We start from the raw sequence: 72089 nt of genomic DNA on the forward strand, positions 1-72089 counted from the left end.
CGTTGAATATTCCATCAGATTTATACATCTCTAATCATTGTTCAATATTGATTGGGTGGCCATTTTAAATACGTGGGCAGGTTGGGCCAGAGATTTGCTTACTGAAGACCCATGTGGATATCTTGTCTGACTTCACTCCAGAATTCGGCTTGCAGCTACGAGCGGTATGTTTGTTTTGTATTCATTTAGGGATACCCACGTGAAATTGTTTGTGAAAGCATTGCATGGACATGTTTTTCTCTGATTAATATTCAGTACGGGGGAATGTTTTCCATAACCTTTGTATCAGAACCTCCCCCTTATGACTAGCACTTTCTTCTTCTTCTTGTTTTCATGTCTTGTTTAGGGCTGGTAAACATACTTACTAGAGTGCGGGAGACATGGTCGATTATTTCTTTTTAAGTAAGCTGTACCTCACATGTCACATTCATTTCCCGACCTGTGGTATCTCGGTTATGAGTGCGATAGGAGCATCGGACGACAAAAAGATCACCCTAAGATGATCATCTCATGACTATTGAGAATGAATGAAATCAGATAAGTGGCTGGTTCAAGCTTGTAAAACAGGCTGGTACTCTGGACAGAAAGGTGGAATCAGCAGCTCACTACCTGTTTCACATCTACATACTCTAACCAACCTAACTACAAATTGACGGTCGATATTTGACTCACCAAAACCTATTATTTCTACCATTTCTGGCGTGTGTGCATTGTGCATGTGCGTTGTGTGCATGTGATTGTGCAGTGAAAAACTGTTTCTTAGTAAACAAAGCTTGTATATTACATCTGTAGGGCTTGGGGTGGGATTTTCTGCCCATGTATACAGCATCAATGACTTCAATCTACCTACCTATGAGCTAAGTAGCTCATGTTTGGACATAGATCATTAGGCATGATCAACTCAGTCTTTGATGGAGCTCCTAGCGAGCTTGAGCCCAAGTCTGACACTGAACTGTCACTGAGCTGAGACAAACTGAGCCTGAAGAAGGCGAAGTCTGGCTAGTTATGCTTGTTTACCATCTCAATTATTAGAGTTATCTTTCTATGCGTGTTATTTTATTATGTTCTTATGCACAAGTAGCAGAGCCGGACCTGTAAAGAGGCCAATGAGGCTTGGGCCTCAGGGCCCCTAGGCCCCAAAAAAAATTAGGGGCTCATTTTTAAGGCCAATGAGTATTGTTTAGGTAGTTTATATAAATATTTTATATATTTTTATTTAATATAATATAAATATTTGAAATATTATATTTATTTAATGTCAATGCAAATTTTATTGTTATTTTGATTCTTTAAAAAAAAATCGGAGGCGCTGCCCCCGAACTCCTACCATTAATAGGGGGGCCATTTTTTCCCTCCGCCTCAGGCCCCATAAAGGCTCTGACAAGTAGTATAATACTCTAGCCACTTCCATTGCCTAGTTCCTATTGTTGTGACTTCTATATTGTGCCCTGTGTGAAGATGTTTAATGATTTTGTAGGTTAAACATCCAAGTTGTCGCATCATTAATCTTTTATCCCGAACTTGATTTTTGGTTTCTGTATAAGAGGCGTGGATATCCTTATCTGCTGGCAGCAAAATGTTCTAAACACTTTCTTGCAGGGGCGTAGCTAGGATTCATGTGAGGGGGGGGGGGGGGGGCAAACAGGGGTGTAGAAAAAAAAATTGTATTTGTGTAATAGTCGGGGGTTCGGGGGCAGCGACCCCGAAATTTTTTTTTTTGAGATAAAATAAAAATGGCTACAATTATTAATAAAAATCTATTTCATATGGACAAATCAAACTATTTGCTGCAGTCAGGGCTGGGCTAAAAAATGGATAAAAATCTATTTCATATGGAATCAGGGCAGGGCTAGGACTGGGCTTTTAAAAAAAAAAAAAAATTAACTGTTTGGGGAGGCAGGACTGGGCTACAGCCCAGTCCTGCCCCCCCCTAGCTACGCCCCTGCTTTCTTGCGTGTTTAGCCACAAAATGTTGTTGTTTTTGCTTGATGGTACTTTCTTTTTAAAGACCTTGCAGAATGTGTGTACACATTTCAAAGTTATCTTTTTGTGATATGATCTGGGGCGCTTTCCCGAAATTCTTCTTCATGGTTAGCTGATTTGGTAAATTGTGTCAAAGATTGCAGAGAAGCACAACTTTCTTATCTTTGAAGATCGTAAGTTTGCAGACATAGGAAATACAGTAACAATGCAATATGAAGGGTGAGATTGGTTTGCTTTCTTCTGAAACCTTTTCTAGACCCTTTGAATCTTTGATTGACTTTTTCTTCACAGAGTTTATTTTAATTGGTCTAAGTTGTATTAGTTGATCTTTGCAGTGGTGTTTACCGTATATTGGATTGGGCAGATATTGTTAATGCACACATAGTCTCTGGTCCTGCTATTGTGGATGGTTTAAAATTGGAGGTATGTGATAAGGCCTTCAACCTTTGTGTTGTGCCAAAAGCAAATCACCATTTGATTATGTTAAACAACTCACAACTTTCAGGGCCTGCCTCGCGGAAGAGGATTGCTACTACTTGCTGAAATGAGCTCTTCTGGTAACCTTGCCAAAGGGGAGTACACTTCTGCTGCTGTGAAAATTGCTGCAGAGCATCATGACTTCGTCATCGGGTTCATATCAGTCAATCCAGCAGCATGGCAATCAGGGCCAGTTGATCCTGGACTAATTCATGCAACACCTGGAGTTCAACTGGTTACTGGAGGTGATGATCTAGGGCAGCAATACAACACCCCTTATTCGGTAATCCCCTAGATTTAACATTGTTCATAATTTTTATTCAACCATTGAATTGATTAGTAAATGTAGCATCCATGGCCAAGTTTTTGGTTTTATGATGCTGAATATTTTTTGAGCTTTGACGTAAAATACCAATATGCCGTTTGTTTTTTGGTGAGGTTTTGTCTCTGTATTGCCCCTTGAAGAAATATCATTGACAGGCAGGTTGCTGTCATACTTATGTAATGAGAATTTTAATTGCTGGTGTTACATATATATGTTTCACAGGCAATTCATGATAGAGGCAATGACATAATCATTGTTGGCCGTGGTATCATAAAATCCGAGGATCCCATTGAAGCTGCCAAACAATACCGTCTTGGAGGTTGGGAAGCATATAAGGCAGGCTGCGAATAATTTATCTCTTGCCAATCATTTAATCCCTTTCACTTCTTTGTTTAATAATCCTATTGCATACTGTTTGGATTACTTCTGTTCACTGTAGCATTGTAGTCCTTTGCTCTGGAAGATTCCAGAAAGTTTGTGGTTTCATCTATTTTGCTTGAAGCTGTTTTTCAGTTGGGTGAGAATATATGAACTTATGGTGTGCCATGTAGAATTTTATTTGCTTATATACTGCGGGGAAAGAAAATGTAATAATGCCAAATTCAGAAGCATGTACGGACAGGCATGGGAAACCGTTAGAACAAATGAGGTCAACTATAAGGAACACAAAAACGGTGGCAAACTTGAAAGTTCATGACCCTGCAGATGTGATAGTAAGGAATGGTTTTTTTTTTTTTAATCATGTGATTATGGCACGTAAACAAGTTTTCAGAGACTTCAAAATTCAACTATCTATATAATGTATGTTGAAAAGCTGCCATCCAACATTCGATCCTTAGCAAACAAACCATGCTGAGCACATCTATGTGGTTGGATTAAGTTGATAAGCATCTAAGATTTTCAGCTCAATAGTTTCGTACCTTCATTGGCACCAAATAGTTTCTGGTTTTAATATGAATTTTTAGGGTGGCTTTAGACGTCCAAGTTATAAATTAATGAAGTTATTTTTTAAATTTTAAATGATCAAAAAATGATTTGAGAAAAATGTTCGAGCTTTATTGCTTGGGTGTGTGATGCATAAAGGAGAGAGAGAGAGAACATTAACATTACCAAAATACATCCACCAGAAGAAGAAAGTAAGACAGCCGCAATTTAGATGGTAACTGTGCACAGTTCAGAGTACAAGCTGGCAAACCCTTCTAAAATTGAATTTGATGCCCTTTAAGAAGATGTCGTTTCTTTCGGTCCAAATCACCAAACATGCTAAAAACAACCAAACCGGCCACAAGAATCTCCCTTTTTTTTTTTTGTTTTGTAAAAATCATGGGACCGAGCAAGATGACCCGAACCCGGACTAATTTGAGAGAGAGAGAGAGAGTGAGTGTGGTTGAAAATCACAAACGTTGAATTTTCGACTTCTTGAAATGTTTTTTTTTTTACTCCGATACAAATTTCAAAGATGAAAAGGTTACTTCCAACCGTTGCTTGCTATATATATATGTTTGTTTTCACAGAAGAATCATGATTTTTGTGCATGCCGTACAAAAGTTAATCATGTCCTTGGGTCTAAGCCTATTCTAAAAGCGTGATATCCTTACCTAATATCTAGTCATATATTCAGTTATTTTTTGGCAAATTTTCTCTATGGATTATCACTTTCACATTTTGGTTATGTGAATTTCATCAAGAGCAGAAGCCTTGAGAATGTTGTTCCATAATTTGGACACCCTGGGTTCTGAAAAAAATAAAACAGAAATATCTTGATCCATAATATCCCGTAGGAGTTGATGAATATCCATAATGGACTTGAATTTAGAGCCATTTGGATCTGTCATGAGGTTGAGTGGGGTATTTATCCCATGTGCCATAGCTTCAACACAAAACCACTTGAAAATTTGTGACCTATTTAGCTAGCCTGGACTATTGGGAAAATATCCCTTCTTACTAAAACCATTTGAAAGATATGGCCAAAACAGGCTCCAGGCCTTTCACAATTTAGACAAGGTTCAAACTTTATGCAATAACGCTGGCACAACAAATACCTATTTCTAAATGACTTCATATTACATGCAGCGTCTCTGCATGGTGGTCATGCAGCGACCTTTCTAAATCATCCATTTTCCTCAGATGGGTGCATTGTCCATCTCGAGAAATGTTGAGATGGATGGTCAGCAGAGCTGCATAAAAAAAGATCTTTTCCTAAAACAGGAACAAGTTTTACTAGAGTGCGGATCGGGTCAACCCCCCCCCCCCCCCCCCACCCCCAATTTGGTCCCTCCAATGCCGTTCATCAATCGCAAAAACTTTCAGCACCATTGATGATTGCGATCAATGACATCTATGGTCCAATCAATGGGCTGTTGAGAGAAGTGCATTAAACCGGGATTATTTGATGCCATTCAACACAATAGACAAAAAAGATCCTATGTCAGATCCTAGCCATCCAACTGAAGCATTTAGACAGTTATGATTAGGTCACATCCAGCCAATTGTAGCCGTTGATTGGACAGTTAGGACTTAGGATTGAATGTAGGATGGAACCCATCCTATGTCAAAGAACTGGACCCATTCTCCACCATAGATCAACTGCTTTGTAGGGGCTCCTGACGGTTTACTCTGACCTGATCTTCCCTTGTTTTACTGAAGCTGCAACTCGCATAAGATGTCTCGACTGCTTAGGGTTGTAGAATCCTAATTGATGGGTTTGAAGTCACATGCAGAGTTTTTTTGCTCCTTCGAACTGGTCAATGGGCTGGTCGCACTCATTTTTGACACTTTGGGCTGGCCCAGCTTCATTTTGAACTGGCTGACTTGCCTGACCATGCCAATTTAGGGTCCAAAGTACTGCTTTCTGCTTTTTCCTCAAAATGACTTAAAAAAACAAAAAAAAAAAAAGATTAAAAAATTAAGCTTCACCACCTTGCCTAAGCATTATAGCGCTGACATGGCTATCAACTCCGATGTTAAACATGCTTGGGCCAGAGTAGCACTTGGATGGGTGGTGACCTCATGGGAAGTCCTTGTGTTGCACCCCTTTATGGCTGTGGTGGCTTCTACCTCGCCTTCCTCCCTTGCTTCAACCTTCTGGTCCGCATGGGTGTCTATCTTGCCCCAATTCTTCGACCCACTCCTGCCTGACCCATCATCCTCTCTTGGCTTTTGATGGGCCTGTTCAAGAGATGGGTCATTCTCTGCAGTTTCTTGCTATGCTTCCTTGATCGAGCCCGGGGTGGCCCCCTTTGCTAAGGACTGCATTTGGGGGCTTGGTCCCTCGCCACTCTAAAAATGTTCGTCAATCTACACAGATGGGGTCTACAATTACCGAGTTGTTGCACCCTATGCTTCGCGGCAGAGGAGACCATCATACCATTTGTTTTGGTCATGCCTGTTTTTACAGGACATTTTCCCGGCTTCATTTTTTTTATGGGCAAGATGGGGTTAGGCAGACCCCCACCAGTTATACAATGTACCATTGGGTTTTGAACTTAATGTACCAACACAAGGTGACATGCACTAACATCTACTACCAAGTAAGCAGAACCCCCCTTGGTCATTTTCACCGCTTCATGGAGCTTGCCACAGCTTTCTGTTAGGGGGGGTGGGGATTACTGGGCTCTTGTGCTGGTCATTTTCACCGCTTCATGGAGCTTGCCACAGCTTTCTGTTAGGGAGGATAGCTGGGCTCGAGAGCTCAACCTCATCCAACGGGTGTGTTTCCCTTCCAGTGGAGATTCGCTTGGAAGTTTCGGCTTTTCTCGACATGGTGGCTGGAACAGCAAGATCTTTAAAGGGGAGTTCTTTTTATCAAGGGTGCTGAGTGAAAAACTTGGCGGTCCTGAACATGGGCTAAGCTTTTTAATAAAGGAGTTTTTTTTTATGACAGTTCTCCGTCGAAGCAGGTAATTTACAATTATTATCAACTATGTCATAACTAAGTTTAAATGATATGCCAACTTTAGCAATACATCCAATGATAATTACTGGCAACCTTTATGTTGCCTACTCTCGGTCGATTGTATTTCGAATATCAAATATAAACCCGACATATATTATTATGTCTTTATTATTTCAATGGATTAAAATTATTACTACCAAGGCGTTTCTTAACTAAAAAATCATATCTACGAGTAGATGATCATTCCACAACTAATGTGTCTTAGAATAATTATAAGCAACGTCCAACTTAAGTGCTCCAAAGTGGGGTTGGCCTAGCGTGGTGATGAGTGCCTTGGCCACTTGACGGGTGGTCAAGGTTCCATTCTCATGGGTGAGGTTTTTGTAACACTTCAAAATTTTAACTAAAAAAAAATCATGATTTTTTTTTTAAATAAGTGAAAACAATCTTTTTCTTTGGGTTGAACTTTCTGGGCATGTTACAGAATCAGCAATCATTATAACTAAATTAAAATGTGAATAACATTCACTATTAAAATTTAATTCAGTCTCAATAATTTAAAATTTATATTAAACTATTTTCAATTCAAAATAATAATAAATATTTTTTTAAAACCGTTCACGAGAAAAAAAAAGACTAGCTCTCGACGTAGTCTTAGCATCTTGTATCCGCTCCGCAGCTATAGGTCAGACTGAAAAACCATAAAAATAGGTCAGACTCGTAAAAGCTTGGTCAAAAATACCAATATATGTAAACCAAATAAATATACATTAACATGCTTCATTCGCTTTACAACAAATCATTTAGGCAGACAATAATTTTACTTATGCTTTCAATACACATTGCATATTATAATTTGATTAAAAAATGAATACTAAATTAATGCATGATCACAATTGCATAACACAGATCAATTCATAGGCAAATGCCAACTTTATGCATGAGCAGATAGATAATGTTTGCACTTACCATTGCAGAACAAGAGATTTTTCATGCATGAGTAATTTGAATTGTCTTTATTTAAGTTTTCTTTTTATGTGATGTATGCCATGCTTATATAAACACACATACACTTAGGGTTTCACTTCTTAGCCCTGTGGGTATTACATAGGCTTATCCTGAATCAGGACCATGACTCAGGAGGATTATATTCAAATAAATTGTGGCTTAACCCTTACCGAACACCTTTTACCAATCACAGGTGATAGACGACCTAGTTGAGAGAGAGCTCCTAACACCTCCAACCTAATGCATCAGACTTCACTCGTGAGTTCCTTAACCTGCCACCTCGTAGCTAATGTGGAAACTTTCCCTATCTCCATGGTTGGGGATGAGCAACCTTTCATACTAAAAAACTTGGTTCTACAGATCTCAGAGTACCGCTTACCTTATCATTATAAGCCTTCATAGAATTAATGTTCACATCACATCATTTTAATTGCATTAACTTTATTGTTTTCCAATGCACATACATAATAAATCTATCACTAAGATTTGTGCCTCCAGTTTGGGTACCTTGATGCATAATTCAATATCAATAATGATTTCATGCCATGCATGCAAATTTTAGCATATTCACTTTCACTTATGCATTCATTCATAAGCATTGAACATGATTAGTAATATGCATATATACATAATCATATTTTACACTACAATGCACATGCATATGCAATTCAATAGTAGTGTTCATTCATTCCTTGACATGCAATAACAATTCATCTGATGTCATGCCTATTAGGAATTTAAAACATTCATTACACAACATTTTAGGTCATAATTTCATGTTAATTTAGCATCAAATCCATGTATTAACATCAAAAGTTCATATTTCGCATAACTTAACCAGCCAATATTCAGTTCGGGACTCAGTTAGGCAATATTTACCCTGTTGTTCAATAGTCATCGTTCTTTACACAAACTGAGTCCTGAGTTCACTTTGTTTTGCAGAACATGCATATTTTTGTCAGCTTTCACACGCTACAAACCGTTCTTAAAAACTCTTCTGAACGAGAAAGATACGAATATTTTATCAGGTAATGGTCGGTAGCTTCACTCAGATGAGTAAAAGAGTCAAATTGTGTCATATGTGTTTTTCTCTTTTTTTTTTCTTTCAGTCACAACCGACATATCAAGGATTTTTTCACTGATATATCATCACATATGAAAACATTTATCATGCACAACAACTACGAAAAACAAGACATGACTAGAATTAATAATGCATGCAAAAATAAATATTTTTGATCTAGTTGATTTAAAGGTTTTCACATAACCGATATTAAAAATTCAATTTAAAGCATGACTAATGCATTTGAATTCATAAAGAATTTTGTCATGACTGAACCATAAGTGGTTCAACCCTCTATAATAGAACAAATCCATATTCATCATAAACACTCAAAGATCGGTAAGAAAACATCTATGATTACCCTTTTCAATCTCATACTTTATATGATTTTAATAATATATATATTTTTAAATAAATGAATCATGGATAGAGGTTGGTATGGTCTGATTCGAATCAAAGAAGTGCTTAGAACTGATCCACAAATGGACCAGCTCCTTGCATAATAAACAAAAGCACAAACAAAACCAAATTTTCATACCTGATAGCATACTGGTAGCATTCCAATTTTTTTTATACAGATCAGCCTGTGCTCAGTCTGGGACTGATCCAGACTAATTTGGATTACAGACCCTTGACTGATCCAGGTGTGGATCAGTCTTTCCATCAGTTTCGCTATCAACCTCCGGGTTCTTCTTTTTAAAACCATTTTTTCTTATTATAATTATTTTTGTTTGGTTGAATTAGGAATGCAACTGAGTTGCGACAGGCCTACAGATCACTATAGTCCAGCCATAGTGCACCAGTAGGGTGGCACACCCTGCTGGTCACCCAGGTGCTAGTAGGCAAACTAGGGTCATGTCGACCCCAGCCTACTGCACCCAAGAGGGTGCAGCAGCTGCTGCCCACTGACCAACACAGTAGCATTGTTCTGCTGTCTTCATCAGGGTAACAGTGGCCTGTAATCTTAAGGACAACCGTCGGGGGGTCGACAGACCGCAACTTAAGGACAATCGGATGGGGTCGGTGCAATTCTCTCTTTTTTCATTATATTTTTTTTTTATAATGGTTGTGGCCAGTTGCAATGACCCATATCATGCGTAGGGCAAGTGATGTTTAACTTCATTTAACGAATTTGGATGCGATAAGCCATTGTTATTGATTATTTTTTTTATTTGTTCCTATTGTTTTTATCTGTTTAATGTATTTGTTGTTATTTGTTTAACGTATACTCTGTAGCAGACTAACCATGCTAAATTTTATCCTTGCAGTCAGCTTAAAAAATAAGCTGTGGTGCACACCTACACCATCTTATGATCATTGTGCACAGGCGCACACCCACACACATTAAGGATGCTCCTTATTCATAACCAAATCTCTTGTTTCAAAACTTTTCATTTAAACAAAGAGATCGCAACATGATACTTAAGAGTTTGATTAAGAAAAGAATAGCACCTTTTTTTTAAGAAACTGGCTAGTCCTTGCTCAATCAGGAACTGATCAAGACCATTCCCAGTCACTATCCATGACTGATCCATGAGTGGATCAACCTCTCAAAACAGCTTCACAGACATATTATGAGAAATAACACCCCTAAACGGGAGTCTAAGTAACAACATTTTTTTCATGAACCGATTTGTCCTGGGACTGTTTTGGTTCACTTTATGGGGGTTTAGGTTTGTTGAAGTTTAATATACTGATTTTCTCTGAATCATTTTTGGGAAAAACCTCGCTTCTATACCGAAATTGAGGTTTTTCTCAAAATGAATTTCGGTATTTGCAAAATCGAAAGCTATATCAGTCTTAATGGCGTTAGGACTGATATAAGGTTCCAATTTCATCCTTTTAACCCCAAAGCATGCTCATGCATACTGACCCTAGTATACAAGCATCGGTTTAGAACCCCTACCTTAGAAATTGTCGGGTTTGAAAACAAAACAGAAATGACGTTGGTTCGGTTGACCTCCTTCCTATAACAGCACTACCTGATTAGCCCTTTAAGCTCTCTTCAAGTTCCAAGGGAACCTCCTCCCAACACATTAGGAGAAAAAAAAAAGAAGAGATAAAGAAGAAAAGAGGAGGAGAGAATAGAGAGAACTTAAGGGAGAGAGAGAAAAACTCCAAAGGGTGTGTGTGGTCTCTCTCTTTCTTTCTTTTTTTAAATATACTCAAGAGGTTTCCAAACCCTACTAGGTAAGTTCTAAATTTTCATACCTTACTTATCTTTTCGATTGCTATTCTATTTTTTTGTTTTTTGGCTGGCCCAAAGTAGAGGTTCCAACCACATTATGAGCCCCCCCTAGGGTGGACATCCCACCCTAGGGGATGCCTCTTTCTAATTATACAATTAAAAAAATACAAATTCCTATCTATAGCCAAGTAGCCTAATTTGTCGTAAAGATTAGTTTAAGAAACTTAGTTAAACTTTTTATTTTTTCCATCTTCTCTTTTTAATGCCTATCATCAAAATTATATCTTTTTGAAACTTTATTTTGTAAACCCTATATATATATATATATATATATATATATATATATATATATATATATATATATATATATATATATATATATATATACTTATTAGCTGGCCTCTTAAGGAGGTTCCGGCCCATAGCTAAGGGGTCCATTAGGGTGGCATGTCCCATCCTATGGTGGACTCTTGCCTAAAATTTTGCTTAAAAGATATCTAAGCTTATTTGCGAATAAAGGTTTCTAAGTTCTTATTTAGAAAACCTTTAAAAAAATCTCCTTCGACTTGACTTAGGAAAGTTTTCAAATTTTATTGACTTGGGTTTCTAAATAAAAAATCTAGATTTTAATTTTTTTTCTCTATTTCTTTAAAATGAAGGGGGTCCATTAGGCTGGGCCCACACAAGGGGATGTCCAACCTATTGGACCTCTACAATTTTATAAATTATAGTTTATTTAATTTAACTTTTTCATACATTAAATTAATTTAGAATGAATTCTCATATGGGTTTCTTTCTTGGGTTTCAAATCCAATTAGGATCCAAACCCCTTTAAAAAACCTCAAATCAATCCTATAACTATCCAAACTCTAAATTAACGCAAAATTACATCTAAAAATTTTAAGTGTAATCTAATGCCTGAATAAATTTTGAATTTAAATTGAATTTTAAACCCTACTTCGCAAATGATTTAATTTAACATAAAATTTATATTTTAGATTGATATTAAACGAAATCCTAATTTTACTAAAATCAAATATTAAAATTCTATTTTTAATTATTTATTTTAGTATCAAAAAATTGTAGCTATTAAATTCAAATTCAATTCCTATTTCAAATTCAAATAAGATTCAGATTAACATGTAATCTCAAATCGATATTCCATTAAATTCTAATTTAGATGAAAATTTGAACCAAATTTGAATCCGAATTAAAATTCTCAATTTACAATCCAAATAACAGTCTAATTTTAAATCTATACTTAATTCAAATCTTGACTAAATTGAAACTCAAATTAAATTCTAATTAAGTCAAACTTAAATCCAGATTAAATTTGATTAAAAATCAAAACATAATTCAAAATAAATTTTCAGTTTGAGATTTATCTCAAATCTGATAATTACATTATCTTTACATTCTAAGCAAAATTCAAGTCTTTGTTAACCTCAAATTTAACTAATTTTCAAACACTACTCAAATATATTTCAACTTAACATGCAAATTTAAATTCTACATTAACTTTAAATGCATAATCGAGATTTCACTCAAATTAAATATTAAAAATCTATAGTTTTATTATTTAATTATTTCAAAAAATCATAGTTGTTACAATCTTAGCCTCAGAGTTTTATGTCGCTGGTATATGGCTGAGCCAACGTTATCAGATCTTCATGTCGTGTGTGGTTTCTTTAGGTTATAAATCTAAAAAAAATGTCTAACTTACATAATTATTTTTTAATATGGTCCAACATAAGTAAATTATGCAATATGCTTATTCAAGCGGTGTAATGGCGCTCTTTTATATGTATTTAGTTTGTTATTGTTAAAAGAATACTTTAGGTGAATTGTTGGTAGCATTTACTTCAAGGTTGATGTTTATAAATTATTTTGTGACATAACCTTTATTTTATTTTCTTCCTAAAAAAACTTTTTTTTATTTTAATTCAAGTTTTATAGCTTAACTATAACAACAAAGTGACACGAATTATAAACTCTTAATTTTGAAAGGTAATTGTTTTTGAAGTGGTGGTGATATATTTGAAAAGTAAATTACCAATTAAACATGAGCAAAGTCATGTTAAAAAAAAAGGAGCTTGAGAAGATACTAAATAGAAGAGTAAGACATTAACCAAAAAAAAAACATAAAGCACTTTTTCAAGTAACCAAAAGATGTGGGATTGGATAGTTAAAAAAATTATAGGTAATATAAAATTTTTGTAGTCAAATATCCTTCGAAGTAATAATCTAGTACATTAAATTGACGTGTCTTCATAAAGCAGAAAATGATCGTACTGTACCACAAAAACAACATGTTTTTCAAAAACGCTTATAATTTACCAAAATTGGTTAGATGACCAAAATCATAAATGTTGGTCATTAAAATAACTATTTTAACCTTTGCATATGCGAGTCTCTTGAGGATATACAAATATTCTTTATTATGGTCTTTACTATCATTTTTTGACCCAAAAATTAAAAGATTTTAAAGAAAGGCAAAAAATAATAAAAAATTTAGACAAAAATACATTTTCAATGTCATCTGATTCATTGAAAAATGATGAATGGGCATTGAGATACAACACCATCAACGTTTTGAAAAAAAAATGAATAAGCACGATTGCGCCCAATCCGGTTATTCTATGTTGTTTTCTAGCCAACTACTCCTGAAATCTGAAAAAATAATAAAAAGGATAGTGTAAAACCTGCAAAATTTTGATGTTTTCGAGAAATAACAGTATATCAAGGTTACAATATTATATAAAATTAAGCTATAAATTTAATTATAATTCAAGTATTAATGGGGATTCAGAATAAATTTCAAGTTGAGAATTTATTCGGAATCAAGGTTTTTATTTTTAATCAGATTTAATCTAGATTTAAGTTGAGCTTAAATGAAAACTTAGTTTGAGTTTCAATATTAGTTAGAATTTGAAGTCTTATTCAATTTTGATTTCGATTTCAATTTCAATTTCTGGAGTTTTATCAATTTGGATTTCGAATTGGGAATTTAAATTATGATCGGACTTGGATTTGGATTCAGATTTAATCACAGTCTTGAACATTATTGTTATATTTGGGTTTGGTTCAAATCAAAATTATGATTTAGTTGAATGTCAATTAAAGTTTGAATGCTAAATTAATTTGAAATTGGAACTAAATTTAGAATTTCTAATAATAAATAAATAAATAAATAAAATTTTAGATTTGGGTAAAATGTAGAATTTTATTTAAGACTAAGTCAAGATTTCATTTGCATGTTACATAGAGTAAAAAATTTAATCTCAAGTGAATTTGAGTTTAATTGAACTTAATTTTTGAAGTTTGGATTTAATTTAGATTATATTTTACATAAATTTGAATTCAGATTTTTATTAAACATAAATATGAATTTGGAGGTAATACCCAAAATCGTTCAAGGTTTTTCTTGAATCTTGGCATTTGAATTATTATATGATAAATTATAAATTCCAAATTTTAGCTAGAAATACACTAAAGGGATCTGTAGAGTTAGTTGAAAATTTTTAAAAGTGAAAAAAATGTATATAACCCTACACACCTAGAGTTTTTGGAATTTTGAATCATATTTTTAGAAAATTTGAATTTAGCCTTAAGAGAATGAATTAAAATAATTTATTTAAATATTTAAGACTTTAAAAAATTATTTATGAATTTTAATTAAGCATGAATTTAATTAAATTACATGTATTAACATTTTGTGTGAATTATGAATTAATTTATGAAATATTTTAATTTAATTTTAAATAAATTTAACTTGAATTTTATGGAATGGATTTCAAAAATTAACTAAAGTTTATAAAACGGTTTAAGTCCATAGGTAGGCCATCGCATCCTATGTGGCATCCTAATTTAAAGATTAAAATGATAGAAATAAAAACAAAATTGAAAATAAAGTTAAAATCAAACTTACTAAAAAACAAGGCAAAGGGTTGAAAAAGTCAAAAAAATTTATATTTCAAAATATAAGCACTATAAGTGGGGGGCCAACCCAGGAGGACTCTAGATGGGTCCAACATGAGCTGGATAAAGGAAAGAAAGAAAGAAAAAATAAATAAATAAATATAATAAATATTGACCATTTTCAATTTAGAAAGGGGTTTTGACCATATAGCTCGACCAACCCATGTGTATAACTCTATTTATATCATATAATATGTATACTATATCATATATATAAAATAAAAATAAATAGCCTAAGCTAGGTAAAATAAAATTTAGAAAAAAAAGAAAGTAAATAAGAAAAAGAATAAAAGGGAGGTAGAAGATATTTAAGAAAAGGAAATCAACCTTGATTTAGATCAAGGGCTAAAATTTAATCTAGCCCTTGACCTCCCCTACTCCTTATTTAAGCAAGGGAGGGGCTCATGCCCCCCCCCCCCCATTTCCACCCTTAGAAAATTTTTAAGCCTTTTTCTTTTGCCTCAAATCCCTCCATTTTCTCTCATTTCCACTACACCAAGTCTTTGGTGTTTTCACCCTTAGAGCTTCAAGAGGAATCTCCACATGGTTTAAGGTGGTGGTAGGAGGGTCTATTCGAGGTCGTGGTATGTGTGCATCGATCGATACGTGCGAAAAGATCAAGCTACACCCATAAGAATGCCTAACTAAGGCATGCATGTATGTTTATATGATAAGCCATGTTTGCCCAAAAAGAGGCTATGCACAATCATGGGACCGAGAGGTCTGAATTATGTAGTATGATTATGAATGTTAATGAAATGTTGTTCCTCCCCTCCCACGATTTTATGGAGAAACCTCTGCAATAGACTGTAGTATATACGATAAGATACTCATAAGTAAAAATTGGATGCATCGAGATTAAAGGTATTGAGAATCTCTCTTGAATTATCGTCTCTCACCCTATCCTTAGTAAAAGGTGCCTGGCCAGAGTCAAAGCCACAATTATGTATGAAAATACCTCTGCGCCATGGCACTGATTCAATTTTCAAGCATGTGTCATACCAACGAGGCTAAGAAGTGAAACCTAATATGTATGCATATTTGTTAGGCATGTCATGCCTCATTTAAGAAAGAAAATATAATTAAAGACAAGAATTGATTCATGCGTTGAAAGACTTTTGCATATGGTAATTAAGTACATACATTTTAATTGTTCATGCATATTTGTTTTATTTGATGTAAATGCTCTTATTTGTTTAATTAGAACGCATGCTTAATTCCTTAGTTTCGCTTGATTATCTTATGAAAAATTAAATAAGACTTGTATTTTGTATTCTATTTTACGAGTTTATTATATTTTACCCTATTGAGACATGTTATGTTTGACCGTCTATAATTTTATATTTTTCAGAAAGTGAGTAGACGCTTACATGCGAAGGCGAAAGGTTGCGACAGAAACTGAGACTATATTTCCTTTGCCTTCATAAATTTTAGACTTTGATTATTATTATTTAAATTTAATTCAAGGACAATTATAATTAATTATGAATATTGTGAACTTTGATTTATTTTATGCATGGTTAATCATTTACTAAATTTTCAATTCCATAATTGTATAATTGCAAATGTTCATGTGAAGTAGCACTCAAAATTTTAGACTCGATGAGTTTTTTCATTGTTATTTGTTAAAAGTTTTAAAAAGGTTTAAATTAAAATCACCATTTTTTGGGTTATAAAAATTGGGGTGTTACAACTTGGTATTAAAGAATAAGAAAAGTATGACTCAAAGCTCGTCCAACCAACTACCATCGTTGTAAGTGTGTTTCAATTTTTATTAGTTTTAAATATATGTTGTTGAAATAGTATGCCTATAATAGTTCTACATTAGGATTGTTGCAAAAATTAGAACGTAGATGCCTTGTAGGGTCATGTGAACAAAGATTTGCATTTGTGCTAAACTTAGAACTAATTCGAATTAATTTATGTTATTGTAGATTTATATTTTAAATTTATCACTCAATTAGTTGATATTGAATTTTGAAGACGAAATTCCTTTTTTGGGGGAAATAATGTAATACCCATAAATTTTTTATATTATTAAATATATTGTAAAACCTGCAAAATTTTAGTAATTTATCGAAATAAATAAATGTTAAAATTGTTCAAAATAAATATGATAGTATGATATGAATTTGATCCAAATGGATCTTAGATCCGAACAAGATCAAATGAATCCAGTATTTGGATTCGGATATGGTGAGTGGATTCGAATCTTAAATGGATCCGAAACTCAATTAGAATTTAATTGGATCTTAATGAATCCAAATATAATTGAATCTTAATTAAGATCAAAAAATTCAATTAGAGAGTTCAAAAGATCCAAAGTATATTGAAGATCCAACTTGAATGCGAGATCCGTTCGAAAACCCATTTGTATATAACTAAATTAACGAAGACAAAAATGCAACAAGTTGTAGAGTGATGTTGTGGCAAGAAGTATTGCCTAAATGAGAGGCAACCTGAGTTCAAATCTCATTAACTACACTCACACCATTTTAATAAAGGAGACATTGTTCTTCTTTTTGACAAAAAATACATAATTTCTATACGTATGTAAGTAAATTAAATATGATGAAAATTACAATGAAATAAACATTGGTGCAGTGGGGAGGTTCATTGCCTCTTTGGGGACAAAGCAGAGTTTTAATCCCCCACGCACATGGTGCTTTTTGGCAATATGTAGCTGTGATTTTTGGACAAAAGAACTAAGTTATATGACAAAGATACATATTTTAATTAAGTCAGATATGGGTTAGCCGAAAATCATAAATTAGAAAATGTAATTGGGATTTGAAAGGTGAAATCTTAGAGTTTTAAAAGCATGAAAGAATTCCTCATAAAGGCACACGTTTTGGTAGTGCTATGAAGTTAAATGAAAAAAAAGTGGGGGTTATGAAACTTGTTTTGGTAAGTAAAGAAGAGACAACTAAGTAGGGTCACCATGTTTAGATTAGGCTAAGATTTTTTTTTCAATCCTCATTCAACGTTTTGAAGAGGTTCTATATGGTGGGGGATCAAATTAAATGAGAAGGGTTTTGGAAGAAATAAAAAGAAGGTGTAACAAGGAAAGAAATCAAAGAACAAAATAACTTGATAAAAAAAAAAACTTACCCTTTTCTAACTCTCACGTTTTGAGAAAGACTCAAAGGAAATTAAGACAAATTTTCATTCTTTTTGAGAGCTACCTATTCCATGAGATTTGGTGGGTGAGAGTCTATAAAGAAAAGAAAAATAGAAACCTTCACATGGCCTCCTCTTTTTGGTTCTTTCTTTATTTTATTTCCTCCTTGATTTCTCCTCCTTTCATTTGAGGGGGTTGAAGGTAGGGTACTATAGCTGAACCTTGTGAGAGTTGTGGCTTGGAGGAGGAGGACATCCATTGATCCAGCCACATCCCAGATGTGTCGAAGACTCATTTCGTCAGAAAGGTAAGGGCATAATAGATCTATGAGTGTACATGGTGCTATGGAGTACATGTATGTTGTACACCATCTGCAAATGTATATGAAACAACAGCCAGGGTTGACAAAGGTTATACGTGGGGCTGGGTATGTGAATTTTTTTTTTATTGCATATAGATCTCAACTTATGCATATGGTTCCTTTTATCAAAGAATGGTTTTGGTATGGTAGATTAGATTTAGATTTCTCTAAAGGAAATAAAGTATAGATATAATAGATAATGATTAGATATGGGATATTTGAATCGTATCATCGAGATGATGAACTAGCATGTAGAAGCATGCTGGATGCATCTCTACATATGCAACGACCCACCTCAATAGGGTGTTGATAAATTTCATTAATTGACCATCAAAGCTCATGCCACATTGGTGGGCTTTTGATCCATATTAATGAATTTTTCATGAGAGTTAAAACTTGATATATATATATAATACAATCTTGATTGGGTTATCTGACTATTCCTATATAGTATGTTCAAATAGGTTGTTGAATGGTTCTAATTATAAAGAAACGTGTTCACGCAGATTGATTTATTCATATAGAAATTTTGAATCAGTTTTGACAGATTGATTGAAATTATGGGTCACGCATATTGATTGGTTCATCTTAGGAAAACATGTAAAATACATAATGTGATATTACTAGACAACATGTTAATTTTCTGTTCACAACAGGTACAATGTGATCCTATTAGTCAACATGATGGTTCCTATTAATTGAATCTGTATATGCTATACTTACCTGACTGGTTAGTTTATATGAACAATATGAATATTTTATCAAATGCTTGACCATCATTATTTGCATCCTATTATAATTTTTAGTGAAATCGAGATCTTGTTTAGTCCAAAGGATCAATATAGGCACTGAGGTTTCTATCAGCCTGATTCAAGATCTTAATATGTGTTTATTAATATCTGTTTTCATGGGTATATATTTCAATTTAGATGTGGTTTATAATTGTTTCATCCATATGTAACTATTCTAGTGTGCCTTCAATGTTAATCGATACCTTTCAAAAGAAAAAGAAAAATATAATAATAGCTATATTATATTGCAAACCAGCTAGTCATGTCAACACTTAGCTGGATGCCAATAATGGCTCATAGCCCGCTATCGTGCCCTGTTGGTCATAGCAGACCCATTCCACTGTGACAAACAGGGGCAGTAGCAACTGCACCTAACTAAGGCTCTACTTACTTGGCAGGAGTCACCTTGTGTGGGGACGTTGCAGGTCGGGCTCGGTCGGACCCCATACTATTCAGTTTGGGGGTACAACTGCACCCTCCTCGTAGTAAGTCAGTACATCGCCATATGTTAGATGCTTCAGCTTCAACCAGCGTATTGCCTATATGGCAAACTGCAACACGCATCACTCTGTAAGACATGTTAGGTAGGGGTCGACCTGACCCTAATGTACCACCCTCGGAGGCTGCGGAGGCTTGTCAACGCCAAGGTGCAACATGGTTCTGCTGCCCTGCTGAACACCATTGTGTTTGACTGCAGTATTTGATAGTGGCAGCAATTGTTATAATCGTGGAGGTGTAGCAAACTGAGTTTACCGACTCTAGCAAAAGGCTATAATTCTGGCAAGTCATTCTGCCCTTATACAACTCAGTTACATTTGGAATTTCATAGATTTCATTCTAAATGTCATACCACAACATATGCAAATCTGTTGGAATTATAAAATAGTCATTTTATTAATAAGCGTCTTACAACATCAAATGCAAACCGGTTATTATTTCACTTAAGTGCATATATTTAATCACAAGTTTGCACCCACGTTATGTATTCTTCCATATATAAAATTTCCAGCATGATCCATGGTTACACTTAAGTGCAGAGATTTGATCACAAGTCTGCACACACGATATGTAACTTTTACACAAAAAAAATCTAGAAACTTTTCAGGATGTGCAAGTCTACATACAGGTTATTACACATAAGAGTGTGTCTATAAAATCGTATGTCACATAGGTGAGTCTGAAAATCGGCTATGTATGCAATTCTGGTATGTGTACAACCTGTTATATATGTGAATCTGTAGTTAAACACTTGTGTGTGCTTATTGGTTAATGGATGACCCACACATAAGAACGACAATACAAATGCTTACAAGGGTATGCTTGTACAGGTGAACATGTGAATTCACAAATGCAAATTTCATCGTATGCACATGAAAATACTGTTATGCTATTATTGAGCCTTGACAAAGAATGAGATATTCATGATGTAAACTGTTTCGTGTATGAATTGAATAAATGATTCACATATGAATGTCATGACCATGTCCAGTATATGGACCACTTATTGTAAATACATATGAATATTTGCACAATTATGATCATTGCAAGTTCATGATTATACAAAAATTCAAAACTGAGCTTGCAGTTTTGCAGGACCGTTATAGTGCCATATGTGCACTTATGAAAAGTCATACTTAAGACATGCCACGTGGGTGCATGATCAGTGGGGTATGAAAATGTACACCCTAGTTTAGAAATGAACATTTTAAAATACAAGTATAAGTACTCGGCTAAGAGTTGAGCCAAAATTTCAAGAAAGATTGGTGGTGCCTATTGGGCATCAGATTGGTAATGTGCATACACTGAGATCACTCCGAGTGTGGGTTGGGATTTTAAAAATCCCTTATGGTGCAATGACTCGCACTAAGAAATAAATAAAATATAATATATGCACATATAACCAAACTGCAGGATTTTGGGTATACCTAAAAGATAGTATATGTTATCGATTTCCCAGGATTCTGGGTATACCTGAAAACTGTATATGTTACAGGTTTTTCAGGGTTCTGGGTACACCTGAAAGATGGTGTACGTTACCAGACCCATGTTCTACCTTAGAGAGGGTAGATGATACAAGCTCCGTGGGACAAATTTATTTTTGTGAGAGCGAGGCGTCTCACCCAGTCTCCAGTCCTCGGAGTTAGGGGGCTAGGACTACCAATGCGTTCTAAGTGGTAGATCCAAGTCTTCTGCAGAAGTTTTCAGGGTGTATCCTATTTTTAGTTTTAGCCATTAGATCGTGAACCGACCCCTTTGGATATCCGTACAGCTAGTCACACGGGATACTAATTAGAAAAGCATAACAGACCCCCATGTGGTCTCAGTCCGCTACGATGTTGAATGTCTGTGCGTACCCACAGGGTAATTAACAAGAGAAATATAAAGTTAAAACACATTTGAGAGTCTTCAAGTATACATACAATGCTTGATGTTGCATTTGTTATAATATGATTGTGATTCATTCATGTGATGCATAGTTTAGTAATTCTTTTCTTTATATTCAAATTTGTTATAACATAAATGTGATTCATTTATATGATGTGTCACTTATTAATATTTTTCCTTTATGTATTAAACCATGAAATGTTTGCATTGGATGAACTGTACATTCAAAACTTGTTTGAATGTTTGGCATTTCTTATATCAATGTGTTGCATATATACTAGTACACATGACACTGAGCACATTCATATTGATATTATGCTTCTTACTCGGACGGGGTGTAGTCTGACTCTATTTGAATTATTATTTTTTAGAAAATAATTAAAGATATCAGGGCAATTGCGGTCGTCGCTGCGAGCGGTGCCATGAGACCATATTTTCTGTGGATGTCCTGAGAAACTCTGACTTTAAATTCATTAATTGTATTATTTATGACGTATAATATTTCCAAGTGTAAACACCCCAACTTTTTCTCATCCATGCTCAAACAACCCTCCTCGTGCAGTGCAAACCCTGTTAGGTCAGCGTAGGAGTCAAACTCCGAGTCAATTTCAAAAAATTACCACTTTACCCATTTTTACTAGGAAAATTACCATTTTACCCTTAGGTCATCCCGGACCCCAGTCAGTCGGAGTCAACCAAGCTCGTTGGTCATAGGGATGGCAGTGGACCGGCGGAAAGCGGGGCCCCGCCTTGCCTCACTCCGTTTGGACCGGGGATGAAGGGTATGAAACGGGGATGGAGGCGGGGGTGGAGGATAAAATCCATCCCCGCCGCGGAGGCGGGGCGGGGGTGGACGTGCACTTTTCCCCGCCCCGCCCCGTCCCCGCCACGATCCCCGCCCCGACCACTTTTCCCCGCAATATCCCCGCTCGGCCCTGCCTCATCCCCGTTTGGACCGAGGATGAAGGGTATGAAACGGGGATGGAGGCGGGGTGGAGGATAAAATCCATCCCCGCCGCGAAGGCGGGGCGGGGGTGGAAACCTTGTCCCCCGCCCCGCCCCACCCCGCCCCACTGCCATCCCTAGTTGGTCAGTTCAGAATAGTTAGAATATCAGTCATTCCAAGCTCATCTGAACTCATGATGAATAGACCATTTTCATTTCTGAGAATTCCTGCCAAAATGGGCTCATTTCTCACTCAAACCCAAGTCAATTGTCTCCGAGTCAGTCATTCACAGTCAGTCATATTCCCCTGAGTCTAACTTGAGCTCACCAGGAGTTTAAGCGCTCCAGTTTCAGTTCAAAACTATTTCCAAGTGTCTAGGAGTCCATTTTAGCCCGTTTCAGCTCTTTCAGCTGAAATTGAGCTGAGTTCAGTCAGTTGAGCTAGTGTTTGAGCTTTGATCTTAGTACTACTGACCTTTGTTTCAGCTCAAACCCAGCTCAGATTTGTAATTCACTTCACTCCAGTGACCATTCCGTACCATTTCTCTAAAACTGACAGCTTTTCTTAAAAATTTAGTCGGAAAATGTCAGTTGAGTCAGTGTTTTGTCAGTCCAGTCGAGTTCTGAAACTCTAAAACCCAGCTTAATCCAGTTCAATCCAGTTCAAACCCCAATTTTCATTGTCACTCTGGCCCCGTAGAGCGCGAAAATCATTTCTTGAACTATTTTGCAAATTTTATCAATTTTAACAGTTTTTGAACTGGAACAAGTGCCAATCGGGATCTAATATCCAAATTTCTTCATTCAGAGCCTGCATTTTGCATAGCATTTTGTGTCATTTTTCATCATTTTATATCATTTCTCAGCATTTCATAACATTTGATCACATTTCATTTCATTTTCGAGGTCCGGAACTCCAGTTTTATAAATTTTAATGCAGATTGAGTTTTAAAAGTTTTCATAAATCAATTTCAAACCCTGGGTTTCCAAAAATGATATTTTTACCCTCGGGATTTTAAATTTAGAAATATTTTCTTGAGAAAAACAATCTAGATTTCTTTCAAACTCAAATTTTCAAATTGTAAACTGAATCTGCTTCGCAATGGGGTATGAAACTTTAAATTCTGAGCTCGTTTCAAAAACTACCAAAAATAGCACATTTTGTATGGGAATTTTTCTAAAAAGACTATTCTACCCCTATGATTCTCAAAACGAATTTCAAATTTGAAAAATGGGCCCACTCTGAGATGGCTTATTCATTTGCATTTTCTTTTTATTAAAAAAATGTTTCTTTTATTCCCTTTCAATTTTCTTTTTATTTGTTTTTTTTTATTTTTTAATTTGCGTTTTTAGAGAGGTGGGACCCACAAGGTGGTTGACCAAACCTCCATTCCCCTCTCCCTTCCTTTCTTCCCTTTTTCTTTTTCCCTTTCTCTTTCCTTCTTCTTCTTCCTTTCTTTCCTTTTCTTTTTCTTTTTCTTCTTTCTTTCTTTTCTTCGTCTTCCCTTTCTTTCCTTCTTCCCTTTCCTTCCTTCCTTTCCCTATTGTCCAGCCCATTCACGTAAATCCTTTTCCCCCTTTTCATTATCCCTTAAAAAACCCTAAGTCTATCCTCATTAAAGATCTAAGTTTGCTTTTTGGAATCTAACTCCATACTACACAGCTGCCTTGGGTCTCTTCTCTCTCTCTCATTGACTCTCTCACACCCAGCTCCCTCTTGGTTCCCCTTTGCCTCTAGCCATCAGATCTTCCCCTTGGTATCCATCTCTACCTTCAAGCCACTTGCATATTGGCAGCAGCATAACACCTTCAGCCCCTCCTTCACCAAGATCTTTAACCAGCCTTCTCCTTGATCGGCTCAACACCACATCAAGCTCCAAGCACCTCCTCTTTGCAGCTACAGCAGCAGCCTCCCTCCACCCTTCAACAGCAGCCTTGCTTCAACTTTCCTACAACCAGCCGGTGCCCAGCAAGGTCCAGCCATCATCTCCAGCAAGACCTCCATTGCTCCAAGCCACGGCTGCAGCCACTCCTCCTTCAACCTTGTTGCCATCCCCTCCAAAGTCTCCAACGGCTGCTACAAACCCCCAATCAGTGCAGGTAAAGATCAAGACAATGATATGCATTTTTTTTTTGGCTGAAGAATATAGCATGAAATCTAGATAGAGGCTAGACTCCCATCACTGTAAAAATCACATTGTGAGTTGAATGGTGGAAAACTTCACTTTATCACCACAAGACCATGTGAAAGGGGTGATCCATCCGTTGGATGGATTGGATCCCCCTTTTTTTAATGGTGAACATCAAAAGAAACAAAGCCTTCTTGATGCATATTTTTTTTTCTTTTCATGTCGTGTCATTTAGCTCATATTGTATTTAAACTCATTTTAATGTTTCCCTGGTTTTCCTTCATATAACTTGATATTATTAACATCAGTCTTATATTCTGTAAAGCTTTTTTTCATGTGCACAGGCCAACCGATATTTTATGTGTCTATTCCTGTTATAAAATCTTGATAAAATCATGTTAGAACCTGTGTAAATGTCTAATCTCTCATAAAAAATTCAGATCTCTTGGAGTTTTTTGGCCCTATGCAAAGAAACAAAACACCAAATCGGGTCTTGAACCCCCTGGAATTTCCAGAATTCCTTTTAGCAGACAAGAGCATCTGTGATATCCCAGATGGATTATCCAAATTTCCCATAAAAAATGCCATGAGTCCCTATTAGAGTATACTATTTCCCAGTAAATTTTTAGAATTTTCCAGTGAGATTTAGATTCTGCTAAAAATCAATTTTCCCAAACCCCTGGGAAAATCTCACTTTTCCCTTGTTAGGGTTTATACCAACCCTAACTCACTGTGTCTGTCCAACCCGTAGACCATCTGTCAAAACTTCCAACATACAAGTTGTTCCTAAGTCCTCCCTCTGTCTTTTCCCAAAACTTGGGAATTTTTAGAATAACCTAAGTATTTTTCTCGAAATTATCTTTCCTGTCTGTCAGATTCCCATGCCTGAGAATTTCAGAGATTCAGGTCTATGATAATCGTGTGCTCATTTCCAAACCATAACCCGAATCCTAAAACTGTAAAAATAGGAAATCTTACTCTGTTTGTCAGAGACATTTTCCCAGAATTTTGACCATTTTCTCATCGGTCTGCTATTTTTCTTATAGTTTTTCCCGAAACCTGTCTGTCTGCCCTAAATCCTAGAGTCGCCGGATTCCGATCCGACTTGCCGAAGCTGTCCAGCTCTGACCATAAGTCAAAACAAGAATCGGTAAAAGGAAAAAATCTTTTTCTAACTGTCCTTTGTCACCCTATAAAATTTGGGAAATTTTTATGGAAGTCCAGTACCCGAAACCCAATTTAAAATAAGCATTTTAGGCAAAATTTTGATTTTTTAGGATTTTTAGTTATTTTCCATATTAAAAAAAATAACAAAAAATAGATTTTCGAATTTCATTCTGTTTTTAGGGTTAGTCTAGGTGTCCATGCAAAATTTGGCTAAATTCTAAGTTCATTTGCTTTGTACGCTAGTTTATTTATAAATTCGGAGGTGAAAATCAGGCGAAAATCAAGTCAAATTTAATATTTTGTGATATTTTTACCATTTTAGGGTTTTTATCATATAAATAAGCATGTCATGTCATATTAGGGTTAATTTCAATGTCATTTGCATTTCAATTCTTCATTTTTGCAAAATTTATTTCAGAAAACCCTGGTTTCAAGGCCATAGTCTTGTTATCGGGGGCATTTTGATTATTTTGACCATAATTTCGAAATTCCAAACTTCAATTTTCCAATTTTTCATGCATATCATCATATTTCATCATATTGTGTTTGATTTATTTCATTTAATTTCCGAATTTTCGAATTTTATAAAAATTCTTTCAGAAAACCCTGATTTCAAGGTCATCAGGGGTATTTTGGTTATTTTGACCCCAATTTTGAATTTCCAAGTTCATTTTTGAAATTTATTCCTCATTTTTCATGTTTATATCAAGGGGGGTATGAATTTGGGTTTATATTTGAATAATATCTGATAATTTTTAATGTTTTCGGATAAATTCTGAAAAAACCTACATTTCTGTGCTAACATGTTTTCTAGTTTTGCAGAAACATTCAAGAAGAAGACTTATTTATTTTCTTTTATTCAATTCAATGTAATATCAGATGTAATAATTTGGAATAAGATTTACATTTCCTGCATAGAATAGGACTGCATTGCATATAGTTTAATTTATGTAATTTTCAATATCTGATGTATTATTCATGCACATTTTTCTAAAATCACTATGGGTGACACAAATGGCACGTGCATGAGCTCTTAGAGAGTTCATGAATTTGGTGGAATTCATATTTATGGCCATAGTCAGAATACGAAGAAAACCAAGATTTATGATCTTCGTATTAGCCACATTCAACCTACAGTCTTAGGCTAACTTAAAAAATGCACTGCATTTCTCAAGATTTCAAAAGGATTTTCCAAATTCTTCAATAAAATATCTTTCAAATTCATATTCATTCATCCAATTTGCATCATTTTCAATATCATGTTCCAATTCTATTTTAAAAAAAATCAATTTTCTCAAGAATTTCCAAGTCTTTCTCAGGATTTGATTTTCTCAACAATTCTGAATTTTCAAATGAGATTTCCAAGTATTTTCCAAGTTCAAATCAAGATTTTCCAAGATTTCCACATTCTCAATTTCATTTTCAAATCTCAAAATTGATTTTTTCCAAAGTTCCTTGAATTATTTCAGAAGTTGATTTTCTCAAGATTCTCAAATCCATTTCCTCAGAAAAGCAATCCAAATCTCAAAATCGATTTTCCCAAAGTCCAAGTTTTCTTGAGAATTTATTTTCCAATACAATTTCTGATTTCCAATGAAATTCAATGATTTTCCCAAAAATTCCATTTTCAAGCATTTTTTCAAAGTATTTTTCAAGTATATTTCAAGTATATTTCAATTTTCTAAAGCAAACATCATATTTCTCAAATGTGCATTCTTTTCAAAATTCCATAGCATATGCCTGATTCTTTGTGCATTCTAGGAAAATATAGCATAATTTAGATATTTGAGTCAAGTTAAAGCGCATAATTGATCCTTGGTTCGATTACCCCTAGTAAAGGCGCCAGAAACGGTTGAACCTCGTACCGACAGGCGGATTCCATTCTACAGAATTTTCCCATAAATTTTAAAAATGGAGACGAGTAATTTTCAAAACCATTTTCAAAACTTTGGTGGATTTTAACTTGCAGAATCGTTTCTCTCTCTCACAGAGGGCGAGGGAAAAATTTTGTGATGATAACACCAAGCAAAGCTTTAATGCGCCTAATGATAGTTAGTTTGTGTTATCACCTGTAACCCGCTCAAATAATTTGACTGAGGGATTAAAAAAATATTTTCGTTGTGATTTAAAAAAAATAATCCAAATTTTTTGAGTTAAGTATTTGGGGCATTACACATATAAATAACAAAAACAAAATATTCGATAAATAGCCTTAATTAAATTTTGAGGACAAAATTTCTTTGAGGAGGGAAGGATGTAAAAGCTGTAAATTTTTGATATTTTTTGAGAAATAATAGTAAATTAAGGTTAAAATAATTTTTTTTAAAATTAAGCTATAAATTTAATTATAATTCAAGTATTAACAGAGATTCAAAACAAATTTCAAGTTGAGAATTTATTCTAAATCAGGGTTTTTATTTTTAATTAGATTTAATCTGGATTTAAGTTGAGCTTAAATGAAAACCTAGTTTGAGTTTCAATATTAGTTAAAATTTGAAGTCTTATTCAATTTCGATTTTGATTTATGGAGTTTTATCAATTTGGATTTCGAATTGAGAATTTAAATTTTGATCAAACTTGGATTTGGATTCAGATTTAATCACAGTCTTGAACATTATAGTTAGATTTGGGTTTGGTTCAAATCTAAATTATGGTTTAGTTGAATGCCAATTCAAGTTTGAATGAAAAATTAATTTGAAAATGGAACTGAATTTAGAATTTTCAATAATAAATAAATAAATAAATGAATGCTTACATATGGGTGAAACGTAGAATTTTAATTAAGACAAAATAAGGATTTTATTTACACGTTATGAAGAGTCAAGAATTTAATCTCAAGTGAATTTGAGTTTAATTAAAGTTAATTTTTGAAGTTTAGATTTAATTTAGATTCTATTTCACACAAATTTGAATTCAGTTTTTTATTAAACATAAATATAAATTTGGAGGTAATACCCAAAATCTTTCAAGTTTTTTCTTGAATCTTGGCGTTTGAATTATTATATGATAAATTCTAAATTCTAACTAAAAATGCACTAAAGAGATTTGTAGGGTTATTTGAAAATTTTAAAAAATGAAAAAAATATATATAACCCTATACGCTTAGAGTTTTTGGAACTTTAAATCACATTTTTGGAAAATTTGAATTTAGCCTTAAGAAAATAAATTAAAATAAATAATTTAAATGTTTAAGATTTTGAAAAGTTATTTATGAAATTTAATTATGCATGAATTTAATTAAAATTCATGTATTAGCATTTCATGTAAATTATGAATTAATTTATAAAATATTTTAATTTAATTTAAAATAAATTTCAAGGAATGGATTTCAAAAATTAACTAAAGTTTATAAAAAAATAGGAGTCCATAGGTGGGCCATCCCATCCTATGTGGCATCATATTTTAAAGTTTAAATTGGTAAAAACAAAAACAAACTTAAAAATGAAGTTAAAATCAAACTTACTTAAAATAAGGTAAAGAGTTTAAAAAGTAAAAAATTTCTATATTTCAAAAATTAAGCCCTATAAGAGGGAGACCAATCCTAGAGGACTCTAGAAGGGTCCAACAAGGGTTGTACCAAAGAAAGATAGAGGAAAGAAAAGAAATAAAAATAAATAAATATGATAAACATTGACTAGTCAACTTGCTTGCCAAGCAAGCAAGTTAACATTTTCAACTTAAAAAGGGGCTTGGACCATATAGGTCGACCAACCCATGTGTATAACTCTATTTGTATCATATAATATGTATACTATATCATATATATGAAATAAAAATAAATAACCTAAGCTAGCTAAAATAAAATACAAAAAAAAGAGAGAAAGTAAATAAGAAAAAGAAGGAAAGGAAGATAGAAGACATTTGAGAAAAGAAAACCAACCTTGATCTAGATCAATGGCTAGGATTTGCTCCATCCCTTGACCTCCCCTACTCCCTATTTAAGCAAGGGAGGGGCTAATGCCCCCCCATTTGCTCCCTTATAATTTTTCTAAGCATTTTCGTCTTCTCTCAAATCCCTCCATTTTCTCTCATTTCTCCTACACCAAGTCTTTTGGTGTTTCCACCCTTAAAACTTTAAGAGGGACCTCCACGTGATTCAAGGTAGTGGTAGGAGGGTCTATTTGAGGTTGTGGTACGTGTGAACCGGTCGGTACATGCGAAAGGATCAAGCTATAAGCATAGAAACAAGTTTTTTGCCAAAAGGTAGGGGGATCTATACTTCTCTTGTGAAATAAAATTCATAACACTAATTCCACTGATTTTTTCATAAGCATAGAAACTAAACCAACCCTCACATACATGGATTTGGCTTAGGGTTATTAAAAGATGAAAAAAGAATAGTTTTTTGAAGTAAAACCACCTTAAAAATATGTTTTTTTCCAAAAACCAGTTTCTCAATAAATAAACTATAATTTTTTAAAATACGTAAATTAGACTAATATTTTTATGCAAATTATGATTTGGGTCAATAGTATATGATGTTTTAGATATTTTGTAAAAATTTGGCAGATTTTCATGGTTAGAAATTTGAGATATTTTGATTTGTCATATCGGGTTTTTTAGAAAATAAATTAGTAAATTTAAGAAAATCATAAATTTTGTAGTTAGGTCCATGCTATTTAATTATAGTTGGTAGATTATGTTCTTGTGTATATTCTGTAATTTTTGTAGATTTTTTTATGCAACTTTTATGATTTATTTATTTAATTAAGTATTTTACCAAAATAAATTATGAGGAAGTAAGTCACGATCAAGACGAGTCTATTTTTTCGATCGAACAGCTAAGAAAAAATATGATTTGTCTAACTTAGAATATGTTAGCCTTAGATGTGTAATTTTATTTAAGTTTTTAAACTAATTTATGTCAAAAAATATGGGTGTATGGATTCGGGTGACCCAGTTTGGCCTCATCTGAATGCATAGACCTGATATTGTTGTTTTTGGTTAGACATCTGGCCAGTAAAATACTTGATACTCTCTCGTCTGGGGGAATTTTGACAAGTGGTTTGTTGCGTTGCAAAGCTAACGAAATTTTACACCTACTGTAAAATTCTGGGCTCTGTTCATAGACTGAGTGCGATTTTGTGATAGTTGGAACAAAATACGATATGTGTGTAGTAAAACATTCGTAACTCTCTCATATGAAGAAATTTTTACGAACGGTTTACGGCTACAGAAAGTTGATGAAATTTTCTACGATTTGCAAAAATCTCAGCTCTATTCACTGATTAAAATTTTTTCTGTTATCTCTATAACAGTTGGACAAACTTGTGAATTTCGTGAATTGGAACTGGTCTAAGAACCAAACCCTATTACTTGCGTAGTTACTTATGCTTTGCATAAATTCTCTTAATTCAATCTATTTACAGAGTGTGTATGCCTGAGTATGTCTGATTTTATGTAGGGTATAATGTGCCTATGATAAAGCATGCATGTATGTTTATATGATAAGCCATGTTTGTCAAAAAGGAGGCTATGCATAATCAAGGGACCGAGAGGTCTGAATTGCATAGTATGATTATGAATGCTAATGAAACTCCTGCAAAAATTGTATGTAAATTCATTAGATAATGATGATGATGGTGATGATGTTGTCATGGATGCATGGATGAATGCTAAGTAATAAATACGATTAGGGATGGTAGTGGACCGGGGGACAACGGGGCTCCGCCCCGCCTCGCCCCGTTTGGACCTTGGATGAAGGGCATGAAATGGGGATGGAGGCGGGGATGAAGGTTAAAATCTATCCTCGTGCAGGGATGGAGGCGGGGATGGACTTACGCTTTCCCCCGCCCCGCCCCATCCCCATCTCAATCCCCGCCTTTCTCCGCCCCGCCCCATCCCCAATCCTTTAAGGAATGACTGTAGACCAAGGGGAAACGGGGCCCCTCCCTGACTCACCCCCGTTTGGACCGGGGATGGAGGACATGAAACAGGATTGGAGGCAGGGGTGGAGGTTAAAATCCATCCCCGTGCGGGGATGAAGGTTTAGATTTTGAAACAGGGCGGGGGTGGAGACCTTGTCCCCCGCACCCGCCCCGGTCCACTGCCATCCCTAAATACGATTTGCATTTATGCATATACACACGTTTCTGTTTAAAAGGCATGAATAAATGAATGTTTCAATGCCAATGCTTTATAAGTGCATCTATTGCTTTATAAGAGGCTAAATCCTTCAGATTGATTCAATTATGATTACATGTAAGACATTTAGTAATCAAGTAAAACAATGCAACATCACAAGTAAAAGATATTTGTTGGGAGAGTGGCAAGTGGTACAAAACTTTGTGGGATAAGTTATGTTTCGAGCATGGAAGGTTGCTCTTCTCCTCCCATGATTTTATGAGAAAATATATGCAATAGACTGCAGCGTAGAGGATAAGATACTCATGAGTAAAAATCTGATGCATCGAGATTAAAGGTGTTGAGAATCTCTCTCGAATTATCGTCCCTCACCCAATCTCTCGTGAAAGGTGCTTGGCCAGGTCAAATCCACTCTTATGTATGAAAATACCTATGTACCATGGCATTGATCCAGTTTTCAAGCCTGTGTCATACCAACGAGGCTAAGAAGTGAAACCTAATATATATGTGCATTAGTTATGCATGTCATGCCTCATTTAAGAAAGAAAATATAATTAAAAACAATAATTAATTCATGCATTGAAGGGCTTATATATATGGTAAGTACATACATTTTAATTATTCATGTATATTTATTTTATTTAATTTTAATATACTTATTTGTTTAATTAGAACGTATGCTTAATTCGTTAGTTTTGCTTGATTATCTTATGAAAAATTTGATAATACTCTTATTTCGTATTCTATTTTATAAGTTTAGTATATTTCACCCTACTGAGACATGTTATGTCTGACCCTATATAATTTTATGTTTTTCACGAAGTGAGTAAATGCTTACATGCGAAGGCGGGAGGTTAAAAAAGAGACTGAGCCTACCTTTCCTTTATGTTCATGAAATTTTGGACTTTGATTATTATTATTTAACTTTAATTCAAGGATGATTGTAATTAATTATGAATATTGTGGACTTTGATTTATTTTATGCATGGTTAATCATTCGCTAAATTTTTAATTCCATAATTGTACGATTACAAATGTTCATGTGAAGTAGCACGCCAAATTTTAGACCCTATGCGTTTTTTCATTGTTATTTGTTTAAAGATTTAAAAGGGTTTAAAAAAAAATCATCATTTTTCAAGTTATAAAAATTTGGGTGTTACATAGAGAGATCGACATGTTAGCTTTCCAAACCAATCAAGATCACTTTGATCATATGGGTGATTGAGAAGAAACGTCCTTTGGAAGATAGACTTTTCGATTGTATCTTACCTGCTTCTGACTAAAAGATTGATTAACACGATTTTTTTTGCGTACCTCATGAAGTTAGCATAAATTATAAGTGTGAATGAGAAAGTCTGCATAAAATATATGAAAAAAACAATCTATATTTGTGAAGATGAGGAAGTCTCATAAAATATAGGCAAAAAAATACCAATATTTACGAGGATAAAGAAGTTCACATAAAATATAGTAAAAAAATGTCCAATATTTGCGAGGATAAAAAAGTCCACATATATTTTGAGGAAGACCTCATAAAGTCTACATAAAATGTAGGTGAGGATGAAGAAGTCTGCATATATTTTATGAGAAATACCTCACGAAGTCTGCATAAAATATAGGGAAGATGAAAAAGTCCTCATAAAATATATGCAGACTTCCTCACCTTCATAAATATTGATTATTTTTTGCCTATATTTTATGTGAACTTTCTCAAACTTGATTATATTTTATGCAGACTTCGTGAGGTAAAAAAAAATGTGTGAATCTACCTTTTAGTCAAAAGGTATTATACAACCAAAATGTTTATCTTTCAGAGGACGTTTCTCTCCATCAACTCATCAAATCATGACGATCTTGGTGGCTTTGGAAAGTTATTTTCATATTTCTGATGCATGTTGCTGAAAAACAACATAGAATAATTGGGCTAGGCACAACCATGCATGTTCATATCTTTTTTTCGTAATGCTATTAGAGTTGTATCTCAGTGTTTGTTCATCGTTTTTCAACGATTCATATATTATCAAAAATATATTTATATTTACTTTTTTTGTTCTTTCTGTTTTTCTCTAAAATCTTTTAATTTTGGGTAAAAAATCAGTAGTAAAGTATGTCACAGAAGAAATTCGCATATCCTCAGGAGGTCCGTACATGCAATTGTTAAAATGGTCATTTTAACACCCAACATTTTTGGTTTTGGTTATTGGGTGAATTTTGGCAAATTGTAGGATTTTTTTAGAAAATACATCATTTTTGTCGTACAATACCATCATTTTCCGATGAAAAAGCCTTCATTTTATTTTTATCCCAAGAAACTCTATAAACTTATATGTGACCTTCTGAGACTTGGGACTGGATGCAAACAAGTCATATTCAGAACAAATAAATTCATGGGGAGTTGGGAACAACAAAAAGTTGTGAAACCTCGGTCATGGATCGGGCCCATTTGCATCCCTATTCTTGTATATAAATCGAACTGTGTTCAAGACACCATGTGGGTCTGAATTAAATATCCAAAGCATTTCATTTTCCAATCATTCTGGATTCGAGTCAACCTTTAACGATCCACCTTTGCAGGACTCAGGAGAAGGCTTTCTATCTTCTTTTTTCTCTTCTTTTATAATCCCATATTGTCTTTAATCCAATTTTCATATTCGATTCACAATGTGGTCTTCTATAAACAAAACCAATTCATAACAATATCACAACTGTCATTCTTCGGTAGGGGTGTCAAAGGGTCGGGTTTGACCGAGAACCAGACCCAACCCATACCAAACCTACAGGGTCAGGGTTTGGTGATAAAAAAGAGGGTCAGACCTAAAGGGTCCCATTAGTATATTGAGTTGGGTATGATTTGTGAATTTCATATTAGACCCGGATCCGACCTGAGTTACAATTCAGACCCATGATTTTTCAATATAAAAAAGATAAAAAAAGTATTATTTTACCGGGTATGGATCAGGTCCGGTTCATGTAATCTTTATAGTGTCCGTGTATGCTTTTGCTTATAGCAGACCCAATAGGAATTGGGTTTGGACCCGGTACCCGCACCTCAGCACCTATTCTTGGAAAATCTTAGCGAGGAAAATCTAGCGATAATTTATATATTTTTATTTTGAGAAATTCTATCTTAAACATCAGCATATATCAAATATACTAAAAACAACTATAATATACATAAAATCATAGCAAACATATCAAAACGTCAATATATCAAAGCCTTTCGTCTTCATTACATCAATGTCTAGATAAAAATGCAATAATCTTATGACAGGCAATACATTAAAAATGCCACGTTTCTCTCGATAATGTTTCAGCCTTTGAAATTCACGATATTTTAAAACTGTCGCCAATATTTGTGACATAGGTTCACAGCAAAACCAAACCTGTGTAGACCCATCTCAAGTGAATTGCATGCCCAACTCGATCTAAAACAGAGTTCCATCACTATATTGGTTTGAGTGCCCTTTTGTTTTTCCTTTGAAACATAAATGGGATGGGACCCAGCACTACTAACTCATACCCAACACGGGTTCAATCTCCTGGACTCGGCGATATTGTTCCTCCAAGAGTTGCACACGATCAGCACCGACCTGACCCACCTTGGTCCGAGCTAAGCCCGAGCCTTTGACCGTCTTGGTCATAACAGAGAGAGAGAGAGAGAGAGAGAGAGAGAGAGATTTGAAGTTTGAACTTCAAATATAAAAGGCGTAAGAAGCGCCAACGTTCTTTTCCATCTTCCCGTTATTTCCTCGCTTTCCTTCTTCTGCCTCTTCTTTGGTCTCTCGCGTCTCACGCCTCCGCTCTGAACCAGGTATTCTCATCATCTTTATTTCTTTCTTTTCTTTGTTTTTTCCTTGAAATGAATAAACGATGGTTTTTTTTTTCTTTCGTTTACAACGAAGCTAAGGTTACTAGGGTTTCGAATGCTCGGTTTTGGTTTCTTTTCCCTTTCCCGTATTTCTTGATCTGGATTCTTTCCTCTGGAATTTAATCGGGATGATGTCGGTGGGTTTCATGGTGATTTTCATATTGATTCTTCAAGATTTTTCGTCACGGATTTAGATTTCTAATCGTAGTGCTTATACGTAAAACACTTAGAAAAGGGTTTTTTCGATAGAAGATCAATATGGAAAGAAATTTTGGGCAAAAGGATCTTGAAGGGTCGTCTCAGAATGGGCACTAATGGAGTGGCCATGTGGCCTTTTCCCCATCTAGGAATACCGACGGTCTCGCCTAGCGATTCTGGTGGGTTCGAACTCCATGGAGTTGTGGTGAATCGACCAACCATTGAATGGTTTTGGTTCGGGGCGTTCTAGCTCACTAGGAAAATAAAAGATATAGGAATTAAATGAATTCATTCCCAGATTAATTTAACTTTGAACATGTCCTATGCTAAAAAGAAGATAGTTTTCCAGCCTGTTATTGTTTCTTAAATTCATCAAGCTATTCTACAGTTCATGGTATTACTGTTTTTATATTCTAAAGTCATATATTTGCTCGCAGGAAAAAATTGGCAGAAGTTCATTCGTTTTTTAATTTTCTTGAAGTCGAAATTGAAGAATTTCCTGGTGAGTTTCGTTGACCTTCTTTTGATGTTTAAAGACTTCATTATATTTGACTAATAGGCTGTCCCACATTTTTCAACTTGGATCTCCATGTATTTTGAATTCTGTGTCCTGATTTGTGGCATTCATGATTAGTGAGGAAATGAAATGTATCTTGGAAATTTGTGATAACGAAATGGAAAATGTTGCAATGAAATGTGTCCTGATTTGTGGCATTCCTTTATGTCGTTTTCTAGTTAATTTCTACTACAATTGTGTTTTATTCAAGTTGTATGCTCTTGGAGTGTACTACTTTGCATTTGATTTTCACCACAAGCTGATAAAATTTTCAAACTCTAATTATTTTATTGCAGGAAAGGTTGGCAGAAAGTCCTTCATATAGTCTGTTCCATTTAAGTCAAACTTTTAGACTATTCCGTTAAGTTTACAGTTATTTAAATTTGACTAGAGCATCTTGTCTTTCAACTTTTGGTTCTTCCTCTTCTTGAATTTTGAATTTATATTTGACTATTCAAACTTTTAGACTATTCTGGTAAGTTTACAGTTATTTAAATTTGACTAGAGCATCTTGTCTTTCAACTGTTGGTTCTTCCTCTTCTTGAATTTTGAATTTATATTTGACTAGTCAAACTTTTAAACTGTTCCGGTAAGTTTACAGTTATTTAAATTTGGCTAGAGCATCTTGTCTTTCAACTTTTAGTTCTTCCTTTTCTTGAATTTTTAATTTATATTTGAGTATATCGACCTTGTTATTCAACATCATCAAAGCATCGGTTGCAAGATGATTAAGTTTATTATCACTAAGAAAATAAAAGATATAGGAATTAAAAGATTTCATTCTCATATTAATTTAAATTGGAACTTGTTACTACATGCCCTATGCCTGAAACAAGATGGTTTTCCACAGCCTGTTACTGTTTCTTAACTTCATGAAGTAATTTTGTGGTGTTATTTTTTTATTATTATCTTTTTTCAGCTTCAGTGTGAAATCTGACAACAAAACAATGTAGAGTTTATTCATAATAATAAGACTGGATAAATTAACAACTTGGCAATTACTTGATTTACTTTTCTAACATTTATGGATTTGATGGGATGTTATGTTGCATGGTCTAGCATTCAGGAGCTATATATGATTATCCTTGTGATTTTTTGTCTTGGATGGTTTCAGAGAGTAATGGCAAGCCGAGTTCCAATCCATGTTCAAGATCAGAATTCAGAACTTCGTTTCAAAGGCATGGGCTTGAATTGCTATAGAAAACAATTGTATCGCACTGCATTTATTTTCTCAGAGATGATAATATCAAACTTAAAAGTAAATATTTTTTGTTTAGGTGGTATTGAAATGTCAGCTGCAACTAAAGCTCATCAGAAAGGAGGCCAAGTTGTTCGAAGGGGCCTGACAGACATTACAAATTTAGAGAAGTCATTGCCTAAACATGCATCAAAAACAAATCAGCCAAAGAAAAAATCTGCCAAGGCAAGACTTGACAAGGGAAGAAAAAATCCACAAGTAGCATCTGGAAGTAGTGTTCCATTGGAGTCGTTAGAGAGAGAATATTTCCACTTTACAGGAACAGACATGGAGAACCATGAGAAGAAAACGAGAGAGAAAGGTAGAACTTTAAGCTATACAATGTTTGTACTATTTTTCTCTTTGATGGATCTTCATTGATTAAATCTGGCTTCAATTTTAGCTATTGAAAAGGAAGTACAGGAAGTGATGTCATCCCTCAGATCTTTGGACTTTCCTTGGCCTGAATTATACCAAAAAGAGGTATGTAAATGTAGTACAATTGCCAGTTAGAGTTGGGTAAACTTTCACAAGATGAGCTATTTGTATTCCATAGTGATCTGTGCTGAAGAACTTATGACCTGTCCTAAGTTGTATTTACTTGGGTCTAGCCACAGACTTGGTAGAGCCGTTGTTCCTAGTTAAACGTGTCTTACGTTCTAAATTCTTCTTTGACATTTCTCTTCTTTATCTGAAGAACATATATGTTCACTTAGGTTCGTATAGGTTCCTATATATGTTCACAATCTTTGGTATTGATTATATTTTTTTAACTTTGAACTGTAAAATTGTACTAAGTTTCATTGAACTTTGTGATTCTTGGACTGTGTTAAGCTTTGGTTTCCACTATATTTACTTTGTTTATCATTTCAAAATTTTTTGTACTTGAACATAGTCCATATCTTGATGAGCTTTGTGTGCCTTGAATGATTTTGAATGGTGACTAACAAAATTTCTGCAGGATGATTTTGAATGGGATTATTGCTCGGAACCAAAACTTGAATGGGGAAAGGTAACTGACTTGCCATTGCAGCTCTCACCATTAAGGTCTGTTGAAGCTGACACATATTCAGATGATGAATGCTTCGAATGGACTTTGAAACAGTCTCCAGTGAAGCCTTGCTGAAAATTATCTTGACCTGCATTGGAAGAACAGTGCGAGTGTCATAACAAGGGGTGCTTTCTGGTTTGTGTTCTTGGCAGCTATCTCACATTGCGGGTATTGGGCAGAGTCCATATATTCCTTTTCTTTTTATTGTTAGGTTGTAATCTTTGTGTCTGCTCGTCCAACTCAGGGATTCTGTTTTTCTTTTCGCTCCCTCACTGGCTCTCTCCCACGGAGATTAAACATGTTTCAGTGAGATTAAAACTGTTTGCATCTTTGTCTCTGTTTAGGAGACTTGCATTGGGATGGAAACACCATTTCTATGTGTTGGCTAAAATATGGTGTTGAGTATGAAGTATGAACTTACTGAAAACATCCTCTTGTGAATGGTGTGGAAATGTGGTGTTGGAGTTGCCAACTCCATCACCAATGCAGTATTTTGTCCAAACAGTGGAGGGCATGAGAACATTGAGAAAGACCATAGCACACCTCTGATTCAAGGATCCCAAACAGAGCCTTAGTAGCTTTGAAGACATGATCAGTTCCATAGATACTAGGATATAGTTAAGGGCACTTTTAAGTCGCCCTTTATCACCCATTGAATGTGATGTCATCCAATCCTAAAAGTAGTAGTTGGTTTAATGTTTTTCTTTTTTTGGAATATTATTGGAGAACAACGACCACCTGATATTCTATGTAAATAGAGTCACTAGATGATTGTTTGTGTTGATGTTTGTAGGTGTCCAACCTTGCACCTGCTAAAGTACATGCTTGAACTTTTATATCAACGCTTGTATGCATGTGAATTTGATGTTCCTCTACTTCATGGCCAAATCGGTTCCATTCATCCCTATCTTCATGCCCCTCCTTGAGATTTCATTAATGCAAGTTGTTTTGATCAGATGGGACTCGATAGATATGATCCACATCATTCATTTGGTGAAGACTGACATTTAAATCTTTGAAAAACGATGTGTGTAGGATTTTTCTGGTGATTAAAAAATCAATAGTTGACGAAACACAAAATTTTATGATTTAAAAAATCATATTTTTAGTTTAAAATTACAATCCAAGGGCTTGTTTCTAACTAAATCAATCATGCTGAAACTATCTATCAGGTCAGATTGATCAAACCAACTTGCATCATAAGATTTCAGAGGGGTATAAAGATGGGGGATGAGTGGAACTGAACTGCTGCATGATCTGGTTGTTCCAAGTTGCGCATGTACTTTCATTATCTCCTCTTTTCAGTGGGCTTCCAATGGACTTCCTTGATTACAACACTGGCTTTAGCGTTAAGATCCTTTAGCACATAATATTTTATTTTAACCTCCCAAGGGTTTCATTCATCTTTTCAGTCATGAGTTCGAAGCTCACTGGTGTGTGTCTGTTGACGCAAGGCCAAAGCTGGGTTAACTCCCTGGTGGGCAAGAGGAACTTGGGTTTTTTACACTATGATCTTGCAAGTAGGCGAGGCGGTGTAAGAAGTTTTTAGGGCAAAACAAGAGAATGTGTAAGAAGTTCAAAAAACATGTGCAAAAGCCCTAAGGGTAGGATTAGGATTTGGTTCTAAGCGTGTAATGCCTAATTGAGTTAGGATTTTGTTGAAAAAAGCTAATGCCAAATCCTGATCCAAGTAGCTTAAGTAGCTAGTTCGATACAGCTTTTACATGAAATTTGAAATCCATGTAATTCTGATTTAGCTCAAATTTGGATGGTTCAGATGTAACACTAAGTAGCTAATCTGAATCTGATGTCATTTGTTCTACCAACTCCAATTAAACGGGTTCTGATTCAGTCAGATATTTGAGGTGACTCGGAAAACTTTGACATCCGACACTAAGGGTACGTTTGGGTGCCTCAACTCAACGGGATTTGGAATCAGAACAAATCATTCTGATTCCAAATCCCAGGGCAACCCGTGAGATTTGCCGTGATTTAGAATCAGAATGATTCACAATCACATGGTGCCTGAAATCTCATGTTCGGTTGAACATGACATTTCAGGCTTTTAGGATTGCTTGCTCAGGACAACCTGATAAAGCAATTCTGTGGGAGCGAACCGAACATCCCCTAAGAATCCAAATCTAATATGTTTGGTTGCATTCAAATGTGATTTGAAATCGCAAGCAAATGAGAGAATGAATCTCATTTGCTAAACATGTGATTTGAAATCTGGTGAATGAATCTCATTTGCACAGCTAACCAAACATGTGATTTGGAATCTCATGCAAATAAGAAACTGAAATGTGATTTGAAATCACATTTGAAGCGACTCTCATGTGATTCCAAATCACATATGGTGGAATATGTGATTTGGAATCGCATGAGATGCAACCAAACATAAGGCCTAAGAAAGTGCACTATCACTGACAAGGTTGGTCGGATGGAGGGTTAACATAGCGACAAACTTTTTTTTTGGCAAAATCTCGTTTTTCAAAAACTCATGAGAAATTAAAAAAATTTCATAAAATCTTGCATTTTTTCGGCAAAATCTTAGCAATAAAAAGATAAATTAAAATAAAATAAAATATTTTTATAAGAAAATATTAATAAAAATTATTTTAAAATAAAAATACATGGTTTTTTCATGATAAATAGCCATTTAAAACGTAAATGTCACGTTTAAATATAGGTATTGATGTTTTTCATAAATCTTGCCATATTTTGAAAATCTCATGAGAAATTGACGTTTTAAACTTTCAGGCAATTTCTTGCAAAATTATCACGAGATTTTCATAAATCTCGCGATATTTGTCACTATGACACAGTGATTCCCCTTCTTAAAATCAAAACCAATGGGTTTGTCTGCGGACACATGTTATGTCGTGGGCTTGTTGCATATATATGTTTTAAAAATAAACTAGTCTATAAGATTTCAACAAGCCCGTCTAGCTCAGTTGGTAGAGCGCAAGGCTCTTAACCTTGTGGTCGTGGGTTCGAGCCCCACGGTGGGCGTTTTTCAATTGGTTATGAATTTTTTCCCAACGAAAAAACTCAACTTTTTTGTGTAACTAAAAAATGCACCAAAGTCTAGAAAACTTCAAAAAGCAACAAAGTTATGTTTGTCACGATCAAAGACAAGTTTATTTTTCTAATTAATTACCCTTACAACTGACCTATCTTGTGGTTAGTAAAGTCATCACCATTTTATCCCTCAACAATTATAGAGTTTATTTTTTTCTACTGCCTTATAGGCTAAAAGCCAAATCAGTTCCCTTGATTTTTCAATTCTCAAAAAAAAAAAAAAGGTTCCTGCAATTTACATCGTTGGGACATACATCTTCAGTTAAAAGCTATTTAATTAACTGTTCTGTAGGCTGAAAATTAATTAAATAACTGTTAACGGTTAGAACTGAGCTTTTGCTTCAATTTATTCAGTACCTGTGCTTGTCTCAGGCTGCTACTCTATTGAGATAGAAATAATCTTATGTTTACTGGGACGAAGCAACTTTGCTAAACGTGTTTAGTAAACAGATTTTGCTATCATGTAAAGTTTGGGGTTATTCTTTTCTGCAAAAAAAAAAAAAAAACCACTTGCAGCAAGTGAAAATAATGACATTTTCTACTAGATTGTATATACAAACGACTGTGGTAACCACATACAAGTCTTCCGGTTCGTCGTGTCTAAGATGCCGAATCACGAGCTCGAGTGCGATGTAGGAACCGGGAACGGTCAGGCTGCTGTATCGGTAAGATCCACCTCCCCAACTCACTCTGCTTTAATCCGCTCTTACATCTTCTGCTATGGCTATTTCCGGTTTTAGTTATGGGATCAAATTGAAATTAAGGACCCCCTCATGTTTGGATGGATGGATTTGTGGGTTCCGGATCTGATCTCCACTGGACTATGTCTGCCTTGGATCAGTAACTCTGTAGTAATGTTCTCTTTTGAGGTGCATGGTCTAAAGAAAACGAGATCTCAACATGGCAATGTTGAACTTGGTCTGTTTTCGACAGAGGAAGCTGGGGTTAGGCAGACCCCTACCAGTTATACAAAGATGCCATTTGGGGTTTGAACTAGCAACGTCCCAACACAAGGTGACGTGCACTAACTGCTCCCGCCAGATAAGCGGAGCCCAGTTTGTTTCATGGGAAAACTCATCTTTCCTTGGGAAGCAGGCTGTTTTCCGGGAAGGACATGAAACAAACATGCTCCCAGGGGATAATGGCACTGCAGTGGGCCCCACCTTTTCCACTGGGCATGGTTTTCCGGTGAAATTTCTTTCCCGAGGGCCTGTTTGCTTCATTCATATAAAAGCGAACCGACATTCATGGGATTAGTACGGGTTTTGGAAACTCCAGCCACGTTTTCTTTGCCACATAAAACCTTGTGCGAAGAAGGTGTGAATGAGTTTACACATGAAAAATAAGAGGGAGGTGAGAAAAGCTGAGCCTCACTTGGGTTAGGACGAACTTCACCAACCTACCTTTTTGAGTGATGGGAAGGGAGTACCAGCACGGTGCTTCTCATAAAGGTGGCATAAAACCAATGAACCCTAACTGAGTGCTTGTTTCATGTTTTCCCCTATGATACCTGTCCGTTTTCATAGGAAAGAGAGCTTTTTTTGATCATTTTTTTTCATGCAATTTTCATAAGAAACTCTTTGAGGTGACAATTGTCTTCTTTTTCTTTTCCATCGTGAACGAAACAAACATCAAATCATCATAATGAGAAAGTGTCTTTTTTTAAGAGATTTTGTTTTTTAAGAGATTTTGTAGTGATGGGAGTGTAGTGAAGCTCGGTGAGCAAGAAATACCGGTGAATGATTATTTCAAATATTTGGGATCCATCATTCAAAAGTATGGAGAAATTGATGGGGATGTAAATCATAGGATAAAGGTTGGGTGGATGAAATGGAAAAGTGCAACTGGAGTGCTGTGCGATCGTAGAATGCCATTGCGGTTGAAGGGAAAGTTTTATAGGACGACTATTAGACCCGCTTTACTATATGGTTCGGAATGTTGGGCTGCCAAGAGACATCATATTCAAAAAATGAGTGTAGCTGAGATGCGGATGCTTAGATGGATGTGTGGAAATACAATAAAAGATAAGATTCGGAACGAGGAGATACGTAAGAAGGTAGGTGTTGCACCCATTGTAAATAAGATGCGAGAGAATCGTTTACGGTGGTTTGGACATATTCGGCGAAGGCCTAATGATGCTCCAGTTAGAAGGTTGGAGAAATGGGAAAATATATTAGTTAAAAGAGGTCGGGGTAACTCCGCCTGTGTAGTTATACACTGCCGGTCCCAAGCCCGGATAAAGGAGGAGGGTTGCGGTAGGCCTGTGACAGCCAGCATAAAAACTTTGTCATATCCTATGAAAATGAACCAATATGAGAATTTCGTTGGGGCGTTCCCTACTGAGCGACGCGCTGTACTCTCTAGGCCCAGAGGCAGTGATAAATGTGCAAGGGTTGCTAGGTCGTCGCCCAGAAGCGACGCGTCACACCGGCGCCCGGGTGTGGTGTCAAATAGGCAAGGGTTCCCTCACTTTGTTGGACGGGTGGGGGTAAAGAAGTTAGTCCAAGACCATAAAATTAGGTTAGCCACTTGGAACATAGGGTCTTTAACTGGTAAGTTGGTAGAGTTAGTAGATGTTATGTGTAGGAGAAAGATTGATATTTTATGTCTTCAAGAGACCAAATGGGTAGGTGAGAAAGCTAAAGTGATAGAACCTTGGGGATATAAGATTTGGTATACAGGAATAAATAGGAATAGGAATGGAGTAGGGATTGTTATGAGTCGTCAGTTTATAGATAATGTAGTTGAGGTCCGTAGGAAGGGTGATAGAATTTTACTTATTAAATTAGTATTAGGTACGGATATTATTAATATTATTAGTGTTTATGCACCTCAAGTAGGTTTAGATGATTCCATTAAGCATCAATTTTGGGAAGATTTAGATGGAGTAGTACAAGAGACATCTTATGGAGAAAAGCTTTTCATCGGCGGTGACCTTAATGGACATGTAGGCATTAGTAGGGATGGATTTGAGAATATCCATGGAGGCTATGGTATAGGAGAAAGAAATGAAAGTGGAGAAAGGATTTTAGATTTTTGTTTGTCCTATGATATGATCTTAGCAAACACTTGGTTTAGGAAGAGGGAGTCTCACCTAGTAACATTTAAAAGTGGGGTTAATACGAGTCAGATAGATTTTTTCCTACTTAGAAAGAGAGATAGAGGTTGTTGCATCGATTGTAAGGTTATACCAGGAGAAAGTGTAGCTACACAACATAGAGTCTTAATTTTAGATCTTAGAATTAGACAATGCCGCAAAAGGGATAGACATAGGATAGATCCTAGAATTAAGTGGTGGGCACTGAAAGGAGCTAAACAAGGAATGTTTGTAGAGCAGGTAGTTAAGGAAGTTGATTGGTGTCTCGAGGAGGATTCAGAATCAATGTGGAATAAGATAGCGGGTGGTATGAGAAAAGTAGCTAAGGAGGTATTGGGTGAGTCTAAAGGCGGTGCACCACTAGGTAAGGATACATCATGGTGGAACGAGGATGTCAAATTAGCTATTAAGGTTAAAAGAGAGTGTTATAGAAATCTAAGTAAGAGTCGTGATAATGAGAATTTGGAGAAGTATATGATAGCAAAGAAGGAAGCTAAAAAAGTTGTTCGAAACGCGAGGGCTAAGGTATATAAGGAGGTTTATGACAAGTTGGATACCAAAGAAGGCGAGAAGGATATTTATAGGCTTGCAAAGATGAGAGATAGGAAATCGAAGGATTTGGGTATGGTTAGATGTATCAAAGATGAAACGCAAAGGGTTTTAGTCAAAGATGAGGAGATTAAGGAGAGATGGAAAGATTATTTTGATAAGCTATTTAATGATAGTCATGCTCAAGATCTTGGAGACTTCTCCATTCCTTTTCATGAGATAAATCGTGACTTCATGCGCAAGATTCAAAAGAAAGAAATTGCAGAGGCTTTGAAGAAAATGAAATCAAGAAGGGCAGTTGGCCCAGATGGTATACCTATCGAGGCTTGGAAATGCTTGGGAGAGAAAGGTTTAGAATGGTTGACAAATCTTTTTAACTTGATTTGGCGAACAAATAAGATGCCTAATGAGTGGAGGAAGAGTACTTTGGTGCCTTTATATAAGAATAAGGGTGATATACAAGATTGCACAAACTATCGTGGTATAAAACTCATGAGTCATACTATGAAACTTTGGGAGAGGGTGATTGAGTCTAGGTTGAGGAAGGTTGTCATGATATCGGAGAATCAATTTGGTTTTATGCCTGGAAGATCAACTATGGAAGCTATACATCTTCTTAGACAACTTATTGAAAGATATAGAGAGAGGAACAAAGATTTGCATATGGTTTTTATTGATTTAGAGAAGGCATACGATAGAGTACCTAGGGACGTTCTCTGGTGGACAATGATGAAGAAAGGTGTTTCTCTCAAGTACATTAGTATAATTAAAGATATGTATGAAGGAGTAGTAACCAATGTCCGCACTTGTGGAGGGGTGACAACCAATTTCCCGATAACGGTTGGGTTACATCAAGGATCTGCTTTAAGCCCTTTCCTATTTGCAATAGTGATGGATGAGCTTACGAGATCAATTCAAGAAAATGTACCGTGGTGTATGTTGTTTGCTGATGATATTGTTTTGATTGATGAGTCTAGAGCTGGGGTTAATGCTAAGTTAGAATTATGGAGAAAGACATTGGAAGCTAGAGGTTTTAAGTTGAGTAAGAGTAAGACTGAATATATGGAATGTCGGTTTAGTAAGCAACGAAGTAGTGATGGGAGTGTAGTGAAGCTTGGTGAGCAAGATATACCGGTGAATGATTATTTCAAATATTTGGGATCCATCATTCAAAAGTATGGAGAAATTGATGGAGATGTAAATCATAGGATAAAGGTTGGGTGGATGAAATGGAAAAGTGCTACTGGAGTGCTGTGCGATCGTAGAATGCCATTGCGGTTGAAGGGAAAGTTTTATAGGACGACTATTAGACCCGCTTTACTATATGGTACGGAATGTTGGGCTGCCAAGAGACATCATATTCAAAAAATGAGTGTAGCTGAGATGCGGATGTTTAGATGGATGTGTGGAAATACAATAAAAGATAAGATTCGGAACGAAGAGATACGTAAGAAGGTAGGTGTTGCACCCATTGAAAATAAGATGCGAGAGAATCGTTTACGGTGGTTTGGACATATTCGGCGAAGGCCTAATGATGCTCCAGTTAGAAGGTTGGAGAAATGGGAAAATATATTAGTTAAAAGAGGTCGGGGTAGGCCTAGGAAGACTTGGATGGAGATGATAGGAAAGGATATGAATGCTTTGAACCTCACCGAGGACATGGCGTTGGATAGAAATGATTGGAGGAAAAGGATTCATGTGGAAGACCCAAAATGAATTTCTTTTTTGGTTCATATCGCTGACCCCAATTGTTTTGGGATGAAGGCGTAGTTGTTGTTGTTTGTTGTTGTTGTAAAAGAGGTCGGGGTAGGCCTAGGAAGATTTGGATGGAGATGATAGGAAAAGATATGAATGCTTTGAACCTCACCGAGGACATGGCATTGGATAGAAATGATTGGAGGAAAAGGATTCATGTGGAAGACCCCAAATGAATTTCTTTTTTGGTTCATATCGCTGACCCCAATGGTTTTGGGATGAAGGCGTAGTTGTTGTTGTTGTTGTTGTTTTGAGAGAACATAATGAGAAAGTGGCCTCAAGTTTTTCTCATCAACTACCACTTTTCATGTGTAAAAACTTTCACACCATGAGAAGGCTAAGCGGGCATGATTTTTTAGAAATTCATAAAGGGATACGAGCAATTAAACAAAAATCTTCATGAAAAGGTGTGGTGGAGCCCACATAATAAATGAAAAAAAAAAACAATTTTGTTTTTGTCAAAACGGGTTCAAACGTGGTCCATGGGAAAGCACTTTCCCTCCTAATTGCCTATTTGAAGGAAAAGTAGCATCCCTTTGGTGGGGGTGTCTGCAACAAACGTGCCATAAAGAGAGTTGGTGTTTGTGAGGTTGTAGAGGAAGCCCTTTCCCTTGGGAAAGGTCATGTTCGGGAAGTTTTCAAGATGCGTGCCCTTTCCTACAGTTGAAACGAACGGTCCCTTGGAGCTTGAATATGGATGGAACGCCCTATCCAGTGTTTGGATGTCACCAACAATCAAGAAACTGGAATTCTCGGAAATTCTTCATATGTGTTGTTATTTACCATACTAAAGTCACAAATTGAGCCAGAACTTTGGCTCTTCTAGTAATCTCAATCTTAGCACATTAAGATCTCTGGTCAAAGTATGATGCCAAAGTGGGTTAATATAGCTCAATTTGGGGTTAGCCCAAAAGGGTGTGGTTTTCACATTTTATTCAACTTCACAAACTGATAGTTCTCTCTCTCTCTCTTTTCCTTATTGACATAAAACTTGCTGGTCTCTATAAGAGTGTAGTGGCCACAGACACCTACCCCGCTCAATTGGCCTTGGCACACAAGCAGCCCAACATAAGGTACCAACAGACCCCACCTTCAATGTCTCTAGATGAGCTCACCCAGTTGGTAGCCCCAGAGTCAAGTGTGGACCTAATTGTGACTGTGGCCCAAGTCATACACTGGTTTGATCACCTCCCTACAGCAACAAGTCAAACACGTTCTTAGACCCGGTGGCGTGCTAGCTGCATGGTGCTACACGGTAAACCACATTATTGATGTCGTCCGAATGCAAGCTTATGAATGAGGTTTACCGGAACATAGAGTTCCCGTTCGACCCGGTCGAGGGGGAGGAGCAAACTGGTTCATTTATGTTCTAATGCATAAAGAACATGGATCTGGATATGTACCTAACATAAATGCGATCGCGTACTGGCCTGCGTACTGGCCGGCATGCCAGAAGGGGGTTGGGCTCTTGAGCAAGGAGGTGCAAGGGGAATTTGAGAAGGCATGGTAAGGAAATGAGATCATCAAACCAGTTAGATATCCAGTTCATCTGAGAATTGCATGTCCTTGTTTGGCTTGTCTAGCATGTTTTCTTTTTCTTATTTAAGTTGAGCTTGCACTTAAGTTAATGGATCTTTATTGCAGTGATGTAAATCGGTTTTTAACTATTTGAATGGTCATTCCTCTCAAAAAATTACTTGAGTGCCCATTCCTTTCAAAAAATAAAAAATCTTGAGTGCTCATTCCACCATTGTGGTGCAGTTTTGGTACTAGAAGCTTCTAAAAATATAGGAAGCTCGGTTTGGGAAAATTCTCGGTTTCAGACAATCAAGAAAAACCACCTCACTCACCCATGAGCTCATTAGTGTAAAAACCCTAGGTCCTCCTTGCCCAGCTTCAGCCTTGCGGTAATGGACCCACAATTGTGGGTTTCAAACTCGTGACATCCCTTCAGCTTGGTGATGTTCAATATAAAATACTCTGATTGGATCAGGTAAAAAATCATGACCCAAACTCTGCCCACATATTGCTCGGGTTGGGTTTGAATGACCCGAGCAATATTTTTCATGCCCATACCCAGTAATTTGGGTTCTATACTACACCATATTTAACTAAAAGTGACCGCCCACTACCAATGCTAGCACCCTTGAGGCCCAGCATCTTCAACATCTAACTAGCTCATCAATGAGGATGGGACCTAGGCTGCTAGGCAGGTGGTCTAGGTTCAAATTCTATGGACATCACTCCTTGCACAAGCCGAAGCCTGGTGACTCCTTGAGTAAGCCCACTGAGTTTTACTCAGGCCAGCATATGGCATGTGTTAAAAAAAGCTGAATTGGATAGCATCAAATGGTTTGTGAATTGGCAATTACCAGCAGATGACACGTGCTATTAACAATATTTAAAATTAAAATTTTAAAAATATGTAAAAAATCAGATTGAAATGACAGGTGAATCCGTGGTCAATTCTGAATCGACTAAGAACCTATTAGATCTGAATCAGCCTGTTCAAACCGATTATGGTAACATTGGTCGGTAGGGTTAATGCCATGCTTGAAGGGAGCATAAAAGCTGGAATTGACATCAGCCAACTGATAAAGGTAATTTATGCATTGCAGCAATTTTATTTTAGAGTGGTGACGAAGGAGAAAAACTCAAGCACTAAAGTCTTGGCTAGGATGTGGATGGTTAAATCCTTGTATTATCTGGTAAACCTAAAGTTTCGGCATTAATAAATAACATATCTAAGTTTTGAATTTTTTTTAAAAAGCACTTAAATTTTTGCAACCGTTAATAGAAAAAAAAAATCCATTAATTTAACTTAGACTCTGACCCCAATATGAGTTAAAATAGTTAATTTATTAGTTAGCCATTCAAGTCTCCTTCCCCTTTTTTCTAGGTGCATTTTTGAAAATATGATGTTGACGGTAAAATGATAAAATATTATATCACATCTAACAAACATGAAGGTAGTAAGGTCTTGGGCCTTTTTAATTAAACATGATCTTTTTTAACGCGTGTTTTTACAAAATTTCAAAAATTAGGTACCGTTTTGACTAATACTCAAATGTTAGGTGCCTTTCTGAAAAATTTCTATAGAAAAATGAATATGTGACTTAATTGTTTTAAAACTATTTTAGTGAAAAGAAGAAGGTAAATGAGATATGCAACTCAACCTATGACTTGGATGATGTTTGATCCGGTCGGGACCCATACCAAACCCTACACGCTTAAGGTTTGGTGATAAATAAGAAGTTATGATTAGAATCTGGGTCGGACCCAAAGGGTCATATTAATATATGAAGCTGGGTATGGTTTATGAAATTTCATACCAGACTCAGGATCGACTAGGATATGCAAATTTTCAATGTAAAGAAGATAAAAATATTATTTTACAGGGTATGGTCCTGGTCTAGTATATGTAATACTTATAAGATCTGGGTATAGTTTCTCTTATGGTGTGTTCGATTAGACTTTGGTTCGGACCCACTACCATCATCTCAAATCAAGTTTAGACCGGGTTTCACTTGGGTCCAACCTGACCTATTGACCTCTACTACAACTATCTTTTTCCTTCTCAAAAAGTATTTTTTTAAAAAAGAATAAATTTTTTTTATTGGGTGGGGGGGGGGGGTGCTTAATGTTGAGGATAAGCCTTCTAACGGATCCCACCAATATGGTAACCTTCTATATTGTTGGGGACCTTCACATCATCTCACGACTGAAGATAATGGTAATCCCTATTCATCAGCATGGATAACCTTCGCCTTCCCGTTACATGGTGTAGCGGCTAATGTTTTCCTATTTTGGTGATATGACTGTTGTGTATATAAACCCATCAAGGGTGTGTATCATTTCATGGAAAAATATATAACAACATACGGTAGGCGTTCCCGTGGATGTAGGCTGATATCAGTCGAACCACGTACATGGTTGAGTCCTCCTGCGTTACCCTCTACGCTCTTTCTTACGTTTTCATGGTATCAGAGCGTGATCCTTTCGACCAGACTCAATGCTGCCACAGCTAACCCAGCTTCCACAACTATCAAATGGCGAACCAAAACCGTGAAGGCTCATCATCGAATACAGAGGCTCTTGCTCATAGAATCGTCATCCATGAACAAGTAACTCCTAATCTCAGAATCACCACCAGTCTGCTGAATGGCTTCAACTACTTACCCTGGTCCAAAGCCGCAACATTATACTTGAGCAGCAGATCGAAACTTGGCTTCGTAAATGGCAGGAAGACCAAACCAGAAATTACTGATTCCAAGTATGAGGAATGGGAATCTGGTAATCACCTGGTCATGTCCTGGCTCTTAAGCTCCATGGAACCCAAAATCGCAGATGGTTTCTTATTTCTTGAATCTGCCGAAGACATCTGAAGATCTGCCAAGGAGCTCTATGGAGAACAATACAACATAGCTTGGATGTACCAGCTCACCAAAGAAATCCGCGATGCAAAAAAACCAGACAACGCCCCCTTCAGCGAGTTCTTGGGTCATATCCGGAGCCTATGGGACAAGCTGGACTCATACCAGGTCACCACCAACGACCCCAGAGACGCGGCCAAACTGAAAGAGCAAGAGTGCGTCTTTCATATCCTCGCTGCGCTTGGACCCGAATACGAAAGTCTAAGGAGTCAGATCCTTATGACCCGCGACCTCTCATCCTTGAATTCTGTCTGTGCCACCATAATGCGAGAGGAGACTCGCCGCAAAGTCATGAATCTGATAGGCAATACAGGAGAAACCAAAGACGGCCCAGAAAAATCTGCCTTTTACTCAGATCACAGGGGCCCCAAACCTCGCTCCAAATACGGGGAACCGAACGCCAACAACAACAGCACTAACCGGGACAAGGGGAAAAGGCTCAAATGTTCTCACTGCAAAAAAACAGGTCATTCGCACGAGACTTGCTGGTTTATTCATGGAAAATCAGATCATATGCGAGGAAAGGCTGAGCCTGACCCAAGCGTACCTCGTACGACTCAGGCTCACACTGCCAGAACCCCGCTGACCGTTGAAGCTATGGTTGAACTTCTCAAAGGGCTAGGACTTCACAAGCCGAGCATGCAAGAAAAGGAGAAGACCGCAGGAATGACTATTGTTTCTTCCGATCCCAACGCCTCCAGCGGGACAGGTACGCTCTCTCTTCTTACCTCCATAAACAACCAGCCATGGATTGTTGACTATGGGGGTACTCACCATATGACCAAGGACTTAAAAAACGTATAACTGAGACACCAAGGGGATAAAGAATCCATCACCACAGCTAGCGGGTCACTCATGACCCTCAAGGGAATCGGTGACACCAGATTCTTTGGCTCCGAAACCGCCAGCCAAATCCTATACGTCCCATCCCTGACAGCCAATCTCCTATCTGTGTCCACAATCACAGAAGAACTTAACTGCAAAGTCATATTCTCCAAAACTAACATTGAGTTTCAGGATCTGACTACGGGGAAGACGATTGGTAAAGGACGACAGCTCAATGGGCTCTACCAAATCCACCAAGGACTAGGGGCAATGATGAGTAGAGTCGATGAAGGGAGACACTGGCATTGTAGACTCGGACATCCCTCAAACCGGGTGTTTAGAACCCTATTCCCCGAACTTTCATTTGATGCCAACACTTGTGAAGTGTGTCGATACGCAAAACTTACACGCACACACTATCCTATTTCTGTAAGCACCTCCACAAATGCTTTCGATTTAGTTCATTCTGATGTATGGGGCCCAGCGCCAGAAAACTCTATTTGGGACTATAAATACTATGTCTCGTTCATAGACGATTTCTCAAAAGCCACTTGGATATACTTCTTGAAATCTAAAGACGAAGTCTACCAAAACTTTAAAATCTTTTCTCAAATGGTAGAGACTCAATTCGGTCAGAGAATTAAAACTCTTCGAACAGATAATGGCGGGGAATACAAAAATTGGGCCTTCGATGAATTTTGCAAACAACAAGGCATAGATCACCAGACCACCTGTGTGGATACTCCACAACAGAATGGGGTAGCTGAAAGGAAAAATCGTCATCTCCTTGAAGTAACAAGGGCAATTATGTTCCAAACTAACGTGCCAAAAAAATTCTGGAGCGATGCTATAGCCACCGCCTGCTACCTAATCAATAGGACTCTCTGCAAGAAACTTCAAGGTAACACTCCCTGGGAAAGGCTGAAAGGGAAGAAGACGCAACTAAAGCATCTTCGAACCTTCGGGTGCACGACATACGTCTGGATATCACCTCACAACCGAGATAAACTCATCAGGAGAGCAACCAAATGTTTATTCCTTGGCTACTCCTCCTCTAAGAAGGGGTACAAGTGTTATGACTGCAACTCACAAAAACTCTATATATCCCGGGATGTCAGTTTTGATAAAAAAACAACCCTACTTTCTTTCTAAAAAGCCTGATGCTAGCAATCAGGGTGAGCCAACCACTCCAGCACCAAGTGACTACGACGACCTCATTCAGTGCATCGTAATGCAAGAGAACAGACCACTTGATCCCACTGTCAGTCAACCAATCAATGACGGGAACGAACTTCCGCCTGATCCTCCGTCTCAGGCTGTTGAACCTCTTCGAAGGTCAGAAAGAGTCACTCGACCTTCTACACGTCTCAACGACTACGTGTCTCATATCGCTTATCCCATTAATAAACAAGTCTGCTATAAAGGCCTCACACCTCAGTATGTATCATACCTATGCAAGATCAGCCAACATCGCGAACCTGAGTCATACGAAGAAGCAATAAAAGATGATCTCTGGGTAAACGCCATGGAGGAAGAATTGACCGCTCTCAAGAAAAATCATACCTGGGAAATTTCTCAACTCCCCAAAGGGCACAAGGCAGTCGGATGCCGATGGACATACAAAATCAAATACAGAAGCGACGGGACAATAGAGAGATACAAAGCTCGGTTGGTGGCTAAAGGATACACTCAAACCTATGGCATAGATTACAGCGAGACATTCGCCTCAGTAGCCAAAATGAACACAGTTCGCATCCTACTATTCGTCGCATGCAACCAAGGATGGGACCTACATCAGCTGGACGTAAAAAATGCATTCCTACAATGAGAGTTAAAGGAGGAAGTGTATATGAAATTACCCCCAGGGCACCTTAAGGCAAACAGTGACCTCGTCTGCAAATTAAAAAAGGCTATATATGGCCTAAAACAATCCCCAAGAGCATGGTACGCCAAGCTCAACTTCGCTTTAGAAAGCAAAAGATTCCAACGAAGTCAGGCAGACAACTCAATATTTGTCAGAAAAGAAGGCACAGATACCATTATACTTCTAGTCTACGTCGACGACATCATAATAACAGGAAGCTACAAACTCCTCATCGAGGACCTGAAAACATACCTTCACAAGGTATTTGACATCAAGGACCTCGGAAGACTAAGGTTTTTTTTAGGAATCGAGGTCGCATACTCAAAAAAGGGAATTTTCCTATCTCAGAGAAAATATGCTCTGGAGATTCTAAAAGAGACCGGAAAAATGGGGTGCAAGCCAGCCAAAACTCCCATGGATCCCAATGTCAAAGTCACAGGTCACGAAGACAAAGCTCCTATAGATAAAGAAAGGTATCAACAAATCGTCGGGAAACTCATCTACCTTACTGTTACCCGCCCCGACCTGGCCTACGCATTCAATACCATGAGCGAGTACATGCACGACCCTAGAGTCCCTCACATGCAAGCTGTTGACAGAATTCTAAGATACATAAAAAGGCACCTGAGCAAGGCATCCTATTCAAAAGAAATAATCATGTCAAGATTGAGGGATACTCATACGCCGACTGGGCTGGAGACTCGGACGACCGAAAATCGACCACAGGGTACTGCATCTTCGTCGGGGATAACCTAGTCACCTGGAAGAGTAAAAAACAAAATGTCATAGCCAGGTCAAGCGCGGAAGCAGAGTACAGGGCCATGGCATCAACTGCCGGGGAACTCGCATGGACTAAAACCCTTATGGAGGAACTGAACTTCAAAACTGAAGCCCCTATGAACCTGCATTGCGACAACAAGGCAGCCATACACACAACCGCGAATCCAGTCTATCATGAAAGAACCAAGCACATCGAGATCGATTGTCACTTCATCCGGGAAAAAGTTACCAAAGGTGAGATTCAAACCCCCTTCACCAAAAGCTCAGAACAACTGGCCGATGCTCTTACTAAGGCTACAAGCTCAGTCCAATTTGAGAATTGCATAAGCAAGTGGGGATGTTTTGACATACACGCCCCACTTGAGGGGGAGTGTTGAGGATAAGCCTTCTAACAGATCCCACCAATATGGTAACCTTTTATATTGTTGGGGACCTTCACATCATCTCACGACTGAAGATAATGGTAATCCCTATTCATCTGCATGGATAACCTTCGCCTTCCCGTTACATGGTGTAGCCGCTACTGTTTTCCTATTTTGTTGATATGACTGCTGTGTATATAAACCCATCAAGGGTGTGTATCATTTCATGGAAAAATATATAACAACATACGGTAGGCGTTCCCGTGGATGTAGGCTGATATCAGTCGAACCACGTACATGGTTGAGTCCTCCTGCGTTACCCTCTACGCTCTTTCTTACGTTTTCACTTAACCCATATATGGATCCAGCCCTTATATAAGCATTAAAAAACTTTTTTAAAAATCCTTGAAAGGGGGGTGGTGTGCTCAGCCCTCCTTGATTCTGCCCTTGGGTTAGCCCTAGGGTTGTCAATGGGTCGCTTTTGACCCGAACCCCATCCATACCAAACCCTATAGGGTGAGGATTTTGAGATAAACAAGGACGTCCGATTAGAATCCGGGTTACAATCAGGGTCTGATTAATACATGGAGCCAGTTATGGTTTGCAAAATTTCATACCAGATCCAGGCCCAACCTGAGTTCCGACTAAGATCTGCAGTTTTCAATGTAAAAAAGATAAAAAATATTATTTTACCGAGTTTGGTCTGGGTCTAATTCATGAAATCCTTATAAGATCCGGGTATGGTTTCTGTTATGGTGGGTTATATTGGACCTGGATCTGAAATTGGTACCAGAATCTAAAATCAGATTTGGGTTTGGTCTCTCCTGGGTACAAACCAAACCCGACCGTTAACACCCTATAGTTAGGCCCTAACCATTAGGGCACTAACTCGGCTTTACTATTTAAAGTAGAGACCATAGTGACAAAAGTTAAAACCGGAAAAATATCGGCAGGAAAAAAACTTGAGATATTTTGAAATTTTTCATAAATCTCATGTTTTTTATGGAAGAATCTCGAGAATAAAAAATAAATTAAAAAATATAATCAATATTTTTATAAAAAAATATAAATAAAATATATTTAAAACTAAAAATCTTGGGGGTTTTCATGATAAATATCTTTTAAAAACATAAGTATCACCATATTTGTCATGGTTTAAAAATCTAAAACCTTCTCGACATCAAAAAAAAAAAAAATCGTCCGCTTCCTGTACTAACGTTTTTACGATCTGTTTGTAAAATACCGTTTCACCTGATCTGCTGTCACACACGCCGAGCTGACGTGACGAATCTTGAGCCCTGGGGGCCAGGCTAGATTCTCACAGTCACGCGTGCCGCGTTCCCGCCCATGATATGAAAGGGCATGCCTTCCCCGGCTTCCTTTCTCCTTCCTTTCCCTCCAGACGCCAAAGACTCCTCTCTTCTCTCTAAGCTTGTGTGTTTCGTGGTCTGCATAGATCAAGAAGTAATCATGAAATTTGTAAGTATTCACCTTACCCATCTGCAATCTTTCTATTTCGTTTGATCTTTTTGTTCCATCCTTCATAAGGAAAACCAAAAGTCTCGTCTATCGTTTTGTGTGGCAGAAGCCAAGACATAGGACTCCTTGTTCTTTGTAATTTTAGGAAGCTTTGATGATTCCGGTTGATGGGTGCCTCATATTGCCTCTTTTTTTTCTTGCTTGTAGGGAAAGAAACTACCATGCCCCACAAACAGTATAGCTCCTATTTCTTGTTAGTTTTAGGAATATTCTTTGGGTTTCAGTTTTGGGGTTTTCCTGTTTTTGTATTTTCTTGGCTTATTATTTAATGGGGTTTTGATTTCAGACGTGCTTCAGCGAGGGCAACGGTTTTCATTTCCCGCCGTGTCATATTGGAATGCCCCCTTGATCTGTCTGCTATGGGAGTCTTTTCTCCGGTTCCCACCATTCTAGTTCGCGCAAACCCATGTAGAAAATCGTCGAACTGTAAATTGGATAAATTGGGTGGTGGGGATTTAAACAGGATAAAGATGGGATTAGGAGGAATTGGTCCAAAAGACGTCGATCGCAGTAGCGGAGCGCTTGATGCTGGTGATTTTATCAAGGCTGAACCTTGGTACAAGACGGTTGCCTTGCATCTTTGGGATGTTTCTATGATCGACATTGTGTTTATATCAATTCCTTCTGGAATGCTTGGTTTATCATTTCTTACCCGTGATAAGAAGTTCAATGCTAAGGTCAATTGTTGCTTTTCGCTCTTCTTATTTTCAAGTTATTTCTGTATTTCTGTACTGTTGGTTACTTTATGATTTTAAGCTGGATGGAGTAATGTATTTCATGTTTTTTTCTGTTAGAAGATTGAGCTTTCGTATTAAAATTAGGTACTTTGTCATCTAATTTCATGTTATTGAGCGTGTTTAGATATATGCTACGGATCCCACTTTGAAACTTGGTCAGTTGATGATGGATGAGCTTGTTCAGATGCATAAAGAGTTTAGTCAGTGTTTTGGTCCATCAGATTGTTGTTTGCCTCGATGGATGAGTTTAGAGGAACTTGAAAAGATGCCAACACCATTAAGAGATATTGTGAAGGGAACAGATTTTGCAGATGTGGCAAATTGCCATCCTTTATATAGGTAGAGTATCTGATTTTTTCCATTCCATGATTTAGCCATTATTTTGATTCTGTCTTTGATTTTTTTAAGTACTTTTTAGAAGTGGCTATATGTTTTTCTTTTGAAGTAGTACCAGTGTTATTAAAAACGCGCCTCAAGGCGCAAAAAGCGTGCCTCGCCTCAAGGCGAGGGGCTTTATGCCTTGAGGCGCATATATAAAGCGCAAAACCTTCGAGGCGTGCACCTCATACGCCTTGAGGCGCACGCCTCGAGGCGAGCCTCAAACTGAGGCGTGTATGCTTGGGGCTTTTGGTCAAATGAGGGTAAAAAAAAAATAGGGTTTAAAGTTTAAACAAACCCTAATATTTTATGTTTTCACGCAGACTCTCTTTCTCTCATGCAGGCTCTCTCTCGTCTCTCATGCGCAGTCTCTCTCTCACACGCATACTCTCCCTCTCTCTCATATTTTTCTCACAGGTACTCTTACCTCTCTCACACGCAGTCTACTGCTTTTTCTCATTTTCTTTTGGGGGAGGGATCAAATTGTTTACGAGTTTTGAGTGAGGTTTCATTTAAGAAAATGAGACTTGTGAAACTTGTGGATAGAGAAGACCAGAAAATATTACTTTTGGGCAATGGTGCATCCTGTGGCATGTGGTCCAGTTAGGCATTTTTTCAGAACTTTCAGCACTGTGCAACGAGTGCAATAAGTCTGGCAAGTTTACTGAGAAGAGTGGAGTGGATAATTGTTCTTAACGCAGTTCGTAGCTCTATCCAATTTCAGGATGTTACATATTTTTGCAGTATGTGTACCACCCATCATACAAAAGGATGCACACAACTTATTTCTTCCATTAAATCCCACTTTGAGCTCCATGAGCATTTCTGATACTGACAGCATGAAAAGGAGAAGAGTGGGTACTTTTCCACCACAAGTTAGTGCCTTTTTGTGAGATAGTTTTTTCATGTCCTGGTGAAGTAAAAAGAAAACTATATTCCAATCAAAAAGCTCTATAGAACTACTTGCCAGTTAGTAGGAGTTCATTTGGTTGTCTTCTGATATCGGTGTTCAATCTCTGATCCTAACTTGATGAAGTGTGGCAATGAGATGCTACTTAAACAACAACTAGTTTTGTCTTAATAAACAACTGAAAAATAATACGTAATGCATGCTTCAATAGACAATAAATTGTGAATACATCACCATGCCTTTCATGACATCCCTAAGGTTCATTGACACTTTTAAAAAGCCTCACATTAAATCATTTCTTTCTGCCTTGCAATTCCTCATTATATGAACATCAGAAGTTTGAGGGGCAATATCGAGGAATGTGTGTTTAAGCCATATTGGTTACAAAAGATAAATCTCATATATTTTTCAGTTATGTAATCAGTTTTTAGTTACTTTTATATGTTAATCTCACATTTTTTAGTACTTATTTGAGATTTTCTATTTCTTATTGGTTGTTATTTCATCAATAAAGCATTTCTTTATTTATTTTTATTTTTAGATATTTTTTTTGAAGTTTTCAAAAAAATTATTTGAGGCTTACGCTTTACGCCTCGAGGCTTACGCCTCGCCTCAGTTTTTGGTGGAGCGCCTCGCTACGAATCAACGCTTTTCACAACACTGGTCAGAACCCGGGGTTTGAAACATTAAAAGCATCCACACCATTTGGATCATCATTTGTGCACCATAAGGATGAGAAATCAGAAAACAAGATCACGTCATTCCCTCGAAGACAACGATAATCAAAATCCTTGGCATGACCAAATCCAATAATAGATTCACATATGTATGCAGGAGATCCAATACTTCAAACGTTAATAAGATCCAATTTGAAAGTATTGGATCTTGCAGGAGATCCAATACTTCAAACGTTGGATCCACATTGATGAGTTCTATAACCCCTTGGAGAAAGTCATGGAATTTGGCTTTTTATTTTTTGAAGAAAATTTTATTGTGAAAAGTGTGAAGAACTCTCTAGTCGTCTTGTACATCTGGACAAATTTATTGAAGATTGCTTCAGCTAGACAAGTTCGTTAGTTGCTGCAACTTCGGTGTGATGAACTTTCTGTGCCCGTGAAGCTGTATCCTAGTCGTGTGAACCATTGCTGCCAAGACAACTTGTTGCTGTCATTTTTGGTATATCGTGAGCATCCCATTGTTGCTATTGGACTGAGAATAGCGAGATTGATGCTCGTTGAGTGTTGGTCGTCCCTGCTGACTGAAGTGATACCTGGTGGACTGGAGGCTGTGAGTTGCTGCTGTCGTGAACCATCATCATTTTTAGGCATCCTGTCATCCCTTAGTTGTTGTTGTACGTTCCTTTGCTGTGTCGATAAGGAAGTTGTGTTACTGCTGAACACGATTTGCATGTGTCATCGTGAACCTTCAAATATTTCTGGAATCATCTTTCTATTGTCTGCAATTTCGGTTTGACTTGAACTTGCTTAAGTAGAATCAAAATTATTGCATTTTTGTTTGATGGAAAAAAGATTTCTAAAAGTGATTTTATTAGGGATACTTGTTTAGTTATATTTGCTTTCTTTTGCTTAGATTAACTGAAGTCAGGGTAAGGCGGACGAAAAAATTTCATTGTAGAAGCTAGCATAAAAACTTAGTCACACCTTATGAATATGAACCAATATGAGAATTTCGTTGGGGCGTTCCCTACTGAGCGACGCACTGTACTCTATAGGCTCGGAGGCAGTGATAAATGGGAAAGGGTTGCTAGGTCGTCGCCCGGAAGCGATGCGTCACACCGGCGCCCGGGTGTGGTGTCAAATAGGTAAGGGTTCCCTCACTTTGTTGGACGGGTGGGGGTAAAGAAGATAGTTCTAGACCATAAAATTAGGTTAGCCACTTGGAACATAGGGTCTTTAACTGATAAGTTGGTAGAGTTAGTAGATGTTATGCGTAGGAGAAAGATTGATATTTTATGTCTACAAGAGACCAAATGGGTAGGTGAGAAAGCAAAAGTGATAGAACCTTGAAGATATAAGATTTGGTATACAGGAATAAATAGGAATAGGAATAGAATAGGGATTGTTATTAGTCGTGAGTTTATAGATAATGTAGTTGAGGTCCGTAGGAAGGGTGATAAGATTTTACTTATTAAATTAGTATTAGGTACGAATATTATTAATATTATTAGTGTTTATGCACTTCAAGTAGGTGTAGATGATTCCATTAAGCTTCAATTTTGGGAAGATTTAGATGGAGTAGTACAAGGGATATCTTATGGAGAAAAGCTTTTCATCGGCGGTGACCTTAATGGACATGTAGGCAATAGTAGGGATGGATTTGAGAGTATCCATGGAGGTTATGGTATAGGAGAAAGAAACGAAAGTTGAGAAAGGATTTTAGATTTTGGTTTGTCCTATGATATGATCTTAGCCAACACTTGGTTTAGGAAGAGGGAGTCTCACCTAGTAACATTTAAAAGTGGGGTTAATACGAGTCAGATAGATTTTTTCCTACTTAGAAAGAGAGATAGGGGTTGTTGCATCGATTGTAAGGTTATATCGGGAGAAAGTGTAGTTATACAACATAGAGTCTTGATTTTAGATCTTAGAGTTAGAAAATGTCGCAAAAGGGATAGACATAGGATAGATCCTAGAATTAAGTGGGGGGCACTGAAAGGAGCTAAACAAGGAATGCTTGTAGAACAGGTAGTTAAGGAAGCTGATTGGTGTCTCGAGGAGGATTCAGAATCAATGTGGAATAAGATAGCGGGTTGCATGAGAAAGGTGGCTAAGGAGGTATTGGGTGAGTCTAAAGGCGGTGCACCGCTAGGTAAGGATACATCATGGTGGAACGAGGATGTCAAATTAGCTATTAAGGTTAAAAGAGAGTGTTATAAAAATCTAAGAGTCGTGATAATGAGAATTTGGAGAAGTATATGATAGCAAAGAAGGAAGCTAAAAAAGTAGTTCGAAACGCGAGAGATAAGGTATATAAGGAGATTTATGACAAGTTGAATACCAAAGAGGGCAAGAATGATATTTATAGGCTTGCAAAGATGAGAGATAGGAAATCGAGGGATCTGGGTATGGTTAGATGTATCAAAGATGAAACACAAAGGGTTTTAGTAAAAGATGAGGAGATTAAGGAGAGATGGAAAGATTATTTTGATAAACTATTTAATGAAAGTCATGCTCAGGATCTTGAAGACTTCTTCGTTCCTATTCATGAGATGAATCGTGACTTCATGCGCAAGATTCAAAAGAAAGAAATTGCAGAGGCTTTGAAGAAAATGAAATCAAGAAAGGCAGTTGGCCCAGATGGTATACCTATCGAGGCTTGGAAATGCTTGGGTGAGAAAGGTTTAGAATGATTAACAAATCTTTTTAACAAGATTTGGCGGACAAATAAGATGCCTAATGAGTGGAGGAAGAGTACTTTGGTGCCTCTATATAAGAATAAGGGTGATATAAAAGATTGCACAAACTATCGTGATATAAAACTCATGAGTCATACTATGAAACTTTGGGAGAGTGTGATTGAGTATAGGTTGAGGAAGGTTGTCATGATATCGGAGAATCAATTTGGTTTTATGCCTGGAAGATCAACTATGGAAGCTATACATCTTCTTATACAACTTATTGAGAGATATAGAGAGAGGAACAAAGATTTGCATATGGTTTTTATTAATTTGGAGAAGGCATACGATAGAGTACCTAGGGATGTTCTCTGGTGGACAATGATAAAGAAAGGTGTTTCTCTCAAGTACATTAGTCTATATCACAGGGATTCGGCTAGCAGGGTGCCGCACCCGCGTCGACGCGACTCGACGCGGGTGCGGTCAACCCGATCCTGGGTGCGTTGACCGCACCCAGGATCATTTAGGTCCATTTTTTTTGGATTTTTTTAAAAAAAAAAATTTGCCCTATGAAATGGGCTGCGATTTTTTTTTTAAAAAAATTCTGCTGACAGCAGTTGTCTGTCAGGGCTGCGATTTTTTTAAAAAAAAAATTCTGCTGACAGCAGCTTGCGATTTTTTTTTTAAAAAAAATTCTGCTGACAGCAACTGTCTGTCAGCTACTGACAGTTGTCTGTCTGTCAGGGCTGCGATTTTATTTTATTTTTTTTAAATTCTGCTGACAACAGTTGTCTGTCAGGGCTGCGATTTTTTTTTTAAAATTCTGCTGACAGCAGCTGCCTGTCAGCTGCTGACAAAAGCTGTCAGCAGAAAAACCTGCTGACAACATATATATATATATATTTACATTTTTGCCCCTGCCGCACCGCCACACCCGGGTTTTTTGGAAGTGCCAAATCCCCGCACCCGCACCAGCACTCGCGCCCGCACCCGCACCCGCACCCGCACCCATGTGACATAGACATTAGTATAATTAAAGATATGTACGAAGGAGTAGTAACCAATGTTCGTACTTGTGGAGGGGTGACAACCAATTTTCCTATAACGGTTGTGTTACATCAAGGATCTGCATTAATCCCTTTCCTATTTGCTATAGTGATGGATGGGCTTACGAGATCAATTCAAGAAAATGTGCCGTGGTGTATGTTGTTTGCTGATGATATTGTTTTGATTGATGAGTCTAGAGCTGGGGTTAATGCTAAGTTAGAATTATGGAGACAAACATTGGAAGCAAGAGGTTTTAAGTTGAGTAAGAGTAAGACAGAATATATGGAATGTCGGTTTAGTAATCAACGAAGTAGTGATGGGAGTGTAGTGAAGCTTGGTGAACAAGAAATACCGGTGGATGGCTATTTCAAATATTTGGGATCTATCATTCAGAAGGATGGAGAAATTGATGGAGATGTAAATCATAGGATAAAGGTTGGGTGGATGAAATGGAAAAGTGCAACTGGAGTGTTGTGCGATCGTAGAATGCCATTGCGGTTGAAGGAAAAGTTTTATAGGACGACAATTAGGCCTACTTTACTATATGGTACGGAATGTTGGGCTGCCAAGAGACATCATATTCAAAAAATGAGTGTAGCTGAGATGCGTATGCTTCGATGGATGTGTGAAAATACAGTAAAAGATAAGATTCGAAACGAGGAGATACGTAAGAAGGTAGGCGTTGCATCCATTGAAAATAAGATGAGAGCGAATCGTTTACGGTGGTTTGGACATATTCGGCGAAGGCCTAATGATGCTCCGGTTAGAAGGATGGAGAAATGGAAAAATATATTAGTTAAAAGAGGTCGGGGTAGGCCTAAGAAGACTTGGATGTAGATGATAGGAAAGGATATGAATGCTTTGAACCTCACCGACGACATGACATTGGATAGAAATGATTGGAGGAGAAGGATTCATGTGGAAGACCCAGAATGATTTTCTTTTTTGGTTCATATTGCCGACCCCAATTATTTTGGGATGAAGGCGTAGTTGTTGTTGTAGAAGCTACCATTTGAAGTGCTTTTCTGTGCAGGTCGAAGTCTAAACATTAAAACTAAAACCAAGCTAATCTAATTTTTGATGTTTGAAAGATTATATGAATGTGTTGGTGATTTTCGAAACTCTCTTAAAGAAAATTGTTCGATAGTATTTTGAGCATAACTCCTTTATTCGGAGTCGAAACTCTGTCTGGCTTAGCTTGTTGGAAAGCTATCGAGCACGCCTACAAATATTGTGTTATGCTCGTTTTCTGATTCCGGCATTTACTCTATCGAAAATGCTCCGGAACAGAATGGATAGTCACTTGGGTGACTATCCTGAACTGTACTAGTCTGCTCCAGTGATTGAGTCATATCTGAGTCATCCTAACTTCGATCAACCTGATTTGTTTTGTTGGAACCACATTAATATTAGATAGAAATTTTGTGTTTGAATTTTCGGTAGATTTCTTAAGGATTACCTTCGTTCTGATCTGTCCCAATTGGGTTGTTCTAGGTGTAACTGTTTTCCAAACAAGTCACTTGCCCTTTTGTTTGAGCTGTATCTGGACAACTCCTTGTCAGAAAAATACAAACTTAGGTTTGTTGGAAAGACGAAAGTGTGATCTTCACTTTTCGTGTCGCCATAATTGGCAGATTAGGCATGTAGATGAGCCTAAACGCCTTCGGACTAAAGCCTGCCAAAATGTAGGCAAACAATTTAGTGCTTTCGTGTGTGTTGGATCCATTTGGATCTTGGATTGTGGACCGACTCGCAGTCAGTACCACACCATTGGTGGTATGAAAGCCTTGTAGTAGGATCCATTATGATCCTAGGGTGTTCTTAGGTAGTTCGACATGTCTGGGCGAATGAGTAGCCTTGGTCGAGGAATCCAACTCTACGTACGAGATCTGAAAATAGATACCCAAGAAGATCCAATCCAAATATGGACTATTCGGGTTCAAATGGATCTCAAGGGTAAAATTGTCACTATGCATGTTTTATTTTCTGAGAATTTTGTTTCTTATTATCTTAGAAAATATATTTTGCTTTATGGTTTCGTTTTTGTGATTTTTGGAATCACCCTTGTATTTTTTCTATTTTTATTTATTTTAGGTATCAGATTCTATGGATCTGGATAGTTCTGGTATCCGTTAGGATTTATTTTGGGCACTAAAGGGTGTATGAGGTATTTGGGTAGATTTTATAAAAATGGTGTGGTACCGATCGCGGGCCGGTCCACAATATCCAAATAGATCCAACACACTAAAAAACACTAAACTGATTGCCTAAATTTTGGCAGAGTTCAGTCTAGAGGCGTTTAGGCTCGACTACATGCCTAATTTGCCAATTGTGGCAACACAAAAAGTGAAGATCACACTTTCGCATTTCCAAAAAACCTAAGTTTGTATTTTTTCGACCAGGGGTTGTTCAACTCGGACAAAGGGGCAGGTGACTGGTTTGAAAAACAGTTACACCTAGAACAACCCAGTTGGGACAGATTAGAACAAAAGTTATCCTTAAGGAATCTTGTCGAAGATCCGAACACAAAATTTCTAAGTAATATTAATGTGGTTCTGATGCAATAAGGAGGGTTGGCTGTTACGCTGTTGTTGTCGACTGATGAAGGCACGACCCTCATGGTTGTGCGTTGTGCAGAAAAGGAGAGAATGCCCAACGTGAATGATGGGCCTTAAACTTTATTTGATAATAAAATCCAATGAACAATGTAAATAAATGTAGAATGACAAGGGAACAAACAATGAAATAAAAATAAAATAGGGAAAAAAGGGTACGACTGGAAGGAAAAGACAATTCTGAAAATAAACAAAGAGAGACTGCTGCTAATCTTCAAAGTTCTCTTCGCACAAAACCCTAGGAGAGGGTTTTATAGATTCGGCTGGCGGATCCAGATCTCGGGTCCAGTCGTGGGCCCGAGACGGGATCCGGGCTTTCTTCCTGCTGGATTTGGGTCGTCCGGTTTGGCGTGCCTTGTGCTCGTCTGGAGTAGGTACGCAGGGGTGCCACTTCCCCACATCTCGGTACCGTGTTCTGGATCGGATCCACTATATGGGTCCGATCCTCAATCCCTTCATGCAAATCGGGTCCGTTGCCTGGGTCAGGCTGTATGGACCTGAGTCCATCTTGCTCTACATCATTCTCCCCTGGTTGGGAAGAAGTCGACTCTGACGACTTGTTGTCTCCACAGTAATCATAAAGATCAGACACATTGAAAATAGGCGAAATATGCCAATCATCGGGCAGCTCAAGGAGGTAGGCATTCGGGCCCAATCGTCGAAGAATCTTGAATGGGCCGTACTTCTTAGGACTCAACTTGCTATAGGTACCTACTAGAAAACGCTCAGGATGCAAGTAAACCCATACTAACTAACCAACTTGAAATTGAACATCACGACGACCTTGGTCTACGAAAGTCTTGTAGGCTTCGTAGCTCTCAACAAGTTTGGTTCGAACTGTGGATATCACGTATGTACTCGATGGCATCAAATGCGTCTGGGACTGGGTCTGGAATGCTAGATACAGGTGCTAGGTCTACTACATGGGTGGGCGTCTGACCATACATCACTTGGAACGGAGATTTGCCTATAGACCGGTTGATGGAGCTGTTATATGCGAACTTGGCTTGAGGCAAAACTAGGTCCCAAGTTTTGACGTTCTCCCCTACTAGACTCTGCAACAGGTTTCCCAAGGTGCGGTTGACAACTTCGGTTTGGCCATTTGTTTGAGGGTGGTAAGCACTACTGAACTGAAGCTTTGTCCTCAACAGGGCCCATAACGATTTCCAAAAATGGCTCATGAAACGCATGTCACGATCTGAGGTGATCGTGTGGGGTAACCCATGAAAGCGGGCCACGTCTTTGAAGTAGTATGAGGCGACTAATGAGGCATCAGTGGTTCGCTTGCACGGGACAAAAATAGCCATTTTGGAGAACCGGTCAACGACGACTAAAATGGAATCAAAACGACACCGGGTTTTGGGCAGACCTACAATAAAATCCATGGACACATGCTCCCAGGGACGTTCCGGGATGGGTAACGAAGTATAAAGACTACTATTCTGACGATGACCCTTGGACACTTGACACACATGACAACCTTGAATAAACTTGACAACATCTTTGCGCATTTTGGGCCAAAAGTAGTGTTCATCTAACAGAGTGAATGTCTTATCATGGCCAAAATGCCCAGCTAGTCCCCCTTCATGTAACTCGAAAATCAGCTGAAGTCTCAGAGAGAAGTCAGATACATAACTTGTTACCGCGAAAGAGGTAACCGTTATGTATACTAAATCGTGGGTCGACCGTGTGGTCAGAGGAGTGGCACCCTTCCCAGACTTGCTGAAAATCTCGATCCGTCGGGTACAACTCCTTACAGTGCTCGAACCCAATGACCTGCACTGACATAGTCATTAGAAGGCTGTTTTTTCTGCTAAGGGCATCAGCTAGCTTGTTCAGAGTACCAGACTGATGGCGAATCGTGAAGGTGTACTCTTGCAAAAAACTGACCCACTTGGCATGACGAACACTATCTTACTTTGTTCAGTGACATAAATGTGTGACCTGCAAAAAACAATTGATGCTGATATCACTCTTCTACCTTACAAGCCAATTTCAATGAAGGTTCTTCAGTGTTCTTTCTCTCTGGAATAAAGTAAGTTTCAAATTTTAAGTAGTCTATCACAGGATAATTCTTGCGGCTTTTATATTTAGTCAAGACATGTCCATTTTTTAAATCTCTATATGCATTTTTACTTGTCATAGCTTTGGAACTGTGGAAGTCACATGCCTTATGTTAGGCTTCACATGTGGCTGCTGTGCATCTAGAAATCCCACATGCTTATTTGACATTTAAGCATTTAGATTCGGCCTATTTTTTGCATCAGCTAAAAAACATGAGTCTGCATTTAGATCCAGGTGTTTCACAATAGGAAAATGGTCTTCTAGGAGAAGGCATTCAAACAAGGGTAAACAGGCAGTCCCCGCTCTGTTTGAGAGACCTGGGGGAGAATTTAAATACTTCTGGCAAACATACTGGGGAGTTTCATTTTATCAATGAGAAGTTGGTGAAGTGCACACAATGGCCAGTGGGAGTGCCTGTCTGCCTTCTCAGGAGGGATCTGGAATGTGGAGAAAACCAAGGAAAGCAGACATAGGTGATTGGATTTCCCTATCAACTCCCCCTATTCCCCCATGCTCTGGGTTTTGAACTGGAGACTGCATAGGAAGGTTCAGTTCCTCCTCAGTTTCTAATGCTCTCCAAAATACCCGTATCAAAATGGACCTTAAATAACAAGCTTCTTCACAAGTTTACTGTCAAGGAACTAAATCTTCCCTGTGGTACCTTACGGATGCTCTTTTTTTTCTCAAGCAAAATGTTAGACCTCACCTAACAAAATCTTAAATATGTTGCTGCATTTTGCGAGGCTTCAGTTTTTTGGTATTGTTCACCCTATATATGTTCTTATTTCTCCTTGTCAGGTCAAAGAAGATTCAACCATTACTCTCAGAGTTGCTTCCCAAACTTGTACTGGTAAAATATTTTATGTTTCTTTTCTTAGGTTATAGGCTGTCTAAACCAGATAAACGGAATGAGAAAAAGTCTAAAAGTCCATTTCTTTGTTTATGAGCATCAATTTGGAAATAAGAGCATGCTTGTGAATTGCAGTACCCTGAATGCCTGCAATTGCAAAGTTCAGCTGAAGGTGCGGACACTCCTTTTTTTATGTATTGCTCGGAGCAGAATATTCTGAAGGTTCCAAGTTCGAGAGAGAATCTTGAGGCTGACTTGGCAACCGATCTTGCCTACCGGCTGCAGCCCAGAAGATTAAAGAATGAAAACATAGCTGTAGCTAGGCTGAAGGGCGGCTTCATGATAGAGGAAGGACGGTATTCTATCGTATCTTTAGGCAAATCCATCGAGCCAACTGAAAACCGGCTTCTGCTTTGGTCTACTGTTGATCCCAATCTCTTGGTGGCGGCTTTACAAGAAAAGGGCATATGCTGTAGAGTTGAGAAAGATGCCAGTGGTCTTGATGGATCATGTGTCATGCATGTATATGAACCCCAAAATGCTTTAATTCAAATAGCAGAAGCCAGACTGTTGTCTGCACTGTTGATGAGACTCTTAGAATTACAATATATGAATCCATCAGCAGTGTCTTGGATTCCATATGATGGAAATGGACAAACCTCACCTCCATTCTGGCCGAACGATCCCTTCACAAATGCTAAAACCACTGAAAAGGATATGCGATCAATGCAAACGAAGACTTTGAGACTTGGAGAGTGCTCAAATCCTGCAACACAGCGAAACCGCTGTTGCTGTTTGCCCGAGAGCTCATGATGGAAAGCATGAGACACTCATAATTGGGTGGAGCCCAGCATCTAGTGTTTCTTTTTATGGATCCTGAGAGGCCAGAAACTGTGAACGTTAACTGAGATAACAGCGCATACTAACCGGTGGCTTTAGGACAGTTATGATTAAATAGTAGAGTTCCTAACTATCCTGTATCATATTATTTATGTTGTTGGAAGCCATGAGGTTGAAAAGATGCTATATTTATGTTTTTGGCTATTTCTCTGTAGCTTGAATGTGGTGGCTATTTGTGAAATCTTAAGGGCATCATACCTTAATCAAGGGATCACTAATGACAGAAAAGTAAGATCGATCGGACCTTAACAATCTGGTACATTAGTTTTGCGAAAAGTTTCACTCTGAAGTGGAACAGATCCTACCAATGATACAAATATAGGCAATATTTTGAGAATATCATGAAAAATTTCATTTATTGTTCACTGTTTTCAAGATATCACAATCTCATTCGAGTGAAAATATCATGAGTTTATCGTGATATTTATGTTTTTTTATAAGAAAAGAGTTGTTTTTTCTTCTTTTACATGTTTTTCTTGCAAAATTTTTTAATATAGTTATTTTTGTTCATATTTTGCTGATAAAATTCAGAAAGAAAATCAAATGTTCATGTGAATTTGGCTGCCTATCATTTTCCAGTTACAAACTTTTCTCACTATGTTCCTACCTCCAAACCGCAAAGGAATCGGTGGGGGCGTAACAAACCGCAAGTAGTTTGCATTTTAGCATCATAAACAGCCCTCTGTGAGTGGGTTTTTGGTGTTGGCAATGTCGGAAATTGGATACAATGGCTCTTGTCTAGACTTCCAGCCTGAACCATCTAAATTTGTGGCTAGTGGTTTTGTGTGGTTACCTTACACCTGACATATTTCGGCAGGCTTCAATTCCAAATTTGGGGAATATTAAAACATGGTATTTGGCATGGAAGTCGATTGAAAGTATTCTGACAATCTTTCAACCAAAGAGAGAGATCAGATCTTATGAGTTGTTAAATTGTGGCCAAGTTTGGAGATGACAGTCTTTCATTTGTCTGCCGTGTAAACATCACATCAGAGGTCATATTTAGGATCTGTATGGGAGCTGGTGTTTGGAGAGGAGTTGGGAGGTGATGGGAGTGGAGCTGTCAACATTCTTTTAGGGTGCAGTTGAAATGGGAAGATGAGAGGCCATCTCCATTCTCAACACCACTCTGGTTTCTCAAATCCAAGCTTCCAAACAGCAGCTTGGGTAGGTCCCATCTCCGGTTTCAAAACAAAGCCTTAGTTCGGTTCATATGTGAACACTTTGAAGGACACTAGATGGGGTCAAGGGTGCCACTGGATGGCATTATGATCAGATTGCTTTGGGTGCCACTCATTTCAAGATAAACGACATTTAAACCACCATGGACGTAATGCTCATGACTCAGATGGGCCTATCTTTTGTTTCTTTCCAAGTTCATGCTTTGGATGGACGGCATCAAAAGGGTTTTAAGTATATCATTGGCATAGAAAGAGCCATTTCAAGTCATGTTGCTCAACTGTTAAGGACATGCCTGAACTGATCCACTCTCCTTCATCTTAATAAACATTGTTGTCAGGAAGCGAAATGGATATGGGAAGCGAGTGTTAAAAAGTAGTATGAAGCGAGAAGCAAGATTCGTTTAGGAAGCAATCTTAGAAGCATGTGAGAAGCGAAAAAGGAAAACATGAAAGAAATGAGGAAAAAACAAGTGGGAAGCAATGAAGAAGCAAAAAATAATAATAACACAAAAACAAGAGGAAAGCAAGGGGGAAGCTAAGGAGTAGTAGGAAGTGAAAGAGAAATGAAAAGGATATAAGAGGAAAGTGATTTAAGAAGCAAGTGGGAAGCATACTTCCCCAAATGCGAAGCAAGTTTCAGGGCAAGCGTGGCACTTTCTAAGAGTGGAAAGTGAAAGAAAAACTAGTGAGAAATGAAAAGGATACACGATGAAAGTGACTTAAGAAGCAAGTGGGAAGCATACTTCCCCAAAGGCGAAGCAAGTTTGAGGGCAAGCGTGGCACTTTCTGCTTCAAAAGTGCGCTTTCCCCTTAAAAAGGAGGTTCCAGTAACTATGGTCCAAGAACTAAGCATGCCTTTAAAGGTGTGCAGTAGATAGGTCACTCAATAATGGGCTTGGTCCATATAACCAAATTTGTTTAGTTGGATTCGGCAACAAAAGTCTGGTGATGCCCCTC

At 37.3% G+C, this 72089-nt stretch overlaps 2 protein-coding genes, 1 long non-coding RNA gene and 1 other non-coding gene across 4 annotated transcripts in view; all 4 read left to right on the forward strand.

Annotated features, from left to right (window-relative positions):
- LOC149843714 (uridine 5'-monophosphate synthase-like) overlaps positions 1-3331 on the forward strand; it is a 4516-nt gene extending 1185 nt beyond the window's left edge. Inside the window, exons 2-6 of the mRNA XM_090000036.1 lie at positions 81-164; positions 2120-2202; positions 2319-2406; positions 2489-2743; positions 3008-3331. Coding sequence (XP_089856162.1) covers positions 81-164; positions 2120-2202; positions 2319-2406; positions 2489-2743; positions 3008-3136 — 639 coding nt within the window. The 3' untranslated portion in view covers positions 3137-3331. The remainder of the gene's footprint in view (positions 1-80; positions 165-2119; positions 2203-2318; positions 2407-2488; positions 2744-3007) is intronic.
- Positions 3332-35604: 32273 nt separating this feature from the next.
- LOC149843715 (uncharacterized) lies at positions 35605-39237 on the forward strand. The gene is made up of 6 exons (XM_090001903.1): positions 35605-35711; positions 36404-36468; positions 37637-37700; positions 37800-38081; positions 38163-38242; positions 38721-39237. Exons 3-6 carry the CDS (start codon positions 37643-37645, stop codon positions 38883-38885), a joined length of 585 nt encoding a protein of 194 aa, XP_089858029.1. The 5' UTR covers positions 35605-35711; positions 36404-36468; positions 37637-37642; the 3' UTR covers positions 38886-39237.
- Positions 39238-41749: 2512 nt separating this feature from the next.
- TRNAK-CUU (transfer RNA lysine (anticodon CUU)) lies at positions 41750-41822 on the forward strand. The gene has a single exon. It is a non-coding gene; the product is annotated as a tRNA-Lys (tRNA).
- Positions 41823-57353: 15531 nt separating this feature from the next.
- Positions 57354-59129, forward strand: LOC149843717 (uncharacterized). The gene is made up of 3 exons (XR_016431153.1): positions 57354-57772; positions 57957-58171; positions 58554-59129. It is a non-coding gene; the product is annotated as an uncharacterized LOC149843717 (long non-coding RNA).
- The last annotated feature ends 12960 nt before the right edge of the window (positions 59130-72089 follow it).

This window comes from Nuphar pumila, chromosome 3 (assembly GCF_984573655.1).
Source record: "Nuphar pumila chromosome 3, dmNupPumi1.hap1.1, whole genome shotgun sequence".
NCBI lineage: Eukaryota > Viridiplantae > Streptophyta > Magnoliopsida > Nymphaeales > Nymphaeaceae > Nuphar > Nuphar pumila.

Bases quoted from the DNA above. Each gene is read 5' to 3' on its own strand.
- LOC149843715 (XM_090001903.1), top strand. From the start codon at position 37,643: ATGGCAAGCCGAGTTCCAATCCATGTTCAAGATCAGAATTCAGAACTT. The intron at 38,082-38,162 runs GTAGAACTTTAA...CTTCAATTTTAG, and splicing joins GAAGAAAACGAGAGAGAAAG to CTATTGAAAAGGAAGTACAG. The intron at 38,243-38,720 runs GTATGTAAATGT...AAATTTCTGCAG, and splicing joins CTGAATTATACCAAAAAGAG to GATGATTTTGAATGGGATTA.